Source organism: Callithrix jacchus, chromosome 13, assembly GCF_049354715.1.
Source record: "Callithrix jacchus isolate 240 chromosome 13, calJac240_pri, whole genome shotgun sequence".
Lineage (NCBI taxonomy): Eukaryota > Metazoa > Chordata > Mammalia > Primates > Cebidae > Callithrix > Callithrix jacchus.
The window spans coordinates 51258308-51330396 of record NC_133514.1 but is presented as its reverse complement, the minus strand read 5'-3'; the positions used below and the strand labels follow the sequence as shown (position 1 = coordinate 51330396).

The window sequence follows — 72089 nt, the reverse complement described above, 5'->3', positions numbered from 1 at the left end:
CTCTTGTCCTACCTCCACCATGTAAGACTTCACTTACATTTGCAGGGCACTTCACAAGTTAGGATGCCTTCCTCCCAACCCAGTAAAATAAATTCTGTGGCACCAATTTTATAGGTTAAGAAATAGCCTCTCATAGGTTAATTCATTTGCTCAGTTAGCAAGTTGAATCCAAGTGAAATTTACTTTGTGTAATGCTACCTCCCATGGTTGTCATAACTTGCTGTTTTTCCTCTACTCTTCGATGAGACCAGATATTTTTTCTCCAAGTGGAACACAAGTAAAGCAGAATTGTACTTATCATCTTAAAAAATAAAATACAAAGATAATAAACATGAGGATCTGAAATTTATATAATTTGGGGAAGAAAACTCTAAGATTCTAATTGTAATCAATTTTCAGAATCTTGTAGGTTTAAACACTGTTGTCTAAGTTTTATTATTTTTCTTCCCTAATTAAAATTGCTTAATTCAATACCATGATGAGATAACTCTTGATAAATGGGTAAAGTATTATCTCTAAAACTAAAAGCCACAAACTTTCAAATGGAAAAACACTCATTTGTGACCAGGAGTAAGGTGAATGGGTGACAAACAGTTCCAAAGTAAATTCTTCCCAGAGTATAACAAAATTTATATCAAAATCAATTCATTATTTATAATAACTCTTTTTAAACTCAACTTTTAATTTTTAGATAATTCTAGACTTACATGTAGGTCTAAGAAATAATACAGAGAGGTCCCATGTACACTTCATCCAGATTTCCCAATGATAATTTCTTTCAAAATAATAGGGCATTGCCACAATCATGGTATTGACAATGTGCACTCAAGATACAGAACGATTTCATTGTCAAAGAATCTATTTTGATACCTTGCATAGTCAGTCATATCTACTTCCCTCTGAGCCTCCCTCTCACCTCTGGAAACGTCATCTATTGTCTATTCATATAATTTTATCTTTTCAATAATTCTTTATAGGTAGAGTTCTATAACATGTAATCTTTTGGAAGAGCTTTTTCCCCAGCATCTTCTCTAGAGATACATCCAAGGTGTTGTGCATGTAAAAAGTTTATTCTTTCTTTCTCATGCAAGTAATATTCTATAGTATGGACACAGCACAGTTAGTTTAACCATTCACTGATTGAAAGACATCTGAGTGTGGTTCAAGCTGGTATGATTATGAATACAACTGCTGTGAACATTCAGGTACAAGTTTAAGCATGAATGTAAGTTTTACTTATCTGGCAAAAATGGTCAAGAATACAATTGCTGGGTCACATGTTGGCTGTATGTTTCATTTTTATTTCATTTGACAAGCTATTTTCCAGTGTGAATGCACCATTTATATTACCATCAACACTGTACGTGTTCCAGTTTCTCCACATCCTCAACAGCATTTGTGATTTTATTGTGCATTTACCAGATGGCTAAAGATGTTGAATATCATTCATGTGTTTATTTGCCATCTGTATATCCTCTTTGGTAAGATTTCTACTCATGCCTTTGCATATTTTCTAGTTGAATTTTTTAATGGTTGAGTTTTGAAAAGTTTTACGTATCCTAGATATTAGTACTTTAATTAAAATGTAGTTTTTAAATATTTTCTCCCATTTTTAGTTTGTATTTTTATCCTAACAAGGTCATTTACAAAGTAAAGGTTTAAATTTTAATGAGGTTTAATTTTTTTTCCTTCTATGATTTGTGCTTTTAATGTCAAGTCTAAGTCCCTTTTGCCTAGCCATAGATATTCAAGATTCTCTCCTATTTTTTTCTAGGAGTTTTATCATTTTAAATTTTACTTTTAGCGCTGTAATGAACTGTGAGATAATTTTTGTATAAAGTGTGGGAATTGGGTTGAGGTTCACCTTTTCGTTTATGGATGTTCAGTTACTCCAGCAGCAATTACTGAAAAGGATATCTTTCTGCCATTGACTTACTTTCGCACCTATGCCAAAACTTAGTTGAGCATAGTTGTGTGGGGCTATTTCTCAGTTCTTGAATCTGTTCCATTTGTTTATATGACTATTCCTCCACTAATACTACACAGTCTTAATTACCAAAGGTACATAATAAGTCCTGAATCAAGTAGACTGACTCTTCCCACTTTATTATCCTTTTTCAAAATTATTTTAGTTATTCAAGTTCTTTTTTTTCTTATAAATTTTAGGATAAGTTCATCTATATCTATAATTATAAAAGTCAACCCACCAAGTAAGACAAAACAAAGTGTACACACACACACAAAAAAAAACCAGAACTGCAAAATATGAAAAGAAAAAACTGATTGAGCTGGAAGGAGAAATAGACAAATCCACGTTTTGTAATTTTGATAGGAATTCATTAAATTTCTTCCAGCACAATTAGTTTTTCTTTGCAAGTTTTACAGTTCTGTTGTTTCATGCATTTATGTCACTATGTCTTCCCAGTGGATTGACGCTTTTACAATTATGTAATGTCTTTCTGGTAATTTTCTTTGCTCTAAACTCTATCTGATAATGATATAACCACTTCTACCTTCTTTTGAATAATGTTTGCTTGATTTATCTTTTCTGATCCTTTTGCTTTCAACCTATTTATACTGGTATATTTGAAGTGTTTCTTGTAGAATGTATATGGTAGGTCATTTTTTAATCAACTCTTGTCAATTTCTGTCTTTTAATTGGTATATGTAGACTATTTACATTAAATAATATTATTGACATCTTGTGTCTTCCATTTTTGCCTTCCATTTATCTTTTCTGATTTTCCTGTTTTTCTTTTCCTTCCTTTCTGTTAATTACTTAAACATTCATTAAGAACCTTGTTTTGATTTATCTATAGTGCTTTTTATTGTATCTTTTTGTGTAGCTTACTTAATGTTTAGTCTAGGGATACATATATCTTAGCACAGTCTACTGGTGTCAACCTTTCACCAGCTCAAGTGAGGTATGAAGAATTTGCCTCTCTTTACCATTACACATCTATAATTGTCTTACATATTTCTTCTATACACATTTAGGTGCACACCAGAAACTACAATAATTTTTGCTTTACATATCAAGTAAATTTAGAAAACTCAAGAGGAGAAAAATATGTATTTATGCATATTTTTCTCTTTCCATTATTTTTTCTTCCTTTCTGAATTGGTTCAATTCATCCACACTAAAATTGCAAGAATTGAATTGTTGTCCCCACATGTTGAAGGAGGGGCCTGCTGGGAGGTGATTCGATCATAGTGGCAGTTTCTAATGGTTTAGCGCCCTTCCCCCTGTCCTGTTTCATGAGTGAGTTCTCACAAGATCTGGTTGTTTAAAAGTATGTAAAACTTCCTCTTCCTCCTCTCCCTCATCCTTCCCCTCATCTGCCTCCTCCTCCTCCTCCTCCTCCTTCTTGTTGTTGCTGTTGTTGTTGTTCTTCTTCTTCTCTCTCTCTCTCTCTCCCTCTCTCTCTCGCTGCCATGTTAAGAAAATACTTGTTTCCTCTTTGCCTTCTGTCATGATTATAAGTTTCCTGAGGCCTCCCAGTCATGCTTCCTGTTAAGACTATGGAACTATAAGTCAGTTAAACCTCTTTTTTTCATAAATTATCCAGTCTCAGGTAGTTCTTTATAGCAGTGTGAAAACAGACTAAAACAAAAAAATTGGTACCAGGGGTGTGGTACTGCTATAAAGATACCTGAAAATGTGGAAGTTATTTTGGAACTAGATAATGGGCAGTGTCTGGAACTTCCTACAGACTTGGAAGGCTCAGAAGAAGACAGGAAGATGTGGGAAAGTTTGAAACTTCCTAGAGATTTGTTGAATGGTTTTGACCAAAATGCTGATAGTGACATGGACAATGAAGTCCAGGCTGAGATGGTCTCAGATAAAGATGAGGAACTTATTGGCAACTGGAATAAAGGTCACTCTTGATATGTTTTAGCAGAGACTGGGAAAATTTTGCCCCTGCCCTAGAAATCTGTGGAACTTACAACTTGAGAAAGATGATTTAGGTCAACTGGGAGAAGAAATTTCAAAGCAGCAAAACCATGAAAATGTGACCTGGATACTCCTAAAAGCCTATGCTTACTTTCATTAAAAAAAAAAAAAAGGTCTAAAATTGGAACCTATATTTAAAAGATAAGTGGAGTATAAAAGTTTAGAAAATTTGCAGTTCAACCATGTGATAGAAAAGAAAAACCCATATTCTGGGGAAAGATTCAAGCCCATCCTGGCTGAATAAGTTTGCAGAAGTAATGGGGAGCCAAATGTTACTCACCAAGGCAATGGAGAAAATGTCTCCAAGACATTTTAGAGAACTTTACAATAGCCCCTCCCCTCATAGGCCTGGAGGTCTAGGAGGGAAGTGTAGTTTCCTGGGACAGGCTCAGGGCCCTGCTGCTCTGTGCAGCTTCAGGACATGGTGCCCTGTGTTCCAGATGCTCCATCTCCAGCTGTAGCTAAAAGGAGCCAAGGTACAGCTCTGGCCATGGCCTCAAAAGGTGCAGGCCTCAAGCTCTGGTGGCTTCCATGTGATGTTGGATCTCAGGTATGCAGAAAATAAGACTTGGGTTTTGGGAACCTCTGCCTAGATTTCCAAGGATATATGGAAATGCCTGGATGTCCACGCAAAAATCTCCTACAGGGTTGGAATCCTCATAGAGAACCTCTACTAAGGCAGTGCAGGGGGAAAATGTGGGTTTGAAACCCCTACACATAGGCCCCACTGGGACACTGCCTAGTGGAACTGTGAGAAGAGGGCCACTGTCCTCCGGATCCCAGAATCCACTGACAGTTTGCACTATGCACCTAGACAGGCCACAAGCACTCAACTCCAGCCAATGAAAACAGCTGCAGAGGCTGTACCCTGCAGAGCCAAGCAGTAGGCCTTGGGAGCCTACCCCTTGCATTAGTGTTACCTAGATTTGAGATATGGAGTGAAAGGAGATTATTTTAGAGCTTTAAACCCCCTGCTATCCCTCCCCTAGCCCCCCAGCCCCCAACACACCCCAGTGTGTGATGTTCTCCCAGTGTCCATGTGTTCTCATTGTTCAATACCCATTTCTGAGTGACAATGTGTGGTGTTTGGTTTTCTGTTCTTGTGTCAGTTTTCTGAGAATGATGGTTTCCAGACTCATCCATGTCGCTGCAAAGGACATTAACTCATCTTTTTTATGGCTGCATAGTATTCCATGGTGTATATATAACTAATGTAGGTGATGGGAGGATGGAGGGAGCAAACCACCATGGCACATGTATACCTATAACAATTTTACAAGATCTGCACATATACCCCAGAACTTAAAATATAATAATAAAAAAAGAAAGAATTAATGACTGCCCTGCTGAGTTTCAGACTTGCTTTGGGCATGTGGCCCCTTTGTTTTGGCTAATTTCTCCATTTTATAATGGGAACATTTACCCATTGCCTATGCCTCCATTGTATCTTGGAAGTAACTAACTTGTTTTTCGTTTTACAGGCTCATAGGTGAAGGGACTTACCTTCTCTCAGATGAGACTTTGGACTTGGACTTTTCAGTTAATGCTGGAAGGAGTTAAGACTTTGGCAGACTGTTGGAAAGGCATGATTGTGTTTTGAAATGTGAGAAGAACATGAGATTTGGGAAAGTCCAGGGGTGGAATAATACAGTTTACTCTGTGTCCTCACCCAAATTTCATGCTGAATTGTAATCCCCACATGTTGAAGGAGAGGCCTGCTGTGAGGTGATTGGATGAGGGAGGACAGTTTCTTTTCTTTAACATATAATTTATTGCATTTTAGGTTTGGGGGTACATGTGAATAACATGCAAGATTGCTGCATAGGTACATACATGGCAATGTGGTTTGCTGCTTTCCTTTCCAACACCTGTATCTGGCATTTCTCCCCATGTTATCCTTCCCAAGCTCCCCACCCCCACTGCCCCTCCCTTATAACCCCCCCACAGACCCCAATGTGTGATACTCCCCTCCCTGTGTCCATGTGTTCTCATTGTTCAACACCCACCTATGAGAGAAAACATGCAGTGTTTGATTTTCTGTTCTTATGTCAGTTTGCTGAGAATGATGGTTTCCAGATTCCTCCATGTCCCTAAAAGGACACAAATTCATCATTTTTTATGGCTGCATAGTATTCCATGTTGTATATGTACTGCATTTTCCCTGTTCAGTCTATCATCCATGGGCATTTGGATTGGTTCCAAGTCTTTGGTATTGTAAACAGTGCTGCAATGAACATTAATGTGCATGTGTCCTTATAATAGAACAATTTATAATCCTTTGGATATATACCCAGTAATGGGACTGCTGAGTCAAATGGAATTTCTATTTCTAGGTCCTTGAGGAATCACCAGAAAAACCCTAGAAGAAAATCTAGGCAAAACCATTCAGAAGGCATAGGCAAGGACTTCATGACTAAAACACCAAAAGCATTGGCAACAAAAGCCAAAATAGACAAATGGGACCTAATTAAAGTCCAGAACTTCTGCACAGCAAAAGAAACAATCATTAGAGTGAATTGGCAATCAACAGAATGAGAAAAATTCTTGCAATCTACCCATCTGACAAAGGGCTAATATCTAGAATCTAGTAAAACAGATTTACAAGGAAAAAACAAACAAGCCCATTCTAAAATTGGCAAAGGATATGAACAGACACTTTTCAAAAGAAGACATATATGAATCCAACAAACATATGAAAAAATGCTCAACGTCACTGGTCATTAGAGAAATGAAATCAAAACTACATTGAGATACATCTCACGCCAGTTAGAATGGCGATCGTTAAAAAATCTGGAGACAATAGATGCTGGAGAGGATGTGGAGAAATAGGAACACTTTTACACTGTTGGTGGGAGTGTAAATTAGTTCAACCATTGTGGAAGATTGGGGACAGTTTCTAATAGTTTAGCACCATTTCCCTGGTGCTGTCTCATGAGTGAGTTCTCACGAGATCCAATTGTTTAAAAGTGTGCAGCACTTCCGCCTTCACATTCTCTCTCCTGCCGCCACCATGCGAAGGAAGTGATTACTTCCTTTTTGCCTTCTGCCATGTTTGTAAGCTTTCTGAAGTCTCCCAGTCTTGCTTCCTGTTAAGTCTGCAGAACTGTGAATCAATTAAACCTCTTTTTTCATAAATTACCCAATCTTGAGTAGTTCCTTATAGCAGTGTGAGAACAGACTAGTACACTAATGTTCAAAGCTTCCTTCTTTTCCTTATTGTTTTTTGAAGAACTTGTTTTCCTTTTTTTCTTTGTATCTAATTTACATTTGTTTTTTTTTTTAATTTTTTATTGCATTTTAGGTTTTGGGGTACATGAGCAGAATATGCAAGACAGTTGCATAGGTACACACATGGCAGTGTGTTTTGCTTCCTTTCTCCCCTTCACCCACATTTGGCATTTCTCCCCTGGCTAACCCTCCCCACCACCCCCTCCCACTGGCCTTCCCCTTTTCCCCCCAATAGACCCCAGTGTTTAGTACTCCCCTGCCTGTGTCCATGTGTTCTCATTTTTCATCACCCGCCTATGAGTGAGAATATGCAGTGTTTCATTTTCTGTTCTTGTGTCAGTTTGCTGAGGATGATGTTTTCCAGATTCACCCATATCCCTACAAATGACACAAACTCATCATTTATGATTGCTGCATAATATTCCATGGTGTATATGTGCCACATTTTTCCAATCCAGTCTATCATCAATGGGCATTTCGGTTGATTCCAGGTCTTTGCTATTGTAAACAGTGCTGCAATGAACATTCGTGTACATGTGTCCTTATAGTAGAACGATTTATAGTTCTTTGGATATATACCCAGTAATGGGATTGCTGGGTCAAATGGAATTTCTATTTCTAAGGCCTTGAGGAATTGCCACACTGTCTTCCACAATGGTTGAACTAATTTACACTCCCACCAACAGTGTAAAAGTGTTGCTTTTTCTCCACATCCTCTCCAGCATCTGTTGTCTCCAGATTTTTTAATGATCGTCATTCTAACTGGTGTGAGATGGTATCTCAATGTGGTTTTGATTTGCATCTCTCTGATGACCAGTGACGATGAGCATTTTTTTATATGATTGTTGGCCTCATATATGTCTTCTTTCATAAAGTGCCTGTTCATATCCTTTGCCCACTTTTCAATGGGCTTCTTAGTTTTTTTTTCTGTAAATCTGTTTAAGTTCTTTGTAAATTCTGGATATCAGCCCTTTGTCAGATGGGTAAACTGCAAAAATTTTTTCCCATTCTGTTGGTTGCCGATTCACTCTAGTGACTGTCTCCTTTGCCATGCAGAAGCTGTGGAGTTTCATTAGGTCCCATTTGTCTATTTTGGCTTTTGTTGCCAATGCTTTTGGTGTTTTGTTCATGAAGTCCTTGCCTACTCCTATGTCCTGGATAGTTTTGCCTAGATTTCCTTCTAGGGTTTTTATCGTGCCAGGTCTTATGTTTAAGTCTTTAATCCATCTGGAGTTAATTCTAGTGTAAGGTGTCAGGAAGGGGTCCAGTTTCAGCTTTCTGCACATGGCTAGCCAGTTTTCCCAACACCATTTATTAAACAGGGAATCCTTTCCCCCTTGCTTGTTTTTGTCAGGTTTATCAAAGATTGTATAGTTGTAGATATGTTGTGTTGCCTCCGGTGCCTCTGTTTAGTTCCATTGGTCTATATCTCTGTTTTGGTACAAGTACCATGCTGTTTTGATTACTGTAGCCTTGTAGCATAGTTTGAAATCAGGTAGTGTGATGCCCCCCGCTGTGTTCTTTTTGCTTAGAATTGACTTGGCTATACGGGCTCTCTTTTGGTTCCATATGAAGTTCATGGTGGTTTTTTCCAGTTCTGTGAAGAAAGTCAATGGTAGCTTGATGGGGATAGCGTTGATTCTGTAAATTACTTTGGGCAGTATAGCCATTTTCACGATGTTAATTCTTTCTAACCATGAACATGGAATGTTTCTCCATCTATTTGTGTCCTCTCTGATTTCATTGAGCAGTGGTTTGTAGTTCTCCTTGAAGAGGTCCCTTACGTTCCTTGTGAGTTGTATTCCAAGGTATTTTATTCTTTTTGTAGCAATTGTGAATGGCAGTTCGTTCTTGATTTGGCTTTCTTTAAGTCTGTTATTGGTGTAGAGGAATGTTTGTGATTTTTGCACATTGATTTTGTATCCTGAGACTTTGCTGAAGTTGCTTATCAGTTTCAGGAGTTTTTGAGCTAAGGCGATGGGGTCTTCTAGGTATACTATCATGTCGTCTACAAATAGAGACAATTCGGCTTCCACCTTTCCTATTTGAATACCTTTTATTTCTTTTTATTGCCTGATTGCTCTAGCTAGAACTTCCAGTACTATATTGAATAGGAGTGGTGAAAGAGGGCATCCTTGTCTAGTGCCGGATTTCAAAGGGAATGCTTCCAGTTTTTGCCCATTCAGTATGATATTGGCTGTTGGTTTGTCATAAATAGCTTTTATTACTTTGAGATACGTTCCATCGATACCGAGTTTATTGAGGGTTTTTAGCATAAAGGGCTGTTGAATTTTGTCAAATGCCTTCTCTGCATCAATTGAGATAATCATGTGGTTTTTGTTTTTGGTTCTGTTTATGTGGTGAATTACATTGATAGACTTGCATATGTTGAACCAGCCTTGCATCCCCGGGATGAAGCCTACTTGATCATGTTGAATAAGTTTTTTGATTAGGTGTTACAATCGGCTTGCCAATATTTTATTGAAGATTTTTGCATCTATGTTCATCATGGATATTGGCCTGAAGTTTTCTTTTCTTGTTGGGTCTCTGCCGGGTTTTGGTATCAGGATGATGTTGGTCTCATAAAATGATTTGGGAAGGATTCCCTCTTTTTGGATTATTTGGAATAGTTTTAGAAGGAATGGTACCAGCTCCTCTTTGTGTGTCTGATAGAATTCAGCTGTGAACCCGTCTGGACCTGGGCTTTTTTTGTGTGGTAGGCTCTTAATTGCTGCCTCGACTTCTGACCTTGTTATTGGTCTATTCATAGTTTCAGCTTCCTCCTGGTTTAGACTTGGGAGGACACAGGAGTCCAGGAATTTATCCATTTCTTCCAGGTTTACTAGTTTATGTGCATAGAGTTGTTTGTAATATTCTCTAATGATGGTTTGAATTTCTGTGGAATCTGTGGTGATTTCCCCCTTATCATTTTTTATTGCATCTATTTGGTTGTTCTCTCTTTTCTTTTTAATCAATCTGGCTAGTGGTCTGTCTATTTTGTTGATCTTTTCAAAAAACCAGCTCTTGGATTTATTGATTTTTTTGAAGGGTTTTTCATGTCTCTATCTCCTTCAGTTTAGCTCTGATCTTAGTTATTTCTTGTCTTCTGCTGGGTTTTGAGTTTTTTTTATCTTGCTCCTCTAGCTCTTTCAATTTTGACGATAGGGTGTCAATTTTGGATCTCTCCCTTCTCCTCATATGGGCACTTATTGCTATATACTTTCCTCTAGAGACTGCTTTAAATGTGTCCCAGAGGTTCTGGCAGGTTGTGTCTTTGTTCTCATTGGTTTCGAAGAACTTCTTTATTTCTGCCTTCATTTCATTGTTTATCCAGTCAACATTCAAGAGCCGGTTGTTCAGTTTCCATGAAACTGACTGGTTCTGGGTTGGTTTCTGAATTCTGAGTTCTAACTTGATTGCACTATGGTCTGAGAGACTGTTTGTTATGATTTCAGTTGTTCTGCATTTGCTGAGGAGTGCTTTACTTCCAATTATGTGGTCAATTTTAGAGTAGGTGTGATGTGGTGCTGAGAAGAATGTATATTCTGTGGATTTGGGGTGGAGAGTTCTGTAAACGTCTATCAAGTTTGCTTGTTCCAGGTCTGAGTTCAAGCCCTGGATATCCTTGCTAATTTCCTGTCTGGTTGATCTGTCTAATATTGACAGTGGAGTGTTAAAGTCTCCCACTATTATTATGTGGGAGTCTAAGTCTCTTTGTAGGTCATTAAGAACTTGCCTTATGTATCTGGGTGCTCCTGCATTGAGCCCATATATGTTTAGGATCGTTAGTTCTTCTTGTATCAATCCTTTTACCATTATGTAATGGCCTTCTTTGTCTCTTTTGATCTTTGTTGCTTTAAAGTCTATTTTATCAGATATGAGAATTGCAACTCCTACTTTTTTTTTGCTCTCCATTTGCTTGGTAAATCTTCCTCCATCCCTTTATTTTGAGCCTTTGTCTATCCTTGCATTTGAGATGGGTTTCCTGGATACAGCACACTGATGGGTTTTGGATTTTTATCCAATTTGCCAGTCTGTGTCTTTTGATTGGTGCATTTAGTCCATTTACATTTAGGGTTAATATTGTTATGTGTGAATTTGATACTGCCATTTTGATGCTATGTTGCTGTTTTGCCTGTTAGTTGTTGTAGATTCATTATGTTGATGCTCTTTAGCATTTAGTGCGATTTTGGAATGGGGTGCTGGTTGTTCCTTTCTATGTGTAGTGACTCTTTCAGGAGCTCTTGTAAAGCAGGCCTGGTGGTGACAAAAATCTCTGAGTACTTGCTTGTCTGCAAAGGATTTTATTTTTCCTTCACTTATGAAGCTCAGATTGGCTCATATGAAATTCTGGGTTGAAAGTTTTTTTCTTTAAGAATGTTGAATATTGGCCCCCAGTCTCTTCTGGCTTGTAGTGTTTCTGCCGAGAGATCTGCTGTGAGTCTGATGGGCTTCCCTTTGTGGGTGACCCAACCTTTCTCTCTGGCTGCCCTTAGTATTTTCTCCTTTATTTCAACCTTGTTGAATCTGACGATTATGTGCCTTGAAGTTGCTCTTCTTGCAGAATATCTTTGTGGTGTTCTCTGTATTTCCTGCATTTGAGTGTTGGCCTGTCTTGCTAGGTGGGGGAAATTTTCCTGGATGATGTCCTGAAGAGTATTTTCCAGATTGGATTCATTCTCTTCGTCCCCTTCTGGTATACCTATCAAACGTAGGTTAGGTCTTTTCACATAGTCCCGCATTTCTTGGAGACTTTGTTCATTCCTTTTTGCACTTTTTTCTCTGATCTTGGTTTCTCATTTTATTTCATGGAGTTGATCTTCGACTTCAGATATTCTTTCTTCTGCTTGGTCAATTTGGCTATTGAAACTTGTGCATGCTTCGCGAAGTTCTTGTATTGTGTTCTTCAGCTCTTTTAATTCATTCATATTCCTCTCTAAGTTATCCATTCTTGTTATCATTTCCTCAAATCTTTTTTCATATCTTTTTTCAAGGTTCTTAGTTTCTTTGCATTGATTTAATACATGTTCTTTTAGCTCACAAAAGTTTCTCATTATCCACCTTCTGAAGTCTAATTCCGTCATTTCATCACAGTCATTCTCCGTCCAGCTTTGTTCCCTTGCTGGTGAGGAGTTTTTGTCCTTTCTAGGAGGCGAGGTGTTCTGGTTTCGGGTGTTTTCCTCCTTTTTGCACTGGCTTCTTCCCATCTTTGTCGATTTATCCACTTGTCATCTGCGTAGTTGCTGACTTTTCGATTGGGTCTCTGAGTGGACACCCAGATTGTTGGTGATGAAGTATTTCTACTACTTGGTTTTCCTCCTACCAGTCTAGCCCCTTTGCTGTATGACTGCTGAGGTCCACTCCAGGCCCTGCTTGTCTGGGGTGCACCTATAGCAGCTGCGGAAAAGTAAGGGATGCTATCAGTTTCTTTTTCTGCTATCTTTGTCCCAGAATGATGCCTGCCAAATGTCAGTCTTTTGGATATAGAGGGGTCAGGGAGCTGCTTGAGGAGACAGTCTGTACTTTGTAGGAGCTCAATTGCTGAGCTGTGAGCTCTGTTGTTCATTCAGGGCTGATAGGCTGAAAAAAACCCTTTTTTTCTCAGATGCTCTGTCTGGGGGGGTGTTGAGGCTTTCCTTGTGTGTGTCTGCCTCACTGTCCTGCCCAGCTAGGAGGCAGTCAAGTCACTATTTGCCTGCTGAGGCTCCGCCCTGCTGGTATGAGGTTTGCCCTGTTGCTGCAGGCTCTGCCCTTCTGCTGCAGTCTCCACCCTGTTACCATGGGTTATGCCCTGCAACGGAGTCTCTCTGTTGTACCAGGTTGCCTCGGCAATGGCAGGCTGCATCAGCAATGGGCGTGTACCTCAGTGGGGGCTGATTGCCTCTGTAATGGCAGATGCCCCTGCCCCGCGGAGCTGCACTTTAAGAAAACCTTCTCACCGGGAGCGTTTGGAATCGCCATTTTGTTTGTCACACTGTGCTAGCCCAAACGCTTTGTCCTTGGGATTTCCTGGGCTGGCTCACTGCCCAAGTCCCATTCAGTCTCAAGTTTAGCCCTCCCAGGTCTCGGTTTGCCGGTTCAACAGGGCACCCGTAACAGTGTGCTTTTGTATGGAGCACTGTGGAGCACCTCTGTGCTCCGGCGTGGGCCGGAACCGCACCGGCTGCCAGCTACACCAGCCGAGACCTCTGCCTGGCATCCCGTGACTCTTTTATACCTGGGAATTTCCCCGTTCTGTGGGCAACTAAGATCCGTCTGGAAATGCGTCACCGACTCACCCTCTCCACGCATCCAGTGAGAGCTTCAATCCCGGGTTGTTCTCACAGCGCCATCTTGAGTCCTCCCCCTTCCTTTTTTTTTTTTAAAGAACTTCTTTCACCATTTTTTTAGGAAAGAACTGCTGGTGAGAATTTCCTTTTCATCTTTATTTTTTCTTTATTCCTGAAGGATATTTTCAGTATATACAGTTCTAGGTTGACAGTTGCTTTCTTTCAGGACTTCAAAAATGGTGTGCCCTTTCCTCTGGTTTTTCTAGTTTCTGTTGAGGAACGATTGTCATTTGAATTTTATTTTCCCTAGGTGTAAAACGTCTTTTCTGTTTCATGACTTACAACATGTTTTGTCCTTAGTTTTTAAATGTTTGACTATGATGTGTCCTGATGTAGATTCATTTGGATTTGACCTGTTTAGGAATTCTTCCAGGTACTTAAATCTATAGATATGTGAATCTTGTGTAATTTGGAAAGTTATTAGCTGGGCACAGTAGTGCATTCTTGTACTTCAGTGAGCTATGATTGTGCCACCATACTCCACCCTGGGTGACAGAGTAAGATCCTATTGCAAAAAAATAAATTAAATTAAATAAAAAATGAATTTAAAAAAATAATAATTGGGAAAGTTTTCAGTCAATATTTCTTTAATTTCTTTTTCAGCCTTATCTTCTTTCTCCCATATTTCTGGGCTGCAGTGACACAAATATTCGATTTTAGCCAGGCACAGTGGCTCATGCCTGTAATCCCAACACTTTGGTTGGCCAAGGCAAGAGGATCACTTGAGCACAGGAAGTTGAGGCTAGCCTGAACAGTGTAGCAATACCTCATATCTACTAAAAGTTTAAAAAAAATAGCCAGGTGTGCTGGCACATGCTTGTTCATAGTCCTAATTACTTGAGAGGCAGAGGTGGGAGGGTTTCTTGAGCCCAGAAGGTCAAGGCTACAGTGAGCTATGATCACCCCACTGCACACCAGCTTGGGCAACAGAACAAGATCCTCTCTCAACAACAACAACAACAAATTAGATTTATAGCTATTGTTCTTAAGGGCCCTGAGCCTTTTTTTTTTTTTTTTTCGGTCTATTATCTCTTTCTTCAGATGGAGTAATTTCTATTGCTTTTCCTTCAAATTTGCTGATTATTTCCTCCCTCATATTCATTCTGTTAATGAGCCAAGCAACCAGGTTTTTAAATTTTGGATAATTATATTTCTGTAATTACAAAATTTCCATTTGGTTCTTTTTTATATCATTTATGTATTTAATAAAACCATTGTTTTGTTTGTTACAAGCATTTGTTTATAGTTTAATGAAACACTTTTATGATAGCTACTTTGAAATATTTGTCAGATAATCCCAACATCTCAGTGTTAACACCTGTTGACTACATTTTTTTTATTTAAGTTGATACTTCCCTGGTTCTTGTTATAAGTAGTTTGGTTTTGAAACCTGGACACTTTGGGTGTTTTATGAGACTGTGGATCTTATTTAAACCTTACTGCCTTCCTCTGACACCACTTCAATAGGAGCAGGTGGGAAGAGCTGCCTCATTAGCACCAGATGGGGGTAGAAGTCCACATTTCCCAATCAGACTATGTTATAACCCGTGCAGGGGAAAGTATCCTCAGTATTGCCAGACAGAAGGCAGAGGGTAGGCTTAGCTTCCCACTAGACCTCTGCTGATATCACTGACTGGGAGTAGCAGGAGTGCCTCACTATGCTCCCCACACTGTCCCCACATAGTCTCTACTGACCTCCCCAGGGCCTCTGTACTCCTCAGGATGGTGGCAAAAGCCCTGAGTCTCCACTAAGCCTCCTATAACAAAACCTTTATTTCTGCCAGGTATGTAGGAAGCACAGCCTTCCTGTGTGGCCTCAACTGACACTGGGAAGTGTGATCTCATTGCTGGCTGGCAGAAGTAGAAGTCCAAGCTCTTTACTCTGCATTCTCTGACACCACTCCATACAGGGATTGAAGGTCCTGATAAGAGTGGCGGTCAAATCTCCTCATTTACCTGGGTTGGCCATCGTTTTTTCTGTGGTGTTTGGCAGCAGCAGGAGAGCACTTGTTATCTAAAAGTTTTCTGTCTGGTTACACAACCCCTTGCCTGGGCCTTTGTCTAGAGACAGAAGACTTTTGTTGGGCTCTTTTTGTCTATGTCCATTGCTGTTTCCAGGTTGCTGGTTTCTAGAATATAGAAGGCATAAAAGAAAATCTAGGGAACCCACCATGATGCTGTTTCATGTCACATCCTAGAGAGTCTGTATTCTTCTCCCCACCATTCAGTCTTCTTATATTTGTTTTACATATAATATTCAAGGTTCTTAGTTGTAATTAGTAGGAGGAATAGGGAAAACTACATCTACTCCCTCTTCCCAGAAGCGGAAGTTCCAACAATTAACTATTTAAGAAATCTATCTGCCATTTATTTTTCTGAAATATTTAAGAACCTTTTAGATTCACCAATTCCCCTAATTGAAGCAAACATTTCGGGGAGGCAATCGGTAAAGAAAATGAAGCATCCATCTAGCATCATCCCACTGGGAGGAAAGAAGGAGTCCAAAAGAAGGTAAACAATAACAAAAAAAATCTCTGAAAGAGTAAGTCAAAATGGATAAGGGAGAATAAAACTACTCCAGTTATCTAGAAGTTGCACTAGATGAAAAGCAAGTCTCCAAGATAGAAGCTGAGTATGACAAACACATGCCAACAACATCAGGTAAACACGGAATGTTTCAGGCACAGAATGCAGATTGTTATTAATCAGAATGAGTACTTGGCAGATTGCATTTTTAGTGACTATATATGGAAGCCATTAAGCCTTAATTGTTGAAAGAAATGGAGAAAAAGGGAGAAGGAGAGAGGGATGAGAGAAGGAATGTTTTTGCTAACTTCAATTTGCAGTACTGAACCTAATCATAGATAAGGTTGTGTCTCATGCAGTTACGGTGTCAAAAGTGATGTGCAAATGAATATCATGGTGTTTTTAGCCCTGTTGCATGTTTTCCTGGGTCTTAGGTCTTTAAACATGGCTCTTCCTGGCGTCCTTATTACTCTGCCTCACTATTTACTATAGGTAGTGCTTCAGTTCAACAATGAGGGGTTCCTTCTCCCACAACTTCCCTACTCCACGAACTTAAAAAGTAAGTAATCTCTGACACATAAATTCCAAAACAAATATTTAACAGATCAGAGCATAATTACGCCAATTTATTATCAAGAGTCAGAATAGCTCTCAGGCTAACAATACCCAATCAGAATTAGAAAGATGCTGGACCGTCTTAGAAATAGTGTGCCAAGAAGAAAGAGAATGATCAGTAATGCAAACATAGTAAACAGCAAGTGAGGAGCAAAGTTTGGCCCTGTGTCCTCTGCCTTGTACACAGGAGAAGATGTTCTATCCCCAGAGAGCAGAAACCTGGTCATGGGGCAGGATGTCCCATTAAGGCGATGAGCTCATGTGGCTGCCACATCAGACTTCTCTCGCTAAGAGCCCCTGCTCCCTGAGAAGCTCCTAATTGTAATTTGGCTCCCATGAAGACTTGTCTGTGAATAGAGAATAAGCTGGTCAGCGGAGTGAATATCTACTCTGCTCTGAGTTCTTATTGCAAAGTAATAAATTGGTATTTTGTTCTTTAATCATCAGTCCCTGGTAAATTTTGTGTGACTAAGTCCTGTTGCTCAAATACTTCTGAGAATATGAGCAATCACATTCTGAGCCCGAAAAGCCAAGGACCAGGGTAAGGCTAATTGGCCTCCTTCATTCCAGGGGAGACCTGCCTTGTGGACAGCCAGTATTCCTTGGGGATAACTCTCAGCCTCATTGTTTGTTACCCTCAAAGGGCAACAAGTAACCTCTACCTCCCTTCAGGTCAGACCCCTGGATGCCTTACACTTACCCACTAGGCACCATCCGTCTGAGACACCACATGCAGGTTGCCAGGCTAGACCTTCACCAGGTGCTGCTGCTGGGTCTGAGGCCCAAACTTGGCTTATCCAAGTCAGCTACTTTCAGTTCCAGGTGCTGGCCCCTGACCATCGGCCCCCGCACACCATGGTCACTTGGACCATGCTTGCAATGTCTCAGGACACAGCACTGGCCAGGAAGCAGCAAATGCAATTATAATAAGTTGAATACTTCTAAGTACATTTACAACCTCCGCAAACTTTACAAATCGTTATTATTGCAGACTTTGGATCTGAGGCCCACTGAGAAAAACTTGAAAGCATTCAATACTGTCTCAATATTTAAGTGCATAATGGAACTGAATATGTGGTGAATGTTTATTTTATCAATATAATTGCAAGCATGACCCATGAATCATGTAAAACAAGTCATAAATCATAATCTGCCAGTAAGTCTTGTCAAAGCATCAAAACACAATTCAAGATAAAAATAAGCTAATGCTGTTTCACGCTTGAATTCAACTTCTAGACATTGAACTGTTTAAGCTCACAGGGACATGGGTAGCTTATTCAATGAATAGATGAGTTTTTGTGTCCAGCAACTGAACCTTATCAAATAATGACTGTATAAACCAAGGGGCTTCCCAGAGGTGAGGGTGCTGCTTCTAGAGTTCACCATTATCCCACTTTCTTCCTCCCACTTGTAAGGTAAGGGCCATCCCTCAGGCTCTCAGCAGCTGGCCCTAGCACCTCAGCCCTCTCCCAACTCCGTCCAGATCCAGGGCTCAAGTACTGAGCAACGTCAAAGGGTGAGAAAGAGTCCCAACGTTAGCAGCTACCACCGCACAATACCAGCAGGTGGGGCTGGGTTCCTTCCTTCATCCGCTGACGTCCTCCACCCTGCCTGTTTCCAAATGAGTTCTAAGATAACGGATTAAATGAAAAATACATTCCAGTTCTAAAATGTTACTGCTTTTTCACATTCACAGATGTAATGGCATGCTAAACCTGAGAGATATTTCCATTTCAATGGACAAAAACATTTTCCCAATCTGGCCAACCATGCCAGAAAACTTGCACAACCCTCCATGTTTTTGTTATATTTCCTACACATTCAAATATCATTTACTTAAACTAGCATGTCTCAATCTGTGTGTCAGATTCTATGAAGTGTTAGAAAAAGAATCTCAGATTCTAAGAAGTTTGGAAGTGCTCCATGAGATACCTAATGCTTAGAGAATCACAGGAAACATTATTACAGTTAGAATCTTAAGGATTCTAAGCAGTCTTTTGGTAAAGAACCAATTAGATATTATTTAACCCTGATTATTGATAAGTTTGCATATGTTTGTATGTGCATATGAAATATCTATTTCCAAAAACTTCACTGAGGTATGACACATACAATAAAATATACTCATTGTTACGCCATCGTTGAATTTGTGTTAACAAATCTGTACACCCATGTAACCACCACAACAAAAAATATAGAACATTTCCAACACTTCCAAAAATTCTCTCATCGTTCTCTCTATAAACCCATAACCCCAGTCTAATGATGAGAAGACCATCCCACAAACCCAAATCAAGCGGCATTGCACACATGACCTGACCAGTATTCTTCAAAACTGCCAAGTCATGAACAACTAGGAAAGAATGAGAAACTGACTCAGACCACAGGAAGGGAACATCACAACTAAACATGGGATCCTGGATTGGACCCTGGAGCAATAAAAAGATATTAATGGAAAAACTGGTGAAATCAGAATAAAGGCTGGAGTTTAGTTTAATAGCACTGTCCCTAAGTTGTTCCTCAGTTTTGAGAAATATGTCACAGTAATGCAAGATGATGCCATGCAGGGACAGTGAAAGTGGGTGCAGCTCATGAAGAAACTCAGTCTCACAGTTTCCACAGGTCAGGAGTACCAGCAGGCTCAGCTAGATCCCCTGCTCAGGGTCTCTGGGCAGACATCAAGGTGTCGGTCAGGCTGTATTCCTTCCTGGAACATGGAGACTTCTTCCAAGTTTGTGTAAATGTTGGAAGAATTAGTTCCTTGTGGGCTTACAATGAGGAGTCCAGGTTTTCTGCTGATTGCTGGGGGAGGCAGCTCTCAGGGTATAGGGACCCCCAGGTTTCTCTCCACATGCGCCCCCTCCTAGGCCCCACACAAAGTGCCTGCCTACCTCCTCCAGACAAGTGAGACTCTCCCCCAAGACTACTAAGACAGAGTCTTACATAAATGTGACATAATCATGGGTGTGACAGCTCACAACTTTGCTATATAATCTAATCAAGGGAGTGATGTCCTGTTAGCTACTGATTAGAAGCAAGTCATGGGCCAGGTGCAGTGGCTCACGCCTGTAATCTCAGCATTTTAGGAGGTCAAAGTGGGTGGATCACTTGAGTCCAGGAGTTCGAGACTAGTCTGGGCAACATAGTAGACCCCTGAGTCTACAAAAAAAATACAAATAATAATTGGCATGGTGGCACACCCTGTGGTCCCAGCTACTTGGGAGGCTGAAATGGGAGAATTTCTTGAGCCTAGGAGTTCCAGACTACAATGAGCTATGCTTGCATCACTACACTCCAGCCTGGGAGACAGAGTGAGACCCTGTCTCAAAACTAGGGAGTGGGTGGGAAATGGCGTGGATGGAGTCCTGGCTCACACTCAAAGGAGGCAGGGCAGGTGTATTACTCAGGTGTTACACCAGGTGGCAAAGGTGAGAATACTCTTAATTATTTTTTGTGGTGTGTATGGATTTCACTATCCATTTTAAGATGGAATATTAGAGGCACGGAGGCACAAAAGTAATTCAATTACTCAAATTATGTCCCTGAACCTTTTCATCTTCAAGGATCATGCTTGGATTATGTCATGATAATATTAGAGGCACAGAGGCACAAAAATCCATTTCAAGTATATAGTTGGTCAATGACAAAGCAAGGGCTAGCCCCAAGGTCTTATAAAAGGAAAAAGTTTATGAAACAATTAGCTTTGTTGCTTAGCTTTTAAAAGTTATAGTCGATTTAAATTCTTGGCTTTTTTGTTTTGAATTTTTAAAAATTGTTTTGATGCATGTATTTTCAGTTTGAGGAACTTCACTGAATGCCCAATATATTAAACATCCCCTTATGGTGGGCACAAATTAGGAAGTTTATAGAATGAGCATATTATTTTTAAAGAAACTGTGTTAGTCCATATTCACACTGCTATAAAGAACTACCTGAGACCAGGTAATTTATAAAGAAATGAGATTTAATTGACTCACAGTTCCTCAGGCTTAAGAGGAAGCATGACAAGGAGGCCTCGGGAAACTTACAATCATGGTAGAAGCAGAAGGGAAGAAAGCACCATCTTCACATGGTGGCAGGAGAGACAGCAAGCGAAGGGGAAAGTGCTGCACACTTTCAAAGAACCAGACGTCGAGAGAACTCACTCACTGTCACAAGAACAGCAAGGGAGAAGTCCGCCCCCCAAATCTAATCACCTCCCACCAGGTCCCTCTCCTGACACATGGGGATTACAATTAGAGATGAGATTTGGGTGGGCAGAGTCAAACCATATCAGGAATGTACACAACAAAAGTTTGCAATGAAGCTTTATGAAGATTTGGAAAGGCATAGATTCGATTTAGTAGGAACCCATATAACTCCCTGTAATGAACATATTCTCATTACTTCTCACACATATTATGTCCCTGAACCTTTTCATCTTCAAGGATCATGCTTGGATTATGTCATGATAAACAAAATATTCTTCAATTATAAGATAAAAGTGTCATCTGGCCTATTACAAGTGGCACTAACTCATAATTCAGTCAATTAAAAGACTTTTGCTTAGGGCATATATATCACAGGACAAAATCATGGTTGTATTGTTCCCAAGGGTGGAAAAGTAGGTTTTTGGTTGTTGTTTTACTTTGTTTTGTTTTGTTTTAAAATGAATGTCATGGATATTTGTGTCAGAAACCCTTGAAGATATTCTATTCTAAAAGAAAAATAAGACTCTGACTTAATCTTAAGAGCACAAGTTTTCATGCAACTTAAAACCCATGTATACTGTAACATAGTATAACAGGCATTTCTAAATGGCAATTAAAAACACTCATTTAAATATATTTTTTAAAAAATCTTAGCTTCTCCTCTATGCTGCCTAGTCCAAAATAAGAATTACAGGAGAATGCTGAGAATTAACAAAATAGCTAATTTTAGTTTAAAACGTAGTCTTTCATGCTTTGCAGAAAGTGTGGAATTGAAAAACCAAGCACATTATTTTGGAAGCATTTAAAAGAATGAATAGGAAGTTTTGTGTAAATGGTGGCAATTGTTCCAACCCACCTATAAATGCAGGAACAGAACTGAATACAGGAAGCAGCTAAACAAAGTCCATTCAGACTTATCCATCCCGCCCGTCTCCAGGAAGGCCACATGGCATGACAGCTGGTGGGACATGAGCACTGAGAGAAGCCACAGAGGGGCCACATCAAACATTTCAAGAACCCATCAGGAATGGTGGGCTCTGTGTGTCGTATTCAAAATCAGGTGAACACTGCACACAGAGCCATGGATTGAGAAGAAGCTACAGGTTAAACCACTGCCCTAAAATCATCCAACTGTGATTGAAACAAAAAAGCCTCAGAATATTAGAGCTATAAGGAACCTTAGATATTCTCAAATAAATGAGTGCATTTACATTTTTTTGTGAAACATTTAACCAAGTTTGAAAATGGCATATTAGGAGATATGATTTAAATTGTATTTTTTGTGTTTATACTTTATTTTAGAATAACCTTTTATTAAGCTATATTTCTAACTTTCAATGCTGTTTATATTTCAGAGATACTTATTGTATCAATGCATCTCAGATTTTGCAATATTTTAGGGTTTGCTCAAAGCCTTTACTTTTTAAGAGATGATCTGATACTGCTCCTGTATCTGAAATCAGACAGATGACTAGCGACATAAAAGAATGTTACTTTCAAAGCATAGATCTCCTTGGGATCTAATTATTTGTGAGTGCTCCTCAGATCCCTCAGGAAAAGAAACTGCTGACATCCTGGAGAAGAAACAGGTGGAGCTCAGGCTGTCCTGCTCTCCTTTGCAGGTACATTCTTTTAACAAATGAAAGGCAAGCAGACCACAAATTAGTCTTCATCTCCCCAAAACTTACCAAAAGAAATAGCGGAACTCATGGCAAACTATATACACACACAAGCACATGCACAAACCCCAGGCTTCCTGTAAGCTGCCCAAATCTAAAGGGATCTTTAAAATACAGCCCCTTTAAGAAGTTATCATCCTGGGTATAACACTGATCTACATTTTCACTCTTCTCTCCAATGCATCTCAAGGAAAGCAAAATGCCAGTGCTCTTAGAAGACTCGTGATCATTCTTGGTCTTTCCAGAAGGTACAAATTACCTTTTTGCCACAATAATCAGTTTTGGGGCATGTGCAGCTGATTTCTCAGGTTCTAAGCACCCCTAGTGCTAACAAACCAATAGTCAGAGCCAAGTCTGATCAGCATTAAGACCTCTATATTCCCAATGCACACTATATACACTTAAAAAAGATGTGCTCTGGCCTGGCAGGCTTCCCTTGTTATAAATACTAGAATAAAATGAATCAGATATTCAAGGACACTAACAGAAAATCTAACTGATTATATTCTTTCCTTTCAATCTTAATTCTTATCTGTATTCTCTTAAGGAAATCTAAACTAACTCCTACATTCCCTGAGAGAGGATCTAGACACGTTTGTGAGCTTGAGGCATTTTGGGTGTTGCATGAGCACTGGGAAAATCAGTCATGGTGATCAATGGCTCCCTTGAGTCCTGTGTATATGTCATGCCATGTACATTGTGCATATTAGCTAATTTAACCCCTACAGTGACCCTAAGAGCAGAAGTTCTAAGAGTATGTCCATGGATCCCTGGGGTTCCCAAGGCACATTAATTTTTTTATTATTTTATTTTAATATTGTATAACTTCTATAATATTTTAATAACATTTTATATGTATTTAAATAACACTGTTTTTAATCATTTTACTTTTTACTTCTTATAACTTTACTATAATACTACTAAGACATTATTTGCCTTTCTCACCACACTGAGATTATTTTTATAAGTTCCATGAATTTTTTTTTAATTAATTAATTTTTTACTACATTTTAAGTTCTGGGATACATGGGCAGGATGTGCAGGTTTGTTACATAGGTATACACATGCCATGGTGGTTTGCAGCACCCATCAACCCGTCATCTATATTAGGTATTTCCCCTAATGCTATCCCTCCCCTTGCCTCCACCCCGTGATGGGCCCCAGAGTATGATGTTCCCCTCCCTGTGTCCATGCGTTCTCATTGTTCAAATCCCACTGATGAGTGAGAACATGTGGTGTTTGATTTTCTGTTCCGGTGTTAGTTTGCTGAGAATGATATTTTCCAGCTTCATCCATGTCCCTGCAAAGGACAAGAACTCATCCTTTTTATGGCTGCATAGTATTCCATGGTGTATATGTGCCACATTTTCTTCATCCAATCTACCATTGATGGGCATTTGTGTTCCAAGTTTTTGCTATTGCAAACTGTGCTGCAATAAAAATATGCATGCATGTGTCTTTACAGTAGAACTATTTATAATCTTTTGGGTATATACCCAGGATTGAGATTTCTGGGTCAAATGGTATTTCTGGTTCTAGATCCTTGAAAAATTGCCACACTGTCTTCCACAATGGTTGAACTAATTTATACTCCCACGAACAGTGTAAAAGTGTCTCTATTTCTCCACATCCTCTCCAGCATCTGTTGTTTCCTGACAATTTAATGATTGCCATTCTAACTGGCATAAGATGGTATCTCTTTGTCGATTCGATTTGCATTTCGCTAATGACCAGTGATAATGAGCTCTTTTTCATATGTTCATTGGTGGCATAAATGTCTTTTTTTGAGAAGTGTCTGTTCATATCTTTTTTTTGATAGAGTTGTTTGTTTATTTTCTTGTATATGTGTTTAAGTTCCTTGTAGATTCTGGATATTAGTCCTTTGTCAGATGGATAGATTGCAAAATTTGTCTCCCATTCTGTAGGTTGCCTGTTCACTCTGATGATAGTTTCTTTTGCTGTGCAGAAATCTCTTAAGTTTAATTAGATCCCATTTGTCAACTTTGGCTTTTGTTGCAATTGCATTTGGTGTTTTAGTCATGAAGTCTTTGCCTATGCCTGTGTACTGAATGGTACTGCCTACGTTTTTATGATTTTAGGTCTTACATTTATGTCTTTAATCCATCTTGAGTTAATTTTTGAATAAGTTGTAAGGAAAATGTACAGTTTCAGTGTTCTGCATATGGCTAACCAGTTTTCCTCACACCATTTATTAAATAGGGAGTCCTCTTCCAATTGCTTGTTTTTGTTATGTTTGTCAAAGATCAGATGGTTTCAAATGTGTGGTGTTATTTCTGAGGCCTCTGTTCTGTTCCATTGGTCTATATATCTGTTTTGGTACCAGTACCATGCTGTTTGGTTACTGTAGCCTTGTTTTATAGTTTGAAATCAGGTAGCATGATGCCTCTAGCTTTGTTCTTTTTGCTTAGAATTGTCTCGGCTATATGAGCTCTTTTATGGTTCCATATGAAATTTAAGTAGTTTTTCTAATTCTGTGAAGAAAGTCAATGGTAGCTGGATGGTAACAGCACTGAATCTATGTAATACTTTGGGCAGTGTGGCCATTTTCACGTTATTGATTTTTCCTATCCATGAGCATGGAATATTTTTCCATTTGTTTGTGTCCTCTCTTATTTCCTTGAGCAGTGGTTCCTAGTTCTCCTTTAAGAGGTCTTTTACATCCCTTGTAAGTTATATTCCTACGTATTTTATTCTCTTTATAGCAACTATGAATGAGCGTTCACTCATGATTTGGCTCTCTATTTGTCTATGATTGATGTATAGGAATGCTTGTGTTTTCTGCACATTAATTTTGTATCCTGACACTTTGCTGCAAGTTGCTTATCAGCTTAAGGAGTTTTTGGACTGAGATGATGGGGTTTTCTAAATATACAGTCATGTCATCTGCAGAGACAATTTGACTTCCTCTCTTCCTATTTAAATACCCTTTATTTCTTTCTCTTGCCTGATTGACCTGGCCAGGACTTCCATATTATGTTGAATAAGAATGATGAGAGAGGGAATCCTTGTCTTGTGCCCATTTTCAATGGGAATGCTTCCAGCTTATGCCCATTCAGTATGATATTAGCTGTGGGTTTGTCATAAATAGCTCTGATTAGAGATATGTTCCATCAGTACCTAGTTTATTGCGTGTTTTTAGCATAAAGGGTGTTGAATTTTATCAAAGGCTTTTTCCGCATCCATTGAGATAATCATGTGGTTTTTGTCATTGGTTTTGTTTATTCAATGGATTATTTTTATTGATTTGCACATGTTGACCAGCCTTGCATCCCAGGGATGAAGCCAACTTGATCATGGTGCACAAGCTTTTTGATGTGCTGCTGGATTCAGTTTACCAGTATCTTATTGAGGATTTTGGTATAGATGTTCATCAGGTATATTGGCCTAAATTTTTCTTTGTGTGTGTGTGGTTTCTGCCAGGTTTTGGTATCAGGATAATGCTGTCCTCATGAAATCAGTTAGGGAGTTTTCTATGATTTCTATCATTTGAAATAGTTTCAGAAGGAATGGTATCAGCTTCTCTTTGTACCTCTGGTAGAATTTGGCTGTAAATCTATCTGGACCTAGGCTTTTTTTGGTTGGTAGGCTATTAATTACTGCCTCAATTTCAGACCTTGCTATTGGTCTATTCAGAGATTTGACTTCTTCCTGGCTGAGTCTTGAGAGGGTTTATGTGCCAGGGAATTATCCATTTCTTCTAGATTTTCTGGTATATTTGCATAGAAGTGTTTATAGTATTCTGTGATGGTAGTTTGTATTTCTGTGGGATCAGTGGTGATTTCCCCTTTATCATTTGTTATTGTGTCTATTTGATTCTTCTCTCTTTTAATCTTTATTAGTCTGACTAGCAGTCTATCTATTTTGTCAGTCCTTTCAAAAAAAAACCGCTCCTGGATTCATTGATTTTTGGAAGGGTTTTTTTGTGTCTCTATCTCCTTCAGTTCTGCTCTGATCTTAGTTATTTCTTGTCTTCTGCTAGCTTTTGAATGTTTGCTCTTGGTTCTCTAGTTCTTTTAATTGTGATGTCAGGGTGTCAGTTTTAGTTCTTTCCCACTTTCTCTTGTGAGCATTTAGTGCTACAAATTTCCCTCTACACACTGCTTTAGCTGTGTCCCAGAGATCCTGGTAAGTTGTGTCTTTGTTCTCACTAGTTTCAAAGAGCATCTTTATATCTGCGTAAATTTCGTTATTTACCCAGTAGTCATTCGGGAGCAGGTTGTTCAGTTTCCATGTAGTTACACAGTTTTGAGTGAGTGTCTTAATCCTGATTTCTAATTTGATGGCTGTGGTCTGAGAGATGGTTTGTTATGATTTTTGTTCTTTCATATTTGCTGAGGAGTGTTTTACTTTCAATTAAGTGTTCAATTTTAGAATAAGTGCTATGTGGTGCTTAGAAGAATGTATATTCTGTTGATTTGGGGTAAAGAGTTCTGTAGATATCTATTAGGTCTGCCTGGTTCAGAGGTGAGTTTAAGTCCTGAATATCCTTTTTAATTTTCTGTCTCATTAATCATCTAATATTGACAGTGGGGTGTAAAGTCTTCCACTATTATTGTGTGGGAGTCTAAGTCTCTTTGTAGACCTCTAAGAACTTGCTTTATGAATTTGCTCCTGTATTGGGTGCTTATATTTAGTATAGATAGTTCTTGTTGCATTGATCCTTTTAATATTGTGTAATGCCCTTCTTTGTCTTTTTTTATATTTGTTAGTTTAAAGTCTGTTTTATCAGAGACTAAGATTGCAACACATGCTTTTTTTTTTTTTTCTTTCCATTGGCTTGGTAAATATTCCTCTATGCATTTATTTTTGAGCCTTTGTGTGTCTTTGCACGAGACACATTTCCTCAATACAGCACATCAGCGTCTTGATACTTTATCCAATTTGCCAGTCTATGTCTTGTAATTGGGGCATTTAGCCCCTTTACATTTAGGTTAATATTGTTATGTGTGAATTTGATCCTGTTATCATGATGCTAGGTGGTTGTTTTGCACATTAGTTAATGCAGTTTCTTCACAGTTTCAATGGTCTTTATATTCTGGTGTTTTTGCAGTGGCTGGTACCAGTTTTTCCTTTCCATATTTAATGCTTCCTTCAGCAGCTCTTGTAAGGCAAACCTGGTGACAACAAAATTTCTCAGCATTTGCTTCTCTGGAAAGGATTTTATTTCTCTTTCACTTATGAAGCTTAGTTTGGCTGGATATGAAATTCTGGGTTGAAAATTCTTTTCTTCAAGAATGTTGAATATTGGCCCCCACTCTCTTCTGGCCTGTAGGGTTTCTGCAGAGAGATCCGCTGTTAGTCTGATGGGCTTCCCTTTGTGGGTAACCTGACCTTTCTCTCTGGCTGACCTTAACATTTTTTCCTTTGTTTCAATCTTGGTGAATCTTGCAATTATGGTCTCGGGGTTGCTCTTCTCAATGAGTATCTTAATGGTGTTCTCTGTATCTCCCAAGTTTGAATGTTGGCCTGTCTTGCTAGGTTGGAGAAGTTCTCCTGGATAATATCCTAAAGTGTTTCCCCACCTGGTTCCATTCTCCCCATCACTTTCAGGTACACCAATCAATCATAGGTTTGGTCTTTTCACATAGTCCCATATTTCTTGGAGGCTTTGTTCATTCCTTTTCATTCCTTTTTCTCTAATCTTGTCTTCATGCTTTATTTCATTAAGTTGATCTAAATCTCTGATATGCTTTCTTCTGCTTGATTGATTTGACTATTGATACTTGTGTATGCTTCACAAAGTTCTCATGCTGTGTTTTTCAGCTTCATCGGGTCATTTATGTTCTTTTAAACTGGTTATTCTAGTTAGAAGTTCCTGTAACCTTTTGTCAAGGTTCTCAGTCTCCTTGCATTGGGTTAGAACATGCTCCTTTAGCTCAGAGGAGTTTGTTATTACCCACCTTCTGACACTTACTTCTGTCACTTTGTCAAACTCTTTCTCTGTCCAGTTTTGTTCCCTTGCTGGTGAGGAGTTGTGATCCTTTGGAAGAGAAGAGACATTCTGATTTCTGGAATATTCAGCATTTTTGCACTTTTTTTTCCTCATCTTCACAGATTTATCTACCTTTGATCTTGGATGCTGATGATCTTTGAATGGGGTTTTTGTGTGGGCATCCTTTTTGTTGATGTTGATGTTATTGGTTTCTGTTTGTTAGTTTTTCTTCTAACAGTCAGGCCTCTCTTCTGCAGGTCGGCTGGAGTTTGCTGGAGGTCCACTCCAGACCCATTTGCCTGGCTATCACCAGCAGAGGCTGCAGAATGGCAAATTTTACTGTCTGCTCCTTCCTCTGGAAGCTTTATCACTGAGGGGCCCCCGCCAGATACCAGCCAGAGCTCTCCTGTATGAGTTGTCTGTTGACCACTGCTGGAGGAGTCTCCTGGTCAGGAGGCACAGGGGTCAGCTACCCACTTGAGGATGCAGTCTGTCCCTCAGCAGAGCTCAATGCTATGCTGGGAGATCTGCTCTCTCTTCAGAGCCAGCAGGCAGAACATTTAGGTCTGCTGAAGCTGCACCCACAGCCACCCCTTCCACCAGGTGCCCTGTCCCAGGGAGATTGGAGTTTTATCTATAAACCCCTGGCTGTGGCTGCTGCCTTTCTTTCAGAGATGCCCTGCCCATAGAGGAGGAGGCTAGAGAGGCAGTCTGGCTACAGTGGCTTTGCTGTGCTGCAGTGGGTTCTGCCCAGCTCAAACTTCCAAAAGGCTTCGTTTACACTGTGAGGGGAAAACAGCCTACTTAAGCCTCGGTAATGGTGGACACCCCTCCTCCAACCAAGTTGAAGTGTCCTAGGTCAACTTCAGACTGCTGTGCTGGCAGAGAGCATTTCCAGCCAGTGGATCTTAGCTTGCTGGGCTCTGTGGGGATGGGACCCACTGAGCAAGACCACTAGGTTCCCTGGCTTCCACCCCTTTCCAGGGGAGTGAGTGGTTCTGTCTTGCTGGGGTTCCAGGTGTCACTCTGGTATTAATAAAAACTGCTGGTAGTTCAGCATCTACTCAAACAGCCCCCCAGTTTTGAGCTTGAAACCCAGGGCTCTGCTGGTATAGGCATTCGGGGGAATCTCCTAATCTGAGAGCTGAAAAAACTGCAGGAAAAGCACAGCATCTGGACCAGATAGCACCTTCCCTCACAACATAGTCGCTTATAGCTTCCTTTGGCTAGAGGAGGAAGTTCCCTGACCTCTTGCACTTCCCAGGTGAGGCGGCACCCCCACCCTGCTTTGGCTCACCCTCTGTGGGCTGCATCCACTGTCTAACCAGTCCCAATGAGATGAACCTGTACCTCAGTTGGAAATGCAGAAATCACCTGCCTTCTCCATTGTTCTAAGAGCTGCAGGCCAGAGCTGTTCCTATTCAGCCATCTTGCCCAGAACCTGTTCGCTGCACTGACGTTTGCACCAATGGTCCACAAGCAATGCTGAAGTAAATTGCTGATGCCTTAGCATGAATCAGCGCAGAGGCATGAAACCATATGGGTCATTGGATTCTTCACTACCACAATTGAAAACGAAGTTAGTTTTATTTAAGAAAGTTTTTGATGAAGCGTAACAATTTTTAATTTTATTAAATCTCCACCATTGAGTACCCATCTTTTTATTATTCTTTGAGACAAATGGGAAGTTTGCAAGAAGCACTTCTGCTGCATGTGGAAGAAAACCATTATCTTAAGAAAAACATTTGTACAGTTATCTGAGTTGTGAGCTGACCCAACTTCTACTTTCACGTGATGCCATTTTTATAGTACTTGTGAGAATGATAACATATCAATTATGATTATTCAGATTGGTGTCTGGAAGCCATTTTCTTGAAAATAAAGTAAGCATGTAACTTTAAGAAAAACAACTATTTGTTTCCAATTAAAAATTAGACCTTTAAAGTAAGAAAAAATTTAAAAATTAGAAAACTGTATCTATCAGTGAGCTCAACATCTTTCCAATCTTTTTTGCTTGTTTTTTGTTTGTTTGTTTTTGAGATGAAGTTTTGCCTTTGTTGCCCAGGCTGGAGTGCAATGCGTGATCAATGCAACCTCTGCCTTCCAGGTTTAAGCAATTCCCCTGCCTCAGCCTCCCGAGTAGCTGGGGTTACAGGCATGCAACACCACACCTGGCTAATTTTGTATTTTCAGTAGAGTTGGGGTTTCTCCACGTTGGTCAGGCTGATCTTGAACTCCCAGTCTCTGGTGATCCACCTGCTTCAACCTCCCAAAGTGCTGGGATTATAGGCATGAGCCACCACACCCGGCCCATCTTTCCAATCTTAAAGGCTTTTTGATGAGGTCAGTGAAAGTGGTAACAAATATAGGGATTTAGGTTATCATGGAATAAAATAGAAAAACATTTAGAAGATTCACATAGCTCAGGGAATCCATGGAAGATGCTACAAAATCATTCAAGGTGAAAGATCCATTCAAAGTGCAAGCTAGACTAATGGATCCAATGTAATCAAATATGAAACGTTCCTTGATACGGTTTCATATTATACATTGTAACTAGCCTTTGGGAAACTACAACTTGTGGAATTTTGGTGCAGTATCGAAGAAGAATACCCACAACCTGCTTGAAAGCTATTAAAATATTCCTCTCTTTTCCAACTATGTATCTGTGTGAGGCCAGATTTTCATGATGTGCTTTAGCCAAAATGACAAAGCACAAGATTGAATGCAGAAGCAGATACAAATCCAGAATATGTTTTCTATTACTAAAAAGACATTAATGATAAGAAAGAGATTTGGAGAATGTCAAACAATGCCACTGTTCTCACTGAAGTATTCTTTGTTTTGGAAAATATAGTTACTTTTCATTAAAAATTATATTGTTTGAAAAAACCATATCATTTACACAGGCGACAAGGTGAATCAAATTCTACCACTGGAAATTTTAAAAAATTATATTGTTTGTTTTAAATAAACATATTAGAGGTAATTTAGAGCTTCTTATTTCTACTTTCTAATACAGTAAATTAATATGGACTTTTTGGGGTCCTCAATAATATTTAAAGGAGTCAACAGGTCCTGCAACCAAAAATGTTGAGAGCTGCTGGACAATATCACGGTGGAATCCCATTTGCCTGTCAAAATCCAGGCTGGTAGTAGAAACGTGGGTTGAAGAAAGTTGAGCAAGTTAGGGAATCATAAATTGATCATATGTTCACACTTTAATCTCTTTCCTTTAAAGAAAAATATGCAAACATAGATTTCTGCCACTCTTTTGATCGAAGGATAAAACAATTTCTTTAAGTGTGTGTCTGCCTTTTGGAGTTTTGCAGGGTCTTTCTTGCATAAACTATGTCCATAAAGCAATATCTAAGATTCCTAATTTTTTTAGTGAAGAAAGATGTTTAAAACACTGTGGAAATCAACCCAAATAAAGGCCCTTTCTAGGTTTTCAACTATTTTACACTATTTGTTCCAATTTTTAAACTGTAATGTCACTTATAGCTAGTTCAGCATACAATTTTTAACCCATCACTTATACTCTCTTTTCCAAACATCCAACTTAAACTTCATAAAAGTAGCAACTCTCTACATGCAGACATTTTGAGGAGTTACAGGATATGTAAAATATTTTACACTGAATTTCAACAAGCAGACATACATTTGGAAATAAACGCAATGATAACGGTAAGCATACATTCTTTGGGAGGAATTACTATGGTTGACTTAAAATGCACTTTGGTAAAGCATAAAATTTGTAAGAATTTTTAAGAATTTCTTATGATAAGGGAAATTGACCATGTTTACAGATTGGAAAACCTGTAGTTGCGGCTATTCTAAAATTTTATGTAATCTCTTTTATGCATGCATCTTAGTTTTTCACTTTAACTTTGACTAACCCAGGTCCACTCCAGAATTGACTGGAGATGCTGATTTAACCCGGGGTTCTAAGCTGAATTGGAAAACATTCATCTAGTTACTCAAGAGGCAACCAGTCTTATAAAAGTAGAGACTGAACAGACAAATAAGTCTAGTTCTTGAAAAGTAAATTTCTATGCGGCTCCATTTTTTGAAATAGTAAGGAATCATCCTTTGTATTCTAAGATGATTATCTGCTATCTGTCTTCTCTTGTTCTCAACCAAATACCTGAAAGATTTCCATAAGTTTGTGGTTCGGGGATGGAAAAAAGATAATGTGCTTCAAGTAAAATAATAGCTAATTTTAAAAAAATTCTAATTGGGTGACTCAAATGGATTAGCACATTTTATTCTCATACCACAAAACAAAATTAACTCAATCCCCTCAGTCACATAACCTCCCCACTTCCTGAAATGATAGCACTGTTCCAACAAAGAAATAGGCAGAAATCAACCCAAATAAAGGCCCTTTCCAGGTTTTTCAAAAAGAACAGCATGGCTGCATTGCAGTCGGCTGCTCCCTTAGAAGATTCTCCCCTTCTACGTAAGCAAGCTGACTGGAAAAGCTCTTGTTGTCCAAGCTGCTTCCAACACAAATTTCTAAAAAATAAATACCCCTTTTAGAGAATTTTCTTCTGAAGGAAACCTTATGCATAGACAGTAATATGAAAACTTCAGTGAACAGGTCCAGAAGTTAATCAAAACAAGATTAGATCACAGACTTTCTTTCTTGTTAGTTGAGTTGAGAAATGCCTTAGACATTTTGAAGTCCTTCATGAATGCAATGCTTTACCTCTTGATTTTTTACTCTTTCCAAGATTAAAGTTAGTGATATATTTAATTCAGGATTTAGGCAAACTGAAGGTGAAAGGCAATAACCAGGTAAATTCATTTAAAATTAAATTGCGATATTTTGTAAGTAATTTTTAGTTTAGTTCTCACTTCTGTTTCCTTTTTTTTTAATTAAAGCTGAATATCTTTCAGACATCTGAGAAATGTGGAACATTATTTGGCATTTTGCAACTTCACACACACTGGAGACAGCACCTTACATTTCTCAAATGATACATTCTGGAATTGTTTTTTAACCTCAGCATATTTGTTGGTGTCCTAATTCTGGTGACGTTACCTAGAAGTGACTATGAAGAACACACTCTGTAGATTGACTAATTGGAGATAGCCTGCTCTTTGAACTTTACCCATAGAACAGCATAGTAATTACAATTACAATTCATAGCATCATGTTCCAGAAGAGAAGGAAGTCTCTGAACACACATGAGTATCCCCTCACCAATCATAAACTATCACCAAAAGCATAAAATCATGAATTTTAAGCCAATAATTGGTGCTAAATGTAATCTAGATGAGTCCTAAAAAAATCTCTCAGATGAAAAGAAAATTGAGCAGCACTATATACAATTGTTCTTAAAAGAGTATAATAATAATTTTTCTTCTGAAAATACAAAGTAAATTGTTTTAAAATAAATGAATAGAGTATTTCACACATAGGTTTATAAAGTACAATAGTTTGAATTGTATTTTCAAATACGCTGTCACCTAGAAAATTGATATGTGACCATTTCAACTCCAGCAACCCAAACGTGGGTTTTAGTGCAGCATTAAAAGAATTACAATGGGAACTCTAATAATGACTTTCAGGCACTCTCAGATAGCTGGAAATGTGAATTTCAGGCTAGAAGGGGGAGAAGTGAGAAGGAAGCAGTCGAGAGAACTGAAGAGGTAATTTCTTCAGATTCACTGCTCAGCACTTTCACAGAAATCAGCATTTGTTAGCTCCTCTCCTTTCCTGATCCAACATTATCCACCTTTCTCATGCTTACATCAGCAACTAAACACATAACCTCTTAGTGTCCTGTTTGTAATCCATTATTTAATGATTTTATGCATAATCCATCACTACCATTGCCTCCTTGCTCACAGTACTACTGCATATGCAAGCAGTACTAAACAAGGAAGTATATAAGGAACGACGACAAGAAAATGTTATTTATCTTAAGCAATAAAAAGGGCCCTATGTGTATCCACTGGTTGACCATCTGGGGGTGACCCAGGTTGCAAAAAAGTGCGTTATTTGAAAGGCAATTTTGCATTGTCAAAAGTGTATAGACCGACAGACATGGATTTACTTGGACTTTTGGCAAATTAATTAACCTCCACCATGCTCAATTTCCTCATTGGTGAAATAGCTACTTTCATACTCTCCTAGTTAGAATATTGTGAGCATTCAAGAAGATATATGTAAAAATATGGCACAGTGCCTAATCCATCCACAGCAGTGACTCAATAGATCATAACTGAAACAGCGAGTGTCCATAAGAAAATCATTTCCTTAGAAATTCTTCTAAGCCTAAAAACAAAACTTGCATTTAAAGTAGATAAACTGATGACTTCTCTAGTACAGAGTTTTTCTAACAGTGGTCTGAGTCTGTTAGTTTTCCATATTAAAGATTTCTTGGAGGGAAAAATGCAGCTGAAGACTTTATATGGTCATGTAAGTTTTAGACGTTGTAGGTTAACAAAGACCAGTATTTCCTTACTAGATATTTCTTTAAGATTTAATGTGCTGATGAGCACTGAAAATGTCCAAGAGAGTAATATAGTGTGAAGCACACCCCAAAAACCTATTCAATACCAGAATTGTTTTAGGGAGTACAGTATGAGACCGGTGCTTTATGGAAAAAATACTGGAAATTGATGCCACAAAGGTGCAAGTAATCATAAAAAATTAGTTTGACAATAAGTGGGAATAAAATAATAAATGTTAGCATGAATCTCAGAATTCTTCTCTGATAATTAGCGACTCTGCAAACCTCTTTCTGACTTTTTATTTGTATAGTCTAAGTACATACCTAAAAATTCAAACATCCGTTGTCTGGAAGCAGCCATGGGTTATGCTAGGCCTTGTCTCAGAAACTGTTGCCAGCACAGCTTTAGGGCTTGGTGATGCCATTAGTCAGTACTGAGCCACAAAAGCAGAAATCTGATCTCCAAAGGGGCCATGCAGGGTGGGCCAGAGCAATGCAAGGTTTCAGTAGAAATAAACTCAATTCCCTTCTGCTCAATTCTGTACAAAACGTTGTTACCTAAGCCCAAAATTTACATTTTCTATATTCAAAGCCTTACGAAGTCATATAAAAACACATCCCTTGGTTTCTGCTTCTAATTCTGCCTCCAATAAAGAAGAAAAGTCAAGGGGACCAAATGGGGAACAAACTCTAGGCCACCCTTGATAGGAAAACTATTGCATGTCATAGTTCAGGCAAAATCCAAGACTCTCAAGTCATGCAAACAAGTACTAGGTGAGTCACTGCTCCACAAATTGCAGTAATCACCAAATCCCAAACCCCACCTTATCTTGCTAAATTTGAGCAGATAGTACCAAGAATATGCATGGAGAAAGTGCATTTAGCATGTGCAAAAGCATTAATAGGTGAAGATAGCTCCATAATTGTTACTTAAGGGACACTGTGAGCTACATCTCCCCCAGAAATATCTCATCTTAAAGCTTATGACTGGCAATCTTTCATTCTTTTAAGTTTTTAACCCTGAGCACAAAACTGCAAATATCCCTTTGAGGGATAGCACATGACCCTGTGTATTTCACATGGAACAAGTGCTCATTGAGCAGGCACTGTAATGCTGGGCACTGTTCCAGATGCTACTGATACAGCAAATAATCAAACAAACTAAAGTCTCTGCCCCCTTAAGAATTTATACTCGACCATGTCATGGCTATCAACAATAGAATGTCTCTGATGTTCTTTTTGATATTATAACCTACTTGGAACCAGGTTAGAATTTGTTTATCAAAGCAAGTTCAAGAGATGATGAACACTGCCCAGGTAGAGCAGGCCAAAACATAGTCATTATGACTTTCAGGAAAGGATGAAGTCTAAGACCCTGGGCACTGAATCCCTAGGGGTGTGTGTGTGTGTTTGTGTTTGTGTGTGTGTGTGTGTGTACATGCACACATACTCACACATACCATGTCTGGCATGGATAATGAAAGTAATCATGCAAAGAAAACTGAGGCAAGTTTGCCAACCTCAAGATTTATCCTAGGCCTGCCTCAAACAAAAATGATATAAGAAAGAAGAATACATTGATACCCACCAAAGTACTATGCCAAAGCAGCATTGCCATCTCTACTGTGAGTCTGATGAGTTTCATTAACTATTAACACAGGCTTTGCTAATTGCAAAGGGCATTTGGGGAATTCTAAGAGGGTACATACTTTTAATGGGAGAATAGAAATTCTGCATCTGACAACACAGTTTTAAAATAAGCTGGGGAAGCAAAGTGATGCAAAAGAAATGTGGCAGGCCCTTATGGAGTGTCCGCCTGGTTTAAAGAGAGCCCCTGAGCTCCTGCTTGGGCCCATGACCCTGGTCCCAGCACACCTGTCTGAACCGGGGGGGGCACCAGATCCCATATGAAAAAATTAGATTGTAATTCTTGGTAGTTTGTAATTAGAGCTATACAACCTTAATTTAGTGTATAATAGGCTTGTTTATCCAGAATATCTCACTAATTTCCCCAAAAAAACTTATGAAGGATTGCTGTCCCAATTTTAAAAACATAATATCGAAGATCATAGAATCATCTTCTCCTCTATCCCACAGGTGACCTGAAAAGCAACTCATAATAGAAATGGAAAGAAGTATGAAATAGGTGTAAAGAAACCGTTTGTGTACCTGATGGTTTTCCAAATACTGATTTTTATATCATGGAGAAGCTCTAGATTGTGTTTTCCAAAGATGGCTAAACCAGTATCATCTCCCATTCCCTATGCTCTTCTAAGACTTTGCCATTCATTTTCCCATTAAGATATAGAGTCCAGTTCACCTCCTTTTGAGTCTGGTTGGGCTTGTGACTCACTTGTAACCAAGAGAATGCAGCAGAATTAATGCCGTGTGACTTCTAAAGCTAGGTCACAAAAGGCAAGTCAGCTTCTGCCTTCTCAGCTGAGGCATTTACCTTTGGAGTTCTGCACCACTCTATGAAGAGTCTGACCATCTTAGACCACCTTGCTGTGAGGAGGCCCAAGGCACATGAAGAGGTCTGTAGATATTCCAGTGACAGCCCCAAATGAGGGTCTGCTGACAACCAGCATCAACCACAACACACACAGAGATGACAACATCTCCAGGACTCTAGTTCCCAAATGCCTTGCATATCCCCAGGCTCTGAATCCCCAAGCAGAGGGCCAGACATTGTGGCGCACAGGCAAACCATGCCATCCCTGTCATGTCCTGTCTGAATTCCTCAACCACAGTATTCAGGAGCATATAAAATGGTCATTCTATGCCACTACGTTTTGGAGTTGGTTTCCCAGCAACACAAAATGGAACAGAGGCTTAAGTTCACTCTTACCCTAAAATTCCAGGAGATCCTACTGTATTCTATTTTAGTCTTCTCTAGATGTTGAAGATTTCTACCATGTTGTGAGGATTTCTAGCACGTGCTGTCAAATCACTGAAACTAATATGAAAACTGGTGTTCAAAATGGGGTTGCAGAGAAAACGTGGATTGGGACCAGCAAGAAGTTATCGTCCTGGAATAGAGAGCCACAATGCACATTTGACAACAGCAGTATGTCCTGTTTCTTGGGAATCCAATGTCTTACTTCATCAGATAGTGAGATTTTAGAGGAAATCATCATTTTAAATGTCAGAGTATCAGATTGAGTTATTGATTTTTTATGGCTTTTAGTAAAGGTAAGAGACATGGCAAGCCTCAGTCCACGCTGCTCAGCGGAAGTCAACAGAAGAGGGAATAGAGGACAGCCCACACACACAGAGGGCCAAAGCACAGCATCCACTATTAGTCTGGCCAAACTGTGGTGGCCACAGGGGTGTGTGTGTGTGTGTGTGTGTGCGTGTGTGTGTGTGAGAGAGAAAGAGAGAGAGAGAGAGAGAGAGAGATCGAGATTGTGAACTGATTCAAAAACTGAAGATTACCGGCAACTGGAATGAGGATACATAGGAGGAGCCAGAACTGTTAGCAAGCCCTTCAGAATGTACCTCCTCCATCACCAAGTAAAAATGATGCCTCCCCTTGAAATATTCAATTGCCTGTGATGCAACATTTTGGCAAGACTCCAAAGCATATTTTGAGGAGAAATATACCCTGAAACCCATGCCAGTACTCCAATCCATAATATCCTGCTCATGCTCTGAGGTCATTAAGGAAAAAAAAAAAAAACACAAAAATGGGTGGAGCCCCAGAATTTCCTCTAAAAATCAGAATACTCACAGGTATGGCTTAGCCCTGGGAGTGTAGCCCAGCCAGGAGAGTCACAAAGATGTGTCAACAATATTCCTGACAGATACAGTTCTCAAAAATGAAACTGGCAGACAGCTGACCATGGTTTTACATGAATGGTCATGCAAGAAAAATCCCTCAAACTTACAGCCCCCTGAAATGTTTAAGCATATGTATAAACAATGTTGGTAATAGCTGAGAGCGACTAACACCTCCCTGTCCCACCTCCACAGAGAAAACTTCCCAGATGCTCTGGAAGAACAGTGGCCAAGCAAAATTCTCCCGGAGGGCAGAGTCTGCGACAGCATTTCTGGCTGGCCAGGTAATTTACTTTGTTACCAAATAGATTAATCAACAAATTAACATTTATGAGAGTCGTCAGTCCTTTCATGTACTTCATCATCCCTGTAGAAGCCTCCAGTCTCAAGCAACATGTGACATGATCTTGGTGATGTTATCATCTCTGTGTGTGTTGTGGTTGATGCTGGTTGTCAGCAGACCCTCATATTTTTTTTTTTTTTGAGATGGAGTTTCACTCTTGTCGCCCAGGCCAGAGTGCAATGGAGCTATCTCAGCTCACTGCAACCTCTGCCTCCTGTATTCAAGCAATTCTCCTGCCTCAGCCTACTGAGTAGCTGGGACTACAGGCACCTGTCACCATGCCCAGCTAATTTTTCCATTTTTAGTTGAGACTGGGTTTCACCATGTTGGCCAGGCTTGTCTCAAACCCCTGACCTTGGGTGATCCACCTGCCTCGGGCTCCCAAACTGCTGGGAATACAGGTGTGAGTCACTGGGCCAGGCCTATCAATTTAATTTTATTTTTTTTGAGACAGGATCTCATTCTATCACCCAGGCTGGGGTGCAGTGGCACAATCATAGCTCACTGCAGCCTTAAATTCCTGAGTTTAAAAGACCCACTCACCTCAGTCTCCAGAGTAACTGTGACTACAGGTACATGCCACCATCCTCAGTTAATTTTTTCTTTTTTAGTGGAGATAGGGTCTCACTATATTGCCCAGGCTGGTCTCAAACTCCTGGCCTAAAGTGATCCTTCCACCTCAGCCTCTCAAAATGCTAGGATTACAGATGTGAGCCATTGCACCCACTGTTTTTCCCATTTTGAAACTGTAAAAAATTAAAACAGAAATAGAGGTGAAATGGTCTCACCAGAGGTAACAGGCTCCAAGAACAGTGGCTTCAAAAAGTCCTCTCCAGATGAGACTTTTAATTTGTCTCCTTGTTGGGGGGGCAGTGAGTGTGTCTGCAGTTGTGCTTTTATCCTATTAGGTGGGATTCCTTTTGCTGTGTGGGATGACAGGTATGTGGCATTGAGAGACAGATGGTGGCAGTGTCTTGGGTACAGTTTCCTGGAGCTGAGAAGGAGATGTTTGTGCAAGATATGTATTAATGGAGTGAGCTCACAAGAAACCTGTAGGGGTTGGTGGGGGCCATATTGGGAAAGGGGGAAGAAAAGTGAAAAAGGACATGGTCTCCGATGTACTTGGGCTTCAGCCTAATCCCATGGGGCCTCTGGGGAATAAACTGTGTTACAGAGTCTGCCCAGTCTTGAGGCATGAATGCGGTGGTTTTTGTTTTTTTTCTTTTTTACACATAAGGCAGTCAGTTATTGCCCCAGGACTATAGGAGAGGATACAAAGAACCCAGGTCCCTTCAATGTGGAGGGACTTCCCCATTTCCTGGGGACACTGACTCCATTTTTCAGCCACCTGCCCAAGATGTCAGGGCCTGCACAAGGGACCAGAGGCAGATGAGGTAGACAATGGTGATGTCACAATGAGAAGTGAGAAATAATGGAGGCAGCTCCCTTCCCCACAGCAACCATCCAGAGAGGCTTGCAGGTCTCAGCTATCAGTAGCAGACCCTGGGATATCCAGGGCATCAGCACATAGAAGCAGTAAAAGGGTCTTCCCTCATAGTGACACATGTCATAGATTCAGATTTACACAAACAAAAGCTGAGCAAATCCTGAAAAGAGTCTCTGTTATTTTCAACAATATAATCATAGAGGAATTGTATTGATTTCCTTGTAAGTATTTACATTTTTCTCTCTCATTTAAAATGTCATATCAGGGTTTTGTTACCTCTTTCAAATTTTTAGAAGAGCATTTCCTGACCTCTACTAAAGTGACAGATTTCCATATCCATCTATCCTGCCAACATCAGGCATGTTCAGGTACTGGGAGAGGCAACAGGGATGGAGGTCCCATCACAGTGTGATGGGGATGTTCAACCTGCTCCTGTTCCTTGCACCATGCTCCATCCTGTTCTTGGCTCTTCCAGTCATCCATGCTCCTGCCTTCCCTGCAGGAAGCCTGATAATATCTCCCAGGGACACTGGCTCGACTTTTCAGCCACCTGCCCAAGATAGATGAGACCAGGGGCCAGTTGATGTGGACACTGATGATATTATAAAGAGAAGTAAGGACTAAGGCAGGCGACTTAGTCAGAAAGGTGATGTTCTGGGTTCTAAAGAAAGTAAGAAATACCAGGCCAGGCTGTGCTTTGCCTCTTGGCCTCTCTGTTTTCCTTCCTGACTTTTTTGAGCCACAGTGAATCTCTGAGCCTCAGTTTTGGCAGAAGGAAGTACCAGAAGGGAGCTGAGTTGTTGAACATTATGTGTGATCACGTAATAACTACAATCAGAAGAGAAACATGCAGAGTCCTGTAAAAAGAGAAATTTGTATTTGTGGACACCTGCTGGAAGCTAGGCACTTTCAAATAATTCCTGTCACCTAACTTAAGTATCATTACTTAAGTATTACTTAACTGAAGTATTATGCAGATAAATTGGTTAGAAAAGTGGCATGACTTATATGAGGCAACGTAACAGCTAGAATTTAAACGTAAGACTGCCTGATTCCAAATTCATACTCTTCTAGTACAAGGCCCTGCCCTCTTCTCTGGGCTGCACCGACATCAAAGATGAAAGGGAGGAGGCCATGAAGAACAAGAGCCCCCTTTACACACCAACCTAGTCATGGTCATGGTGGTGATGACTGAAAATGAAAAGGAACCAGGCTGAAAAATTCGTCTCTGAGGACCCAGAGTAATAAAATCCCAGGATAAGGAAGGCCTTTAGCAGATATACGGCCTGCTGTCCCATTCAGTCTGGAAAACACCTCCTCAGCATCCCTGCAGAGAGTCACCTGCTTTGCGTGAGGATTTCCAGTGGGAGGGGAGCCACTTCCCCAGGACGCCCTGATCCTAATGTCAGAAGGTGCTTTCTTAGGTTGAATCAAAATCTCTCTCCCTGTGTCTCCTCATTGCTTCCTGTTCTTTTCTCTGGAGCAACACAGTGTAAATAAGTTTATTTTCTTTTGTGCATGTCAGAATTTCATATTCAAAGGCCATCATCAGCTCTCTAGTTAGAAGGAGTCCAGGTTAAATACCCTCTTTTCTCTTAATGATCAAAGCTATGATACAGTTTTCTGACCTTCAACATCCTGGAGCCCAAGACTATTCTAATATGTCACAAATATCTCTAATAATACCTTGTGATAGTTGGCTTGGATAGAAGATAAACACTATTTCCATAATGATGAACATAAAACTTTTTAGATTTTTTTAATTTTCAGAGTTGACATTTTGAATTATTTACCTTCCTAAATCTAAAAATATTCCCTTTAGAACTCTTAATTTCTTTCCTATCACTTTATTGGCTTATCTGGTAGTCTTTCTTTAGGACTTGTACCCTATCATTTCTAGATTACCTAAAATACCTAATGCCATGTAAATGTTAGCAAAGAGTTGTTATACTGTATTGTTTAGAGAATAATGACAAGGAAACAAGTCTGTACCTGTTCAGCACAGATATAATCATCCCTTTTTTCCCAAACATTTTTGATCCACAGTTGGTTGAATCTGTGAATGTAAAACCCACAAGTATGGAGGGCTGACCAGATGTTACACATAATTTGACACATATTTGTTATATTTACAATATATAATCTAAAATGGAATATTTATTTGTTGCTCCAGATAGCCTCAAAATGCACCCCCAAAACTTATAAAATTTGTAGGAATTTATTGTTTATAGTGAGCATTTATCAAATTAACTGAATCATTAATTGTTATACTTTTCCATTTAAAAAACACAAAGCAGGTATTGATTTACTATCTTAATGAACTGCTTAGTTTATAATGAAGATCTTCTTGGCATTGCATGCTTAACCTATTGAGATTATTTGGAGAGTTATGAGCTTTGCAGGAGATATCCATCACTTATTATATATCTAGAATGGGTTACAATGAATTTCACCCTTGAAGATAAACATTTATGACTTTATTTTCAGTAGTGTAATAAAATAAGGACAAGGTAGAAATAGGAGGTTTGGTTTCACTACTGCCTGTGCCTCTAAATTGTTCTGCAAACTTTTCTGGGTCACTGTGCTTCCTGGCCTCAGTTCCCTATCTGTGGAATGAAGAAGGTGTCCTTAATGTACTTCCAAATCTAACATTCTAAAAGTGTAAGATGACATCCCTAGTCCTGTTACATAATTGTTATAACTATTACAGAATAATAGTGCAGAATAGGAAACATAAAAACCCTGCTTCTATAGACGAACTATGGAAATACCTCCTCAGTGGCATTTTAAAACCATCTGCACTTTACTAAGAAGACAGTACTTTGCACTATCTGTAGGCACAGCAACTAACAGCATGTCTGCCACATAGCACCAGCTGAATTCTTTCTTGATAAGTGAGCAAATGATTGTTATGTGAATGCATGTTTCCATTCCTCCTCATTATCCCACAACAGCTCCAAAGGGAATACAATAAATTCTATCCATGAATGAGCCCATCTCTCAGATGTTTTACCTTAATCTATTTCCTAATCTATCTCACAAAAATGATATCCTTGTGGAAAATATTTCAATAGATAAATAATATCCAACTGTGATTTAAATATTTTATAAAGCCAGCATGTAGTTTAAACCGTTGAGTTGCTGATTAGAGCAATCTTTTTAACTTGTTTTGGAGTGAAAATGCTTTCAAAATGCTTCTGTGAGAATCGGAGGGCTGAAAACATACGGACGATGTGGTGAAATTCAGTTCTTGTTCTTGGACTTAGCTGAGGACAGTTTTTAAAGGGATTTAATGTTTGACATTTCAGTAAGTTCAGCATAAATGCAGATGGTTGGAGCCCATCTTACACCCGAGGGTGTTCCTGCACATCTTTTAATGCCTTCACTTTGAAGCTGACCAGATCTCTTCTCACTGGCCTTGTGAGACGGGCTTTGCTGTCTCCACAGTCTCAGTTTTGAGTCCCAGCTCTACTACTGATTGGCTATATTTTCTCATCTATAAATTGTGTATAACCACAAATGATTATTATATGAGGTAATACCAATAAAATGCTTAGCATGGTATTTAACATATATTAATGGTTTTTATCAATATGTTTGCACAACTTATGATTATGGTAAAGCACATTATTAAATCCTTGGAATTATTTTCTAATCTGTGAAATAAGTTTAGATGATTACTAAAACCTCTAATTTTGAAATTTTGTGTCTACATCCTCTTTTTATAAATTGATATAACATCAAGTAGATTTTTTTGTCTGAGATGTAATTATTTTCACTGTATTTTCAAATATTCAACGGGAAAGACCACGGAGAAGTATTGCCCAAGTACGCTGAATCCCAAAAGCTGTGATCCAAAAAATGCTATGGAGATAAATATCTTGTAGTTGAATACTTAATAAAGAAATTGTAGCATATAGCACACTTAAAACACTATAGAAAAGTAGAGAAGCTAAAAGTGAACTGCCTCATGTGTGAATTCTATTGCTACTTGGAAATGCACCTAAGAAACATTACATGAAAAGAGCAAAATATCAAGGACTCTGAACCACTACTGTCCATAGAGAGCTGCCATGCCACATGTAGTTTATGCATTTCCATAGCTGCAGTGTTGCCTACAGCCCCACAAGGTGCATCATGCTTGGTGCCAACTGTAAATAGCAATGTCTTCAATCACACACCCATAAAAGCAAGGCGACTAAGTGTTCAGACCCCTCAGAGCTAAAGGCCTGGATTATGCCATTGGTCAAATCACCCACCAGCTGAAATGTTGGTTAGTGGTGAAGAATCTTGAATGGGCAGTAAGAAAGAAAATGATAAATACTAATTAGGATCCCAGGACCAGCTGCATGAGGGGAGCTTGTAGCTTGACTTACAGACCCCCTTTCAATCTTTACAAGAGACTGCAAATGACTCTCACCACTTTCTGGGAAAAAATAAGGTCATCTTGTTCTCTGGCCATTTAGTTTGTAAAAAACAGAGACATGCCCGGTTGCTCAAATCAATTCTCCAAATGTGGTACTCAAATAGCAGCACATTTTCTTACTGGATCTGTTTTCTGGATGATAATCTTCCCCCATTAAACAAACTTATTATAGACTGAAGTATGAAAATAAGGTACACTTTTTAGATCCTAAGTAAAAGTGAAGGAAATCTCATGCTTGCTGCCTGAAGCTCCAACCTGGATCTCCAGAGCTCCAAGGCTCCCCATCTGAGCTACCAGACTGTGGAGCACTTAAATTGGAAAATTGGAGAAGCACAGCCTTACGTGTTGGAGGTTTATGATTATGAAGAAAGAAAACTCAGTGGACATCTCTGAAGCTACACAGCCAGGCCTAGTGGATGAAATAGGCTCTGTACTGTCTGAGCCCCGCACAGCTCATGGCCTCTCCTCATCTTACTGGAACATGAGCACCCTTCATCAGCAGATGCCCACGACTGCCTCTCCACTGATGCTATTATTCCCATGATGCAGCTTCTCTGTCTCTGCCCTCTTCTCCATCCATATCTTTCCCTTCTCCCTCTTATGATACAACCCCTTAGTTTTGCTGATTGAGTCTTATGACACATCCCCTTGGTTTTTACCAGTTGACACATTGGACATTTTTTCAATGTAAAACATTGAAAAAAATTGGGTAAAATGTGTCCCTGCCCTTGGATTTACATTAGTTTCTGAAGTCAATCTTCCTGAAGTTATCAAGAATCTTTTATGACATTGAAAAACTGTCAGATGTGTCAACTGGTAACTACTCAATATGCAACCTCACTACAGAACAGCTGAAGCACCTTGTGAACAAACTGCATCTCATGCTCAGCCACTATTGGTTAATGTCCCAAGCTGAGCCAGTCAGTTTGGGTCAATGTACCTGTCCTTTGTGAGTATACAGCCTGTCTTGAGAAAAGACATTTGGCTTGCATAAGATTCCCAAAGGTTCCCGTGACATGCAGATGTGTCACCAGTATTGCTCTAGTGAAGAGTGCTTGAGTAAAGAGAGAGGCTTGTAACACCAGCTGCCATCTACATGCACAGTGCACCAGGCACTGTGCTGAAAACTTTACAGCCGTGATCTCATTTAATTTCTCTTAAACATTCAAGTTGTGATTGTGTCCTATTACATTTTATATTGTAAATATCATATCAAAAATATAATATTATATTTTTCCTGTGCAAAATATGTGTTATACATATTCCAATACAAAAACTTTCAAAAGCTTCCATAGCATCCTCAGGTTTCAATATAATTTTTTATTAAATACTCCCTTCTGCGTGAGACTCAGAAGAAATTTAATATTTCTTTCATCATACTCTGAGTCAGCTTAAATCACTATATTTCTCATTATTCCATTCCCACAGAAAAATACAAAGTAATGAAAATTGTCTTTCTAATTATTTCTCTCATTGAGGAACAATTTTCAAAGTTTCTATTCTTCTAGAATTCCGAGTTTTCAGTATTCAGGAGTATTTGCCCTTTTGATGTAAAATTTGTCCCCTTCGATACTTTTTTGTAAGTGAGCGCAAAATGCAACAATGATAGAGTTAATTTATTTTTATAGACCCACCAAAAGTCATCAGCAAACACTTAGTGACTTTCCATTGAGGACAATTCCATCAAAGTGTTGTTTCCAAACATCTTTAAAATACCCAGTGATTCCTCCAGGAGAATCTCTTATGAGACATAAAAACTACTGGCACAGAGAATAATTGAGTTTTACTTCTATCAATGAGCATTATCTAATGTTCCTTAGAGGTTTTATGAAACCAGGGAATCATCCATTCCCATCTGTGTTTATTCCTGAAAATTGTGGCCTTGGTGTTATACAGAGACCATGATTACACAGAGAAGGTCACAGGGGAGCAAACAAGACCTCACCCTGTGAGGGAGAGCCACGGCTCACTGCCACATGCACAGAGGATTAAAAGGCAACTGAGGAGACAAAATACTGAGATTTTTTAAAGAAGTACAAAAATAAGCTCATCCAATGATGAAGACAGGACAGCAAATGCCAAATTAGCTTAATTGATCAGGCAAAATTAGATGTTCACCTTGATGAACATAATTATTACAATTTGAAAACTGCAAATGACCTCAGGAAAAAAAATAACTAGAACCGCCTCATTCCCAGTTGAAGAAAAAAAAAAACAACAAGCAGAGTTACCCCCAGTTTAATGCAGAGCTGGTGATATGGTTTGGCTGTGTCCCCACCCAAATCTCACATTGAATTGTTACTACAAATCCCCATGAGTCAAAGGGGACCAGGGGGAGACAATTGAATCATGGGGGTGGTTTCCCCGATACTGTTCTTACAGTAGTGAATACGTCTCACAAGATCTGATGGTTTTATAAATTGTGTCCCCTGCACAAGCTCTCTTGCCTGTGGCCATATAAGATGTGCCTTTGCTTTTCCCCTTACCTTCCACCATGACTGTGAGGCCTCTCCAGTCATATGGAGCTGTGAATCCATGAAACCTCTTTCCTTTATAAATTACCCAATCTTGGGTATAAAGCAGCGTGAGAACAGACTAATACAGCTGGCAGTAGAATGGACGAGGCTCCCACTTGCACCTTTCTGCCTTCACGAGGCAGAACACACAACACTAGCACTTTTATACATTCGGGCAATTACATCCTAGCCCTATAGCTTTAGAAATGCAAGAGCTGCACCTCAGATCAGCTAGTCTGCTTTTGAGTTTTGGCTGCAAAGACTAACACTCAGGGCTTCTGACTACTTTTCTTTTCCCCCACATGTAAACTTGCTACTTTCTTCCCCACCTCACTGTTTGTCCAGAAAGCTACAAACCTTTCCAGAAATATCCATATGGCATATCTCTGAAATCAGCCAGCCAGAGGTCCGTATGTAACTGTGCTTTATTCTTATGATTAGTGCCTGAAAACTACTGTTATATTCGGCATTGGGTAAAATGTGCCCCTGCCCTTGGATTTCACATTAATTTCTGAAGTTAATCTTTCTGAAGTTACTGAGAATCTCCGTGTTGCTAAATCCAATGGAATCTGTTCCCTCTTCATCTTACTGGACCATTGGTAGCTTTTGGTACCATTGACTATTATTCTCTCTCCTTGAAATACCACCTTCCTTTGGTTTCCAGGAAACTGTTTTCCTCTTGCTTTTCCTCCTGCATCTTCATTGCTGGCTCATCCTCCTCCACCCAGTTATTAAATGTTGCGATTTCTAAAAGTTCATTAATAGTTCATTCCTTTTGCACTCTATCAATACCCATGGCCATACAGAGACACCCCAATTCCTTTGTCCAATATTGATTGCTCTTCTGTGAACCAGAGCTATATAGCCAGATGGATGTCTTTCTAGCTGTCTCTATCAGGCTATCAGAAAGACACGCTTCAACTTTGTATGCTTCTAAATTCATAACATTTCCAACAACAACAACCTTAGTGTGCTTCCAGTGGTCTTTCCCTGAGTGAGCAAAACCACCATCCAACCATTTGGAGATGCTTAAAGGCTGGCAGTCAATTCAGTTTCTGTCTTTCTCTCACTGTGTGTAAATGGTCCCTCTCTCAGTCAAGGGAGATTTCCCTTCCTAGGTCTTCCTGTCTCCATCCTCATCACCACCCTCATCCTGGAAACCATGTCTGCCCATGCTGCAACCTCTCAACTTGTCCCCATACACCTGGCCTGTCCATCTGCATTTGTTCTTCACATAGTGGACAGAAAGTTCTTTACAAAATGCAAATCTGATTATATCACCCTCTGCCTAAACCCCTTCCACAGCTTACGCCAACTCTGGGTATAAAGCCTACAGGCTCCTCATGGTCTTCTCCTGCCTAAGTCATTCACTCCATCTCTACCCGACCCCCCACCACCCCAGAATGTCCAAGCACCAGTGACACCCAGTGCTTTCAACTCATCAGACACCCCATTCCTCTCCCCACCTCCACCACCTCCACCGGGCCCTGAAGACATTTTCCTTGTACTCAGCTGAAACATGATCCCCTCCAGAAAGGCCTTCCTGGGTGTCCTGTCCAGCTCAGCCCCTCACCGTGGTTCCCAGCTCTTGGCCTCTCCTGGCAGGGCTGGCCACTGCTGGGCTTCCGCACTTGCTCTGTGAGTAAGTGACTGTATGTTCCTAGGCTCCACTTCCTGGGGCTTAGGAACCACTTCAGGTTTTATTGTTTTCTGCACAAATCACAGTGTGTAACCAGGGCCTGACATATAGCAGGCACTTGATAAATATTCACTGACTAAATATCAGTCAATGATTTCACCCTTTTTATGCAGGGTGAGGGAAAGCATGTTCTTGAGTTATCAGTCAAGTAGATTCCCTCTTTTCCCCTGCCTGGTCCTCAACTAGCCTGACTTGACCAATTTCATTCATTACTTATCTTCTAGAAGAGACAACTTGCCTCCTAGAGATAGACAAGAGGGCTGCTTACTCTGCCTACTTAAGAGTCACGCAAGAAACATTTTTCTAGGGAAGGTACTGAAACCCCGAACAAAAATCTGTGTATGGATTTCATCAGTTCACATCATTCAAATGCCTCATGAGAATGGACAAGTGGAAGTAAGCTACAGCTATTTTTGTGACTCACCAAAAATAGAGGTCACAGCTGTGCCCCAGGGCAGTCCCGCCCAATGCTACTTGCTTTCAACCTCACGAGTCACCCTGTGTGGCTGGAAAAAGCAAAGTCTTGACAGAGATTCCATTTTTTTTTTTTTTTTGGCCTAATAAAAGGTCACCTCATCATATTTTAGCCTTAGCAACAGGCAATAAATTTGTAAGTGTATTGCTGAATTAAGTTCCTGCTCTTAAATTTAAAAGGATAGATTTGTCACCTTAAAAAAATTTTTTTATTTTGAAACAGTGATTCTCTTTATCCTCTGAAAAGATTCCTGGCAAACTATCTTGCCAGGAATCTTTTCAGAAGATAAAGAGAGCACAAAGAGAGGTCTGGTGGCATTAATGTATTTTCCAAAGGTGAGCAGGTCACGGGTCAAAAGTTCATCACTATAGACAAAGGGATGGTATATTTACTATTGCTTATACAAATACTTGCATTTAAACTGGTTGACCTTTAAATATTTGACCCCAAGAAGAAGGCATCTTTTCTTTATCGGGCTAAAAGTTTAAAATATAGAAAAATCAAATGAAGAAAACAGACATTTTCAAAGATTGGAAGGGATCCAGATCTAACCACAGTGTAATCGCTCAACACAGTGGACAGCTAAAAATCATGCTCTACAAAAACATTTTAAAATTCATCATTACTATTATTCCCATATTTGAAGTTTGTCCATAAGTGCAAACAACAAATATAGAACATTGAATCAAATAGATGTTCTTCATAGCCTGAGAAAGTAGGGTTAGGGATATCTCCTCACTATCAAGATTTAATATTACAGGTTTTACACTTTTAAATTTGTTTGCATCCATTTTACCAATGAGGAAATAGACATCCAGAGAAGTTAATTAATTTGTTTAGCAGTTCCCACAGTACAAAGAGTATAAAAAGCTGAGCAGGCACATGGTACTTGGGAGTGTGGACTCTAAAGACACGTTGCATGTGTTCATATCCCTGCTCCATCACCCCTGAGTGACTGCAGGCAAGTCCAATGGCCACTCTATGCCTTGGCTTCCTTGGCTATAAAACGCAGATGAGAATACTGAGCTCATATCATCACTTTACATTCTAAGTGAGATAATGCATTGAGAGCGCTCAAAACAGTGTCTGGTGCATAGTGAGCTCTTAAAAGCTTTAGCTGTGTATAAAAATCACCTGGAAAGCTCGCTAAAGATTAAGATACCTAGGAACCTCCTCCAGAGATCCTGATTCACTAGATCTGGGCAAGAACTTAGGAATCTGCATTTTAATAAATTTAGCAATCAATCTGCATTTTAATAAACACTGACAGTGAGTTGGAAAACCATTATTAGTGCAGCCAGATGGACCTAGTTCCAAAGTTAATGTTGACTCGACAGGAAGCAAATTCTTCAGTCCCTTTCCATTTTGTATTGGTATTCCTATGACTTTCCAAAGGGGCCGAGTGTTACTTCAATCTAACACCTTCCTAAGTAACATCTCATCTACATTGCTTTGAAAATAATCACTTTTTTTGCCTCTTAGACACTCTCTTAAGTCACAATATTTTCCATGATGTTGTTCTTCATTTTTAGAGTCCCATGACTAATGAGCCTTCATTTTTAGAAGGCCACGACCAAGCCTTCACGTCCTTCCATTGCTTAGCATCAAGGACTTAACTCGTGTCCTCTCTAGGCTATAACCCAGTATCCAAAGCCAAGCCCGTGTAATCAGAAACAGCTGAGTGTTCAGGGGTAGCTGTGTTTCCAGGCCAACCTTAATTTGGTTTTCTTGTTTCCATCCCCAAACCAGGAGGCCTGCAAGTCCCACATAGCAAACAACTCATTTGTGGATTTGGCTGTTATTACAGGGAGATAACTGAGCTGCCTCCTGAAACATGAGGTTCCCAAACCAACTGGGTATCCTATATACCCAGTGCTTTCTGGAAAAGTAAAGTGTACAACTCTATTTTCACCATGTTGGTTTGGAAAATAGACCTCAGAAACCAAAAGCAAACACTCAACATTCCAATCCAACTCGATCGTCTTCCATGACAGGGGCAGTGAAGTCACATTTGAATGGGGTTTTAGTTGCTCTCCAGGAATGATGAACTCAGCTTGATAACAGATGTTCGAAGAAGCAAACAAAAGCTACCAAGCAAATAATTTTTTCTGGTATCACTGCAGCTTTTCCAAAATGACCAAGTGATCTGACAATAGAAGGAAAAACAATGGCGTGATTCCATATTGCAAGCCAGATATTACTTTGAGTGAAGCTCTTTGAAGCACTCAGTAGCTCAACAACCAGTCTTTTTCTAAATTCTTATAAAATTTAGAAACAAAGAAACACTATGGAAGATGTCAGAACAGCAAACAGACTCAAATGTGCTGTAGACAGGATACTTGGAAAATAAGAATTCATTAATCTTTTCTCGAATTTCTAATAAATTCAATTGCATTTACATATTGGAAGACTTGTACTTTTTTTCTATTAGTAAAAGTACTCCAAATGTTTCATGATCTCCTGCTCAAAGAACCTAAAGTATGCTCAAGTACTCTGTGTTAAACAGTTGCATGGTGAAGCTTTTTCTCTATCATTTCAGTAAATCCAGCCATTGCGCCTGCTCACAGGTTGAAGAGAGAAATCAATAAGTGAGGCTTGTTTCCCAAGGGCCCTTCCCCTCCTCACCCATTAAACCCAACAGCTACGCTTGGCGCAGTGGTTCACACCTGTAATCCAAGCACTTTGGGAGGCTGAGGCAGGCAAATCATGCGGTCAGGAGATCAAGACCATTCTGGCTAACACAGTGAAACCCCACCTCTACTAAGAACACAACAAATTAGCCGATCATGTTGGCATGTGCCTGTAGTCCCAGCTACTCAGGTGACTGAGGCAGGAGAATCACCTGGACCTAGGAGGTGGAGGTTGCAGTGAGCCAAGATCGTTGCATTCCAGCCTGGGTGACAGAACTAGACTCCATCTCCAAAAAAAGGAAGAAACCCAACAGCTGAGGGATCATCAGCCTGTGCTGAGCCACTCCATCAAAGAAAGAATAGAAAGTTATTAAAAAATGGCAAATATGAAGGTTAGGAAGATATGTAAACAAGGATACATAAGATAATGTGAAATGAGGAAAAGAAGAATAAGAAAATGAATACTTACTAATTAAAACTATGTTAAAAGCCATACGGCCTGCACAATTACTGTCAAGAGACCACAGTTTGTGCTCTTAAGCTGTTGGTTAGAATATGATCTGCAGCAAAAAAAAAAAAAAATTTACACACACACAAATGAACCTTCGGTTCATTCTTAGGAATCCGTCCAGTGAAAGCAAGATTATCAGTATATATAGATATAATGATAAATAAACACACATACAAATATACATATACATATTATATATTACATTTCTTTTTTTTTTGAGACAGAGTCTCACTGTTTCACCCAGGATGGAGTGCAATGGTGCGGCTCACTGCAACCTCCACCCCCCCGGGTTCAAGCAATTCTCCAGCCTCAGCCTCCCAAGTAACTGGGATTACAGGCACACACCACCACACTCGCTAATTTTTGTAGTTTTAGTAGAGACAGGGTTTCACCATGTTGGCCAGGATGGTCTCCATCTTTTGACCTCGTGATCCTTAGCATCCCAAAGTGCTGGGATTATAGGCATGAGCCACCACGCCCAGCCTATATATTACATTCCTATTAAAAAATAAATAAAAATGACCTCTGAGCCATAAGGAAAGTGCCAAACAACATATACATGGCTGTTACCTACAGGTGGGATTAGGGGCAGAGAGTGTTAATTAACCTTTGTCACAGCCTTCAGTGGTACAAAAACCTGCCGCTCCAGGTCCTCTCATTTGAAGATACCCACTGCCTGAGGATAAAGAAAAGCTGCTTATTGCGGATCTGAGCCTGATTCCCCAGCTCCCAGGAACACCATTCCCACAGCCTGTTCCCCAGACCTAGGGTTGTCTCCTCATGTCTGGTCCCGGGTCAAAACCAGCTGTTCCTATTTTAGAAGACAGTACTACTACTTCCCTTGCCTCGGATTATCAGCGATCTAGGTTGTCTGTTGGTCCTCAGGGGATAGTCGCCAAACCACCAAAGGGCAGCCCACGAGCAAAATTCTTTCATGATGCTTCACCATGGCTTTTTCTTTTTTGAGATAAGATCTCACTCTGTTGCCCAGGCTGGAATACAGTAGGGCAGTCACAGCTCACTGCAGCCTCAAACTCCTAGGCTGACAGGATCCTGGCACCTCAGCTTCCTGAGTAGCTGGAACTACAGGTGTACACCATCATACCCAGCTAATTTTTTGATTTTTTTGCAGAAATGAGATATTCCTATGTTGCCCAGGCTGGTCTTGAGCTCCTGGCCTCAAGTCATTCTCTTACCTTGGCCTCCCAAAGTGCTAGGATTACAGGCAGGAGCCATGGCACCTGGCCACCTCACCATTTTTGCTGACTGAATCACTTAACTAACCTAACTATAGCTTGCTGTTGAAGATGCTGGCAACCTAGTAGACAATACATCAAGGTGCAATAATGCTTTGTGGTAATGTAATACCTTCCATCCAAACAAGGTAAAAGTGTCAATTAAATGCTAATGTCTCCGCCAACCACAGACAGGGTTTGCAGGAGCAATGGCTTTAGGTACACTAAGATTTCGCCCTCCAGAAGACAGTATCTTCCTGTGTCATGGCTAGATCACCAGCTACCCACAGACGGCCTGAACTCCGATTGTCTTCCTGCACATGTGCCTTTAAAAGTTTTACTGGCATTATTGCTTTTTTACTTCTGGTAATTGCTTTAAAAGAACAAAGCTCTTTGTTTAAGGGGGGCCCAGGGATCTCATAATTGCCACGAGGCACATGAGATGTTCCTAGACTTTCTAAACGGTTTCTCTTTTAACATTAAATATTAAGTTCCTAATGTTTGGCCAAAATGTAGATGCTCCCTGGGGAGGAGGTGATAATATCAGGAAGATCAGATTGTATAGACTGGTAAGAGATCCCTCCCACATCGCTGACTTCAGAACCACAAAATGCGCACCTGAGGAGAAGTGCCGGCCACCCTGCAACCATGCAACTACCACGTCTTGTCAGAAACAAGGCACACTCTGGCCCCAGCTGCATCATGGGCTTCGGGCTCATTAATACTATTTATACATTAAAATAAATGATGATGTATCTGTTCACCTGCAATGAATCACATCAAGTCAATTCTTAAATGAGTGTTTCCAGAATCTTTAGGGGCTCCAATCCAGCTCGTGCAGGTGCTCACTGACTTAAAACCCTTCTTTTTCCTTGTATATTTTTCCCCAGAATTTTCCAGCTGTAACTAACAGTAATTTCAGTGACATTAAATACTGTTACAGGAACTTCTGAAATGCAGAGGGGCCTTTAGAATAAAGCCTTGAGCATGAGGGGCAGAACCCTGCATCCAACCACCACCTGACTCTGTGTAAACCAGGAATTGTTAGGTGACCCCATTGGCTTGAGTGGACGACCCAGGATTGCACAAGGGGAGACTGGGGGAAAACATGGCCTTTCCCTTTCCTGGGGAAGACAAGTTTTTAAAATGACAATGCCCTATTTTCACAGAATTTCTGTGCTGTGATAAAGGCCATCTGCCTACAATGTTATGATACAGACCTCAAACCTATAAACATGAGGAACTTATGCCTCCAGGTTAACTGGTTTCCCACTGTACAGGACACGGTACACACAGTCCAGGAGGTGGAGCTTCTGAGATACCTAGAAGCAGCTTAGAGGCAAAATGGCAAAACAAAGCAGCACCAAGAAATAAAACCAAGCTTCTCAAACTGGCTCTCGCCTTGGCCTAACTAGTTACGCATCACTTGAATAACTATATCAAGTTCCCTCGAGTCTGCTTTTACTTTAAAATGCTATTGCAGGGTTGAGTCATCCATTCCTTATCTTGTCCAATGTATTGTTCATATCTTGTAATCAGTTTGTGGCTAAAAGTAGTGACAAGCCATTCGCAATGCCAGAAATCAAATTTTGTATTAGTTAGAGTCAGGTTTGGCTCTAAAAAATAAATAATAATGAATATGCTAACTTGGATGAGATGGCCAAATCTGTTAAGAAATGAGAACTACCAAAATTCACCAAAGAAAAAAATATGCAACCTTGTATAGTCCTATATTTATTTAAAAGCAGGAATTACAGTTCAAAACCTTCATACAAAGGCTACCAAATATTTAAGAAAGAAATAATACCAACTATACACAAATTTTTCAATAAAATTAAGCAGGGAGGGAGACTTCCTATCTCATGCTATGAGGCCAGCATTAATTTCATCTCAAAACTAGACAAAAATCTTATATTCTCACTCATAGGTGGGTGATGAAAAATGAGAACACATGGACACAGAAAGGGGAGTACTAAACACTGGGGTCTATTGGGGGGAAAAGGGGAGGGCCAGTGGGAGGGGGAGGTGGGGAGGGATAGCCTGGGGAGAAATGCCAAATGTGGGTGAAGGGGAGAAGAAAAGCAAAGCACACTGCCATGTGTGTACCTACGCAACTGTCTTGCATGCTCTGCTCATGTACCCCAAAACCTATAATCCAATAAAAAATTAAAAAAAAAAAAAAAAAAAAAAAAGAAGAGGCCATGGCCATCGTGGGCAGAGAACAGCTGAGCAGCCCCTGGACACCCTTGAACTTGGCAATGGAAACCCTTGGGGTAGCAGGCTAAGGCATCCCATGGGAATAATTTTAAATGTACATTTTTTTTGTCAATACTACTAAGATTTTGGTTGTTAAAAAAAAAAAAAAAGAAAAGAAAACAAAGACCAATATTTCAGATGAGTATAGATTTAAAATTATGAACAAAATTTCAGCAAATATGGTTTATTTCAAGAGTACAAGTCTGTTTTAACGTTCAAAATCTATCAATATAATTCATTATAACAAAATAATAAAATAATTCACAGAAAAAACATTATTATCCCTATAGATTTAGAAAAAGAATTTGAAAAACTCCAAAGTGTTATTGATAAAACTCTCATTAAATTAGATAAAACTTTCTTAACCTGATAAAGGGTATTTATTTTTAAAAAGTATATCCAACATAATTCTTTTTTTTTTTCAGATGAAGTCTTGCTCTAAATTAGAAATAAAACTTTCTTAACCTGATAGAGGGTATTTATTTTAAAAACCTATATCCAACATAATTCTTTTATCTTTTTTTTTGAGATGGAGTCTTGCTCTGTCACCCAGGCTGGAGTGCTGTGGTGCAGTCTTAGCTCACTGCAATCCCTGCCTCCTGGGTTCAAGCAATTCTACTGCCTCAGCCTCCAGAGTAACTGGGATTACAGGCATCTGCCACCACACCTGGCTAAATTTTTTGTGTTTTTAGTAGAGACGGGGTTTCACCATAATGGCCAGACTGGTCTCAAACTCCTGTCCTTGTGATCCACCCACCTCGGCCTCCCAAAGTACTGGAATTACAGGCATGAACCACCGTGCAAGGCCAAACATAATTCTTAAATGTAATAAAAATGTCAGTTTATGGTTAAAGACTGTATGACATCCCAATAAGACCAGGAACAAGGCGAAGATGCCCATTTTCACCACTCGTATCCAACTTCGTACTAGGATTTCTAACCTGTACAATAAAGCAAGACAAAGAAATAAAATGTGTCTAGATTGAAAAGGCAAAACATTCTTTATTCACAGAAAACATGATTGTCTATGTAAACATCCTATGGAATCTCAAAAAAAAAAAAGTCATGAGAACAAATAGGGGAGCTTACCAATTTTGCTGAATGTAAGTTATATAAAAACAGCTGTATTTCTACACATTAACTAACAATGAGAAATTTAAACTTTTTAAAAAATCACATTTACAATAGAGTCAGAAAACAAAACTTGCTTTGGAATAAATCTGTGAAAAAACGTAAAATACTTATACACTGAAAACTAGAAAATATTGCTGAGAGAAAATTAAAGGAGACCTACATAAATGGGGACATATACTATCTTCATAGATCAAAAGATTCAGTATCACTAAGGTGTCAGTCCTCTCTACACTGACCTACAGATTCCAAACAATTTGAATCAAACTCCAGCAGGCATTTCTGTAGAAATTAACAAGCTGATTCAAAAATTCACATGGAATGCAAACAACTTAGAGGAGCTAATTCCAATAACTTTGAAAAAGAATATATTGAGAGGACTTACATTACCTAATATCAAGACTTGTTACAAAGCTACAATAACCAAGAGAGTCTTGAATTTGGGTATTGATTGACATAAAGACAAACGGAGCAGAACAGAGTCTCAGAATAAACCCATTTGTGCTGGTCAATTTATTTTCCACAAAGTTAGTCAAGTCAGTGGAGAAAGAACAGTGTCTTCAACAAATGATGCTGAAACAATTGGACTTGATTATGAATTTTAAAGAGTTGTAATTTATAATTCACACCATACATAAGAATTACACAAAAAGATCATCAACTTAAATGCAAACATTAAACTATAAAACCTTCAGAAGAAAACAAGGGGAAATATGTAATCTGGGAGCAAGACCAAAATTTCTTACCAACAACAACAAAAGACTAAGAGAAATATAGTCAACTGGATTTTGTCAAAATTAAGAGCTCTCAAAAGACATTTCTAAGGGAATGAAAAGATAAGCCATAGATTAAGAGAAATTATTTGCAAATAACTTTTCTGATAAAAGATCTACTAAATGTATTCAGAATATTTAAAGAATGCTCAAAATTCTGTAAGGAAAAGCAACCCTAGTTTTTAAAAGTGGCAAAAGATCTAACACAGAGATCATCAAAAATATATATACAGAAAGCAAACAAGCACATGAAAAGATAGTCAACATCAATATTTATTAGAAAATGCAAATTAAAACCTCAAAGAGATCCCACTATACACATTTAACAAAATCTATAATCAAAAAGACTGATCACCTCAAGCATTGATGAGGATTTACAATAATCAAGACCTCATGGACTGCTGGTGGGAATCGGCAATGTTACAGTCACCTTAGAAAAGAGTTTGGAGGTTGGGCATGGTGGCTCACACCTGTAATCCCAGCACTTTGGAGGCTGAAGTGAGAGGATCGCTTGAGCCCAGGAGTTTGAGACCAATCTGGGCAACATGCGGAGACCCCGTCTCCACAAAAAAAAAAAAATTAATTAGCCAGGCATGTTGGCACATGCCTGTAGGCCAAGCTGCTCAGGAGGCTGAGGTGTGAGGATTGATGGAGCCTGAGAGGTTGAGGCTACAGTGAGCCAAGATTGCACCACTGCACTCCAGCGTGAGCAACAGAGTGGGACCCTGCCTCATAAAAGAAAGAGAAGAGCTTGATAATTTCTTTAAAAGTGTTAAACTGATACCTGCTATATCACACAATCCTTTCATTCCTAGGTTTTATCCAAGATAAACAAAACATATGCCCACACAAAGACATATATAGACATATATGTGAATATACATAGCAGCTTTATTTAGAATAGCCAAAAACTATGAACCATCCACATGTCCATCAAAAAGTTAACGGATAATGGAATTCCACTCAGCAATAAAAAAGAATGAAATATTATTGAAACACTCAATGAGAGGTTTGAATCTCAGCATAATTATGCTGAGTGAAAGAAGCCATATCCCTCCCAAAAAAGTACATCTTGTATGATTTCATTTATATTAATGTCTAGAACATTCCAGCTACTATATAGTGACAAGAAGCACATCAACAACTGCTGTGTGAGGAGACAGGGAGGTAAGGGAGATGGGTTACCAAGGGGAATGGGGAAACTTCTGAGAGTGGTGGAAATGTTCATTACCTTGATTGTGGTGATTGCTTCTTGAGTGCATACATTTATCAAACTAACTTCAAGTATGTGTAGTTAGTTTGTATGTCAGTACACCTCAGTAAAGTTATTTTAAGTCACCTTATCAATGAGGGCTTCTCTGAATAACCCCCTCACTTAAAATTACAACGTTGCCCACCTACCCCACCTGCCTCTTCCTTAATTTTTCTCCTAGATTTTATCACTTTCCAGTATAATGTATGTTACTTACTAATTTCATTTATATCTGTCTCCTCCTGCCCATGCCATTGAACTGTGAGCTTCCTGAGGGTAGGGTTGTTTTCCATTTTCTTGCACAATGTGTTCCCGGCAACTAGAAGAGAACCTCAGTGAAGGAATGAATGATGAAGTCTTCTTTGCCTCTCTAGCCTCCCATGAGCTCTCTCAGATCCTCTTCTTTTTTATAACACAGACTGAGTTCTCATGCCTAAACACATGAGGTAATAGAAAGAAAGCAGGAAATATGCATGTGTTCTATTCATGATTCCCTTTTAATTATGTGAGTCATTTAGCCTTTCTGTTTCAATTTCCTCATTTATAGAAAGAGAAATAGATGATCTCTATGATCTAAATGTTTGTTATGTGTAATGTGCTCTTCTCAAAATTAACCTACAGAGCCATTAAAAGTGGGAGACTTAGTAACTTTTAGTATATACATGTACACAGTAGACTTATATGAACTGACTTGGAAAAATACAGGTCAAAAAATAAGTAAAAAGAGATGCTGTCAAACAATATGCATAGTATGACCCAACATACTGAAATACTATAAAACTAGACCTACACATGTATGTCCAGTGGGACACAGAGGCCCAGGGAACAGGTGGGGGGACAACTGCTCAACTGCCAGCTACGGTTACTTTTGGGATCAGAGGGAAGGAAAAGGGAGTTTCACTTTTTACTTTGCATGCTTCAAAACAAGAGAAGTTAAGCCATTATAAAAGAGATATTTTTTGTATTTATGCTTTTTTCAAAACTGTCTATATACATAAAACTATTTTTTAAAATCATTTTTAATTAAAACTCTTACTCCAGATCTCAAATATCCACTCCTACTTGGAAAACCTCTCCAACTTAGCCTGCAGAATGAAAAGCTGTTATCATTATTTTCCTGGGCCTGCAAAACACACTGAAACTAATAGTGTTCCAAATCTGTGCCAAGCTCACTGCTGAGCTCCATTTAGCACATTCCCTAAAGTGCCGTTACTCTATAGTAAAGGTAAATTTCCTCATCCTGAAGAAAAGATATAATTTCTGTGCTAAAGTGGACAAGACAGAGAGCAAAAGAGAGTCACTGAAGAAGAAAAGAATGGAAAAGGTCCTGATCTGTGATCTTGAGAGCAAAGAATTCCCATTTTTTATGATTCAGCAGTAACTATCAATGTCCATCCTAGATCTACCAGGGACTGAATAGCAACTGTGTTGCCAAAACAAAATAGTGGAGCCAACCAGGTAATGAAATGGCCAACAGCTTGAGGCAGCCCCAGCCAGGCCCAGCTTGACTAAGGGAGCTGCAACATTATGAATGCATCTTGGGGCAAGTCCATGGCAAAATGGTTTTCCCTTATCATATCAGTTTTCCCTTGCCAGGAAAGGAACCAGGCTTGCAAAACTTAGCATATCACATAACCTTCAGGGGCTGGCACAGAAACACATTCTCCCAGCACATTGTTAAAAGCAGAACACTCTCTTCATCTTTATTACACAGCAGTGTGGCTGATTTTATTTCACAAAGGAAGAACAGGTTGTGAAAACAACCAAGTCCACGTGTTTTTCTTAGGCGCATTTGGTTTCACTTAGATAATTTTTAGCATGGTGCATCCTCCCTTTCTAACTGGCCTTTATTTTTTGTCTAAAGGAAATGAGAAAATAATATATTACACTCCTAAAATCCCAGACAGTTCCACCATGAAAATTTAGCAACAGTACCAACTGTCCTCACGATGGGATTGTTCTTGAAGGAGGTTCATGACTATCACACAAGCTTCTAATTTCTAAGGAGGCCGCCTCCCTCCTGTCCTACTGAATGGCACTTGCTTTCCCCAGTTTCCAGGACTGCAGCTGCACCACCTGGAAACGGAGTGTGCAAGTATGAGAGGCACCAATCCAAAAGGTTCGTTTAATATTCCAAATCTGTGTCAAGCTCACTGCTGAGCTGCATTTAGCACATTCCCTAAAATGCCCTTACTTTACAGTAAAGTTTCCTCATCTTGCAGAAAAGATATAATTTCTGTGCTAAAATGGACAAGACAGATAAAAAGAGAGCCACTGGAGAAGAGAAGAATGGGAAGGGTCCTGGTGTGTGATCTCAATAGCAAAGCTTTACCATTTTTTATGATTCAGTGGTAACTATCAATGTCCATCCTAGCTCTGCTAGGAACCGAATAGCAATTGTGTTACCATAACAAAATAATCCAACTTTTCAAGAGTTATATTTCCAGTGGCAGTCCCGAGATACAGCATTAATTCCAGCCCAATCTAACAGCAACAAGGGAAGGGATGTTTAAAACACTAGACCTTTGTTACATGCATATGACTTGTTAAGGAATCACACTTCATCAAGAGGTGAAAGCAAATGTCTTCATTTATGCAATCAACATCATTAGTCACATAGCATCCCCAAAACTAAATACCACTAATGTTGATTTGAGGCATCTTAAATATCAACATACAATTTGGATACAAATTAGTTTGCAATCTATATGTCTAAACAAAAAAATAAATTAGTACTCTTTCTCCAATCCTCTCTAGACATCAGTTATCTGGATATCTCGAAATGCCTCCTTTTTCTGATTCATTCAGTCCTTCAACAAAAAATTAGAATAACCTTTCAAGCTGTAAAAAAGAACCAATATTGTAATAGTTATTATTTGTGTCAATTAGTTTATGCTTACAGTTACATCTTATGGTACCTAAGAGATCATACTGAAAAAAAAGAAAAAAGATGTCTCTGAAAGATGAGGAAAAGCACGGGGAGTTTCATAAAGAAAGTTTGTTTTACCACTTTGGATATAAGACCAGCAAACATTTATTGAACTACTATGTACTTAGAGAGTATATATTAGCTGTTTGCGTCCTGAAGAAAGAGTTCTGGCACCATTTAATAATATTTCTTGTATTATACTTCGTTTTCTCTTACACATTTTGTGAATGCAAACATTGATTGGTAAATAAAGAGACATGTTTATTACCTCTGAGTTTCCAAATATATTTTTATCTTTTTTCCCACATTTCATCTACCAGCTGCAATCATCTCATATACATTTTTAATCATTCCTTAGTCCTAACTCTCAAATTTCCACTTCAATGGAGACTTGTCTGCCAAAAAATATTCTATCACTGTTTTTATTCAGATTTTTTTTTTTTGTATTTGAAAGCTGGAATATAAACTTGTATGAGGAAAAAGTTCTTCCTTCACATGAAAATGATTACAAACCCTCAGCACCCACCGACAGGATGAAGGAAACTCAACAGGACTCACCTTAAGTGGAGACAGAAAATTAATTTATTTAGGATGTGCCAACCCTTTATCATTTGGCTAAACTATAGCCTCTCAAGATTTGTTTCCCTGAGACTAAAGAACTCTCTAAAGAAAAATGGCATCAAGAAAATTATCTCATGAGGCAGAACTTTCAAACAGTAATTAATGGGAGGCTTTCCAAGCGATGCTTTGGACTTTGATCTGTAGCAGACCTACCAAGCAACATCGCTCCCTCCTAACCAAGGAAGCCACCAATACCTGGCTAATGACTACCATCTGCCCACATGCTTGTAAATGCTTCTGCCTCCTGAGGAGGAATAGCTGGAGGAAGCCCCCTACAAGATGGAAATTAGAGAGTCTTAGTACACAGTGGGCGGGGAGTCAAGACTGAGTAGAGCAGACACAGCACACAGCCTGGATGGCAAATTCTCACCTTCATCAAGCCAGGGCTCTCTGAGCGACTTAAAAGGCCCCATCAATAAAACAAGACTGCATGAAATGATGCTAAAGGCTCTTCCTTCTCTAAAATTGTGCATCTTGAATTGTTCTAGATTCTGATCTTGGTATATCTTTTAATGAACATGAAAAAATGCCTGTATCTGATGTAATGTCTGAATCAACAATTACAAAAATGTTAGAATTTTATGAGCAACCTGGGAAAATCCTAACACAGAGTAAAATAAAACCATGCCTTCACACTTTTAAATATGACAATAAATGAAAGCTTAATTAACAAATAGATCAATAAAAGTGAGACTTGGCTTATTTGGGGTGAGCATCTGGAGCATCCAAGGGATCCGGGTGATCTGGGCAAAAGCAGGCCAGAGCCCCTTTCCTAAAACACTCACAATCTGCAAGGGAAGACTGGTAGACATGGCCATCCCACGGAGGATTCATGAAACGAAATTGGTTCCTGGCACTGTCCTCAGCACTTTGAAGGAGCAAGATTGTTGATGTCCCTGCTCATAAGGATGTTAGGCTCTGCCCAGGGATAACAAGAGGAAGTGAAGGAAACAATTATTGAACACTGGTTTAAAGTGGCCACTGTAAGCCCTGATTGAGTACCTGGGAAGTGTCATCCGCCTAGCATAGCCCCGAAGGCCTTACGAAGGGACAGGGAAGGAGCTGGACAACTCGTGTGCTGGACTAAAGGCACCAAACAGGGGAAGAGGAAATGTGGTTGAGATATCAGAGTAGGAATAAACACAAACCCTTAAAGAACAGGAGAAAACCAGCCCAATACACTCAAGGACTCTGAGGACCGAGAGGATTAATGTTCAGGAGGAAAAGATGGAGCTGATTATGGGTGCTCTGAAAACCAGCTGGGAGCTGTGAGAGAAGGTGAGGTAAGCCCCCCTGTGCTGCCTGGGAACCATCTTCAAGACAGAGCATTGAAAGGAAAGTCAGAGTGCAGAACACTGAAAATGGCATACCATTTATCACTTCTTCAGAGGGTGCACAGGACTATGTGTGCATGTGCAGGAAAATATCTAAAAGACACACAGCAAATTCCTTGTCATGATTGTCTTAGAAGTCGGGTCATGGGAATCAAATGGGAGGCAGAGATTAATGTTTTAATGACTGCATTTTTTTTAACTATTTGAAGGACAGGAAGGCGAGAGAAAGAAAACAAAAAAAAAGAAGGGGCTGGGTGTGATGGTTCTCCTGTATTCCCAGCACTTTGGAAGGCTAAGGTGGGTGAATGACTTGAGGCCAGGAGTTCGAGACCAAGAAGAAGAAAGAAGGAAGAAGGAAAGGAGAAGGAGGAGAAGAAGAAGAAGAAAGAAAAGACGACAAATAAGAAGAGGAGGAGGAAGAAGGGGGGAGGAGGAGGGGGGAAGGAGGAGGAGAAAGGAGAAGAGAACTGGGCAAAGGAGTGTAGATTTGAAACAAGAGGCTACTGACTTTCTTCTTCCATTTCATAAGAAATGCTGGAGATTGGTCAATCAACTAGAAGGTTGATCAGAAAGCTCTAGAAATGGGTAAAGAAATGTTATAAAAACAGGGAAAAGAAAGAAAATTTGGGTTGACTGAATACAGGAGGTAAAAATAGACAAAGTCTATTATTTTCACATAGGAGAAATGATGACAGTCTTACACTGTTGGTGCCCATAGAAACTGTAATCTATCCAAAAAAAGAATTTTTCAAGAAAAGGGAAACAATATTATTGACATTTTTTTAAAAAATTGTGTTTTGCTGCCTTTCCAGTTTTTTAGGCCACATAATTTAAAATTCCAAAGAAAAAGAAGGAAGATTATTGAAATACCATCTATAAAGCAGATTTTACTTCTTGGAAGAAAATATATGCACATAAAAGTTACTGCCATAGTTTACGCGGCCATTATCATTTTTAGACACAACCCTCCATCCATCTGCGTGATCCTGGAAGGACTCATGGAATAGCAAGATGTGAAGCAGTTCAGCAGACCACCAATAGCAGGTCTGTCTTGTCCATTCCTCAACAAATGCTCAAGTGCCTCAGCTATAGTCCAGCGCTCAGGTTCCAGCCCAGGCTGACTTCACTGAAGCATGCTGCGCTCAGCAAAGACAGCAGCAAGGATCCCATCATGTGACCACACAGCAACACTGGAGGAGGCAAGACCTAATTCATCTGTAATACTCGGCCCACCATTTTAATCACTGAGACATCCAAATAAAATTGTTAGGTATCTAATTGGTGACACTGGAAGTTCAGACAACAGACATCCTAAGACTTCCAGGCTGCAGCAGGGCCATGACGGGAGAACTTCCCAGCCCATGCCTGAGCCCCAGACTCCCAGGCTGGGTGCCAGTGATTGTCTTCAAAGCTGGAGGCCAGCTGAGAGGAAAAGTGGCCAGTTGAGCCGTTTGATTAAGTGTTAGTTGGAGAGTTTTCCATGCAACTTACATTTTGCAATGCCGTTAAGGAAGGAGGGAAAAAAAGTGTCTCTCTTGCAAATATTCTACGGGGAAAACAGCCTTTGTATGAAGAAGCCCCCTCCCCACAGGCTCACCCCAATACACAAACCCTGAGCATCTACAGATGTACATGAGGCATGGGCTCTGGTCTGTGCCAGATGGTGGCTTTGTTTTCCTGCCCTGGGAGAAGGCCGTCTGCGTAAGACATCTCATTCGGCAATCGATTGGGACTTCAGAGGCTTTTAGAGGTGACAAGAGCCCAAATAAGGATTTAAGAGCGTTAAAAACAGATGTCTGTCTCTTTTATTCCCTGCTCTGTGTCTATTGTGAGAAGATCGCTTCATTGGCCATTTTTCTGTAGAGTTAATCTTCCTTTAGAGTGGTTTAAAGCTATGGCCCAAGGGGTCTGTCACCTATTTTTATAAATAAAGTTTTATTAGAACATAGGCAGCATTCTTACATTTGCACATCACCCATGGCCACTTCCATGCTACATTGACAGAGATTAATTATTGTGGCAGAGACTGTGTGACTTTCCAAGCTTAAGACATTTACTATCTCGCGCTTTACAGAGGGCTGCCAACTCTAGACTAGAGGCTAAGAGCAGGACTGGTAGGCTTCCACCCCATCACAGCAGCCCTCCCCAGCTCTCACATTCTCTGCCCATGTTTCACCGGATGGATGAGGCTCTCCCTCTCAGAAACAAAGCAGCCCAGGGGCAGTGTTTTGGAAGAAGTCCGAACTGCTATCATGTTGCTTAGAAGATGGCTGGTTTCTTCTGACTCACCCAGCACAAGAAAAGGAATGTACCGTGGGGGACCTGCTCAATGCCCACGGCTTGATACAAAATGAGAATCCAGCAAAAGGTGCTTAAGGGCTTTGGAGGCTGTGGGTGTGGCAGTCCCTGCATGAGCAGACTCACGTGGCCACCTTCACAGGTGAAGACACAGTAGGTGCCCAGCTTCAATTGGAAAGGCAAAAGAAATGAGCTTCTTTTATCTCATCCACCCAACAATGACAGGGTCCAAGTCATGAAGGGGCAACTGCAGCCATACCCTGGGTAGAGGTCCATGGGAAGCCAATAATTCTAAATTCAAAGTTTGGAGAGGAATGAGCCTCTGTTCCGTCTGTCCCAGGGAAAGCATCTCAGTAGCCAGCACTAAGAAACTTTCAGTGGCTGTGAGTTGACCTTTGGTATCTGCTTGGGTTTGTCCTGGAACACTGGATTTGCCCACCCCATGGAGGAACTGGCTCCAAAACTAAAGAACTTGACTACCTCAGCGAAGGGACGCAGAGGCCAGGCAGAGGTTTCTCTGCATGCTGTTCTACTCTCCACCTAGCACTGACACTACAACTCCCAATTTTTCCGTATTAAATGCAGCGCCTGCATGTATGATAGCTTTTCAGGAAGGACACACTGAGATCTGGCCACTTACGTTTTTTCTGGAGCAAGATGCAAGTTCCCCTAATTAATTATGGATCAAACCATCAATGCCTAAAACAGAGGTGAGTTTCACTCTCATAGAAGGAGCTCCGTCTTTTCAACGGCTTTTTCATGTGAATTTTCAGAGCCTAGCAGCATCTTTCTGCTGTGCTTAATAGTGAAGGGCGAATAGTTAATTTTCTACCAAAACACAACTTTCACTGGAACAAAAAGTAATATGAGATTTACAAAGACGGAGTTTGTTGTTGTTGTTAGTAGTGTGTTTAATATTTAAAATTGACACAGGTAATACAATGTTTTTCTTGAACTAATGAAGCTGATCTTAAGCTATTCCACTGGACAGGCACTCAAAGTTTGTACCGTTAGATGTTAAAAACCCTTTTCAATTATTAGCTTTAAATCAAAACATCGTATATTGTAAAATACATTCTGCTTCTGTCTTACATTTAATTTCATTGGAAATAGAAAACTGGGGGCCGGGCGCAGTGGCTCACGCCTGTAATCCCAGCACTTTGGGAGGCCGAGGCGGGTGGATCACAAGGTCAAGAGATCGAGACCATCTTGGTCAATATGGTGAAACTCTGTCTCTACTAAAAATACAAAAAATTAGCTGGGCATGGTGGCGCGTGCCTGTAATCCCAGCTACTCAGGAGGCTGAGGCAGGAGAATTGCCTGAACCCAGGAGGCGGAGGTTACAGTGAGCCGAGATCACGCCACTGCACTCCAGCCTGGGTTACAAGAGCGAAACTCCGTCTCAAAAAAAAAAAAGAAAAAAGAAAACCGGAAAAGAACTTCTTGGTTATTGATGAGCAGAAAATTATAAAGCTTCAGAAGGAGAACTCAGTCATTGTATTCATGGAGCGTGACAGACTATACTCAGCCCAGCTTTCATTCACTCAACAGGAGTCCACGCCTTCCGCGTGTCGGGATCTCCACTGGGCGTCTGGAGCTCTTCGCTGGAGAGTCGGCCTCTGCCCTAGTGCCGAGTGAGCTGGAGAAAACAGGAGTGGGAGCACAGGCTGAGGACACACAGGTCACGGCTGTCGCACTGAAGGCATGGAGCTGACGGGAGCTCCAGGGGCACAGGACGGCGTCCGGATAGGCGAGGGCCTTTGGGTGGCAGGAGATGGGAGGGCATTCAAGAAGGAACAGCTTCTGCGGAGCTGCAAGGTGAGAGAGTGAAGGTGGTGGGCCTGTGCTCTTCTCTGCGAAGCCAGCCTTGGGCGTCCTTGCGTTGCTGGGGCCTTGGGGCAGGTTTTTGAGCCTCTGTTGGCTAATGCGCGCCCTCTAGTGGCATTTTATGGCAGCCAATTCAGTCCTTACCTTTGGGAAAGTTGTACATCCCATTACAATATGAAAGCTATGCGTTTCTTTCCCCAAATCCACACTTCTGAAAATGCACGCACAGTTTTGCTGAAAATCTGTAAATAAGAAGATCAATGAAAGGACAACCCCACCGACGAGACCTTGAAAGAAAAAAAAAACACACATGACTACAGACCCTTCCCGGGTCCCCATGGGGGCAAGGCAGGTAATCTACCCATTGGCCAAGAGAATATTTTTTAATGGCACTTAATTTGCAGATACATAAAAGTGTCCTGTTAAAATAAAGCCAATTTTAAAAGGGGCTCAAAATACCTTATTTCCTTCCAACTGGTTCTGAAACTACTTTACCATAAAATAGCCCTAGAAATGTTGTTTTTCTTCCAAGAAGATAAATTCAGTTTTTAATGTAAAATAACTTTAGACCTCTCATTTAGATTCCTGTCACGGTATGCTGTAATTTCTTTATTTAGAGTTTAAGGCTGTTTAAGCTTTTAAGCTTTGATGTATTTTTTTATTTTTATTTAATATATACAACTTTTTTTTTGAGACGGAGTCTTGCTCTATCGTCAGGCTGGCGTGCAGTGGCACGATCTCAGCTCACTGCAACCTCCACCTCCCAGATTCAAGCGATTCTCCTGCCTCAGCCTCCTGAGTAGCTGGGAATACAGGAGTGCACCACCATGCCCAGCTAATTTTTTGTGTTTTAGAAGAAACGGCGTTTCATCACGTCGGTCAGAATGGTCTCCGTCTCCTGACCTCATGATCCGCCTGCCTTGGCCTCCCAAAGTGCTGGGATTACAGACATAAGCCACTGCACATGGCCTATATACAACTTTTAAAAACACCAGCCAGCAATGCAGTTTTTTCTCTTCAAAAAGAAGACTGTTTTCAACCATTCTAAAAAACTTTTTAAATGTACGCCATGTGCACCCTAAAATTCCACCCGATAAGAGAGAAAGAGGAGATAAAATGAGAAATGGAATTTTAATTAAACTATACAATTTTCAGGAAATAGTAAGATTATACATTAGAAAGAGGAGAAACTGCCTTTATTTTCTAACCTTTAACTACATACCATTTCCAACAGAATTTGAGGTCAAAAGCCATGTCTTACCTCTTTAGAACCAGTGTTCATATGTGCAAAATATGCAGTAAGACATGAATGTGTGTGGACAACACAAAACACAACTGTACGTTTATGTTTTTAAAATGAATTAATGTCACTGCTTCCACCTTATGCAAAGCTGAAATAGGAAAAAGAGAGTTTGCATACTGATCTCTCAGCATGCCTATTTAGTATTGACAAGATTTCTCCTTTAACCCAGTTCTGATTCCGAACGACGGCATTATCCGAGGGGAACTCCTGGCTCAGACTTGATGAATCACCAGGCTGGAGTCCTGATTCTTGAGGTGGGTACTCTCCTGCTTGGTGCTTTCATGCTCCTAAGTGAAAACGGCTTCTCCTACTAGGGAAAAAGTCTACATGATAAACAAACAAAGAAAAACTCTCTGTGATGATGGGCCCTAGAAACGAAGCATGTTGCTCCTTTTGTTTCTTTCATTTATTACTGGTCCAGGTTCAATTCTTTCCAGTAGTGCCATTCATATTGACTGAGGCCCTGAAAGTTGTCCTCATTAGTCAATCAATGGGTATCAGTGACCTTCATCTTCACAGGCTGTCAGTGCATACCAGAGACCTTCAAACCCACCAGTGCACATCAGTGACCTTCAGACCCATCAGGGTATACCGGTGACCCTCACTTTCACAGCCATCAGTGTGTACCACACCTCAGTGTGTGTCTCCATAGCCGTTAGTGTGTGCTAGTGACCCTCACCTTCTTACCCATCAGTGACCAGTGACCTTCACTTTCACAGCTGTTTGTGTACCAGTGATCCCCTCCCTGAAGACTTCTCCATGATTAGTCTAGAGTACTCATTTTTTGGAGGAAGTCTCAAACAGAGAGTATACAGGACAGTTCACATTTCATAGAATTTCTGGGCTAAGTTTGGAGACAAGGGTCATGCTTTTATAGACACTTAAAAGGAAACTCTGCTTCAGAGTATCTGGGCAGCTTTTCTTAAAACTCTTTCTTTTAAGATTTATATTTTATGTGTGCTTTGTGTATACAGATGCCCCTCAACCTATGATGGAGTTGTGTCCTGAGACAGCCATCATAAGCTAAAAAAATCATAAACCAGAAATGCACCAAGCTTAGCCTAGCCTACTTTTAACATGAGCAGAGCACTTCCATCAGCCTACAGTTGGGCGAAAGCTTCTGACATAAAACATCTTACCATAAAATCCTATTTTATAATAAAATGTCAAATATCTCATGTAACTTACTGAATGCTGTGCTGAAAGTGAAAGAGTGGCTGCATGGGTACCCGCCAGGCAGTTCCTACTGCGTGCCCATCGCTTTCGCACCACCGTGAAGTTGGACAATCCTGAATGCAACCGTCTGGAGTGAGGAACCATCAGCATACGCATGCAAATATCTATTTGTGTATGTATGGCTGTCATTTGAACAACTGTGTCCCCTCCAAAATTCCTGTTGAAACTTACTCTCCAGTGCAGCAGTATTAAGGGTGGGACTCTGGGGAGGTGATTAGGTCATAAATGGAGTTAGCACCCCTAAGGAAGGGCTCTGGGTTACTGGGAACACAGTTGTGTTCTCCACTCTTCCACTGTGTGAGGACACAGGGTTTGTTCCCCCACAGGCCACAGCCACAGGCTCAATGATGGAAGCAGAGACCAGCTCCCCACCAGACACCAAACCTGCCGACCCCTCAGCCTTGGACTTCCTGCCTCCAGAACTGTGAGAAATAAATTTCTGCTCTTCATAAGTTACCCAGTCCAAGGTCTTTTGTTACAGAAACACAAATGGACCAAGACATATAGGTATGTACATAAATGCATACATATAATACATCTGTACATAAAATACATTTTTTAGTGACAGTTCAATGATTATATAAAGCCATATCAAGACTCAGAGCACCTATTGCGAAATATGAATATTTCTGGCATTCCAGAAAGTTCCTTTATGTCCTTCCGGATTAAAACCAGCACCCACCCCTACAAAAGCCCACAGAACCACAGCACGGTGCTGCCAAGTCTGGAGCATCAGAGTGAAATTTCACTTGTGTCTTGCTGGGCCTGTTCTTCCCCACAGCCCCGGCGATCACCAGGGCCTCCTTCAGCCAGGCTACGGGATCCACACAGAGGGGCACCCTTGACCCGAGAGAGGCTACCATGCCTCAATAGATATTCATTTATTCACTTAAAAATATTTTCAGCCGGAGAGGGAGTGATGTCTTGTCACAGGTGGTGAAAGTGAGCATCTTGGGGCAAGTGTCTTTTGATCTGTGCCTTGAAAGATAACTAGCTATCTCTTTAAAAAGATAGATGGGAACTCAACTATGAGCTATTGAAGCTTTTAAAACAGAAAGATGATATCATCAGAGAGATGCTTTAGGAAGACTGAAGTAGTGGCTTGAACCAGGTGGATTAGAAGGCAGGGGA

General features: G+C 40.0%; 1 protein-coding gene across 2 annotated transcripts; it reads left to right on the top strand.

The window, feature by feature from the left end:
• Positions 1 to 37395: 37395 nt before the first annotated feature.
• LOC144578993 (uncharacterized) lies at positions 37396 to 71627 on the top strand. Of its 2 annotated transcripts, none has more exons than XM_078347729.1 (4): positions 37396 to 37473; positions 38912 to 39000; positions 69892 to 69976; positions 71285 to 71627. In XM_078347729.1, exons 1-4 carry the CDS (start codon positions 37414 to 37416, stop codon positions 71384 to 71386), a joined length of 336 nt encoding a protein of 111 aa, XP_078203855.1. In that variant the 5' UTR covers positions 37396 to 37413; the 3' UTR covers positions 71387 to 71627. The 2 variants fall into 2 exon arrangements, with proteins under 2 accessions (XP_078203855.1, XP_078203854.1); XM_078347728.1 differs by having other exon boundaries at positions 37396 to 38006; positions 71285 to 71626.
• The last annotated feature ends 462 nt before the right edge of the window (positions 71628 to 72089 follow it).

Excerpts from the sequence above, each read along its gene's own strand:
- LOC144578993 (XM_078347728.1), top strand. The coding sequence starts at position 37,920 with ATGGGGTTGCAGAGAAAACGTGGATTGGGACCAGCAAGAAGTTATCGT. Across the intron at positions 38,007-38,911 it reads ATGCACATTTGACAACAGCA|AGAAAACTTCCCAGATGCTC; the intron begins GTATGTCCTGTT and ends CCACCTCCACAG. Across the intron at positions 39,001-69,891 it reads CAGCATTTCTGGCTGGCCAG|TTCTGATTCCGAACGACGGC; the intron begins GTAATTTACTTT and ends CCTTTAACCCAG.